The 71,881-nt window shown below is 47.2% G+C and overlaps 1 protein-coding gene across 1 annotated transcript; it reads right to left on the bottom strand.

Moving 5' to 3' along the window:
* Positions 1-29,966: 29,966 nt before the first annotated feature.
* On the bottom strand, positions 29,967-46,440 carry SUB1 (SUB1 regulator of transcription). The gene is made up of 5 exons (XM_004605564.2): positions 46,357-46,440; positions 44,013-44,085; positions 41,671-41,790; positions 35,184-35,292; positions 29,967-33,045 (listed from the first exon to the last, which is right to left on the bottom strand). Exons 2-5 carry the CDS (start codon positions 44,082-44,084, stop codon positions 32,966-32,968), a joined length of 381 nt encoding a protein of 126 aa, XP_004605621.1. The 5' UTR covers position 44,085; positions 46,357-46,440; the 3' UTR covers positions 29,967-32,965.
* Positions 46,441-71,881: the final 25,441 nt, after the last annotated feature.

Below are 71,881 nucleotides of genomic sequence, written 5' to 3'. Positions count from 1 at the left end.
TTTACTTTTTTTTCAGGGTGTCTTTAATAATTAGTGTGGAAGAGTCGTTCTGTAGAAAGAGGAGAGTCATGCAGGCTCAGAGATGGAAGCCGAGTCTCCAACCTCAGAGGGAAAGCTGGGTGAATAGAATAAAATGTGCTCAAGGACAGGAAGCACAAAAAAAAAAAAACCTGACAGCACTCGTGTCCCTTGCATGAAGACACACAGTGAATAATGGTTCCAAGTGTAGGCTGGGAATCAAACTGCCTAGATAGTCTCAGGGAACAACCTTCCTGAACTTGGTCTCCTCTTTCATAAAATGCTAATAATAGGGCCAGAGAGATAGTACAGCTGGTAAGGTGCTGGCCTTGCCTATAGCCAACTCGAGACCAATCCCCAGCACTGCTAGCAGTACCCTGAGCACAAAGCCAGGAGTATGCTTTGAGTATAGCTGGGTGTGACCCAAAAACCAAAACAACAACAACAAAATAGGAATTTTTTTAAGACACAAGCTAATAATAGAACTGAACACATGGAGCTGTTTTGAGACCTGAATGAATTCATGCATGGGAAACTCTAGTTCTTTTGGTTTTCAGGGGGCTCCCAAATTGTGATCAGAGGGCTCAAAAGTCATCCTTGGTGGTCCTCAGCCACATGGTTCAATACTTAGTGCCAGGAATGTGTATCTGCTCAGGAATGGTGGTGCCCAGGGGCCACTGGGGTCACACCCAACAGTTCTGGCAATAGAACTTAGGGCCTCGTTAACTCATGGCATGTGCTTCGACCTCCTGCACTGTCTTCCCAGCCTCGTGATGCACTTTATACGGTGGTTGGCATATCATCTCCTAGTAAATATTAACTATTATAAGCTACTCCAGTTGTTCATGAAGCCATCTCCACCCTTGTCCTACTGTTGATTTGGTTTCCCAAGCAAATGGTTTCTTTCTTGAAAACAAGTGTGTGGTCTCTATTACTTATATCCTAAAGAGTCCAAACAAATGTCGTCATGATTTCCCTAAATTCCTGCATTCCATGCGATGCTTCATGGGAAAAAAATGTGCTTATGGATAAGTATGGGTAATTCTTAAATATTCTTTGTGTTCTAGCTTCTATATTGCTTTTCTCTCTGGTAGCCTCAGTATATATCATCTGTTAAAAGTTCTGCATGCCCCTAGAATGAAGAAACCAGATTAAAAAGACAATTCAGCAAACTGCTCTCTAAACTGATTTAGTTTTGCTTTCCTGCAAGCCTTTTGTTGTAGTGTACAAAATTTGCATTCTCCAGAATCCACTTTAATAAACAGTTCCAGGAGCAGAAGATAAAGGTGAGAAAAACAGAAGAATCTGCTGAGTGCGAGTTAGGCAGAGACGTCTTTGAATCTAAAGGCACATTCTTCTATGTTCTGTCCACATACACATAAGCACAGTGCAAGATCATGAACAATCTGAAAAGCAAATAGTAATGATAATTGGTTTTGAGTTTGCTTTTCCATTTCAAGTGCTACTTTCTGAGAGAACAAAGTTTTGATTGTTTGTTCAAGCAGATTATGTAGACCAGGCAAAATTAGTCAAATTTTAACTGTTTGAAACAAGAACACAGCTTATCTGAGACACCCAACAGTCTTTTGGGTGAAAAACTATGAGAATGATGGCTTTCCTTTTCTAGTTGCCAGAGTCAATTGTGGAAGAAATACTAGCCTGCAGATTTGTTTTCATTCTAATTCACACTGTCAGATACCTTTGTCTTCATTTGTAAGGATGGCCAAACTATTGCATAAACCATTAATGTGTCCCTCTGGGTCAAATTCTAGCGTCTGATTAGTCAAAATTGTGTTTCTTGCACTGTGGGTCAAATCTAGACAGTAAATGTTATTGTTGTGATTGTTGTCGGGCCCTCGGAGTTGTTAGAGGCAAAACTTCTGGACCAAGGCAGAGACCTCGTCCCCTCTGGCAGCCTTACACTCTAAATTAGACCGAGTTGTATAACAGCTTTAGGCATCTGATATGGGACTTGCCAAATTTCATGGCTTCAGGCACACGGAATGCACATCCCTGTTCCAGAGAGGCTAAATATTTTTCCAAATCAGTAGATAAAACAAACTCCCTGACCTCAACTTACTTCCTGGCGCCTGGAGTCCTGAGTAGCTGATGAAGAGTGTCTGTCTGCTATCAAGTGACAGAACGCATGCAGACTGGCTCCTGCGCGCGGGACCATGTGGGACCTGATCCCGTCTCCATCTTTGGAGTGAAGATTTTGGCCCCAACTTCAAGATCTAAGTCCAGAGGGCGCTGGGCCAGGGCTAGATACCATGAAATGCCATTGAATCAGCCCTGAAGGGCAACTGTGGCTTCTCGGGGCATGAGGCAATGTGCTGCAGCTGGCGGCTGGTGAAAAACGGTCATCACAGACCTCGAGACAAATCACGCCTCAGACGTCATCGCTGAAATGGAGCAGTGGCCGCAGCACAGTCTTGAGTAAATATGATGCAAAGACCGTCCGGAGCCAACCAAGGAGGGAATAATTCATCATGGGGAAGCTGAAACTCCTGATGGCATTGGGAAGCCACTTAAACTAGACTTGGGTGACATCTGCTTACAGAGTGAGAGACTGCCACCTACAGATAAAAGAAGAATTAGCCAAGCTAGAGACAGAAGACCATTAAATGGGTGGAGGGCTGGAGACTCCTCAGGGGGAAGTATCGCAGAAGGGAAGCTATACAGAGTTTAGAGTTTGACTGATTTAGTTAATTACATAATGTCATGAACTGTGGCTTCTTCTCCAGGAGATAAGCTCTAAATTTCTTAGGCACTGTGTGAGAGACTTTATTGCCTTTAAAGTCACAATGTAACATTTTACAAAGTAACAAAGTAACAGTTTACACATTGCAGATGTGCATTGGAAGTCAACATGTGTCATGTAGCAGTAAAAGAACAATACCAGGAAGGTTAATAACTCAAGGGAGTGAAGAACAGTACGCTTTGCACGCACAGAGTTTGATTCCTGGAACCACATACCTGCCTCTACCTCCCCAAACAAGGCCTGACATAGCCCTAAGCACCCACGCTCTTCTGGGGAGGACCCTAATATTTTAAGCCCAATATTAAGATATTTCCACACTCACAGCTCACTCTGATGCATCTACCTTATGGTTTTCCCTTTCTAGCCAATTCCATTTCCCTTTTAAGACTCTCACACATTTGTATGCCGGTTTCTTTCCCCACCCCTCCCCCACCCTTCTGCAAATAGGACTTGTTCCATCAATAAGCTGAGTTCACCTCACTTTTTTTTCTAAGTAATAAACCCAGCATAGAACTTATTTTCCAACAAAATGACTTGGAGACCAGAAGAAAGATCAAATGTGAATGGATCCCACAACAAATATAGAAAAAGAAATAATAAACCTTTCCTGATTATTCAATCTTGCCCAAGTGCTAATAATAATTTCTCTTTAAAATAGAAATTAATTTTCTGATTTTTTAAATGTTATTGTTGCTGTTCACAATAATTTATCACATTCAATATTTCAACACCAATCCAGAAACTATTACACCCTCCCACCACCGTTATTTCAAATTTTCCCACCGCCACCCAAACCTCCCCCCAAAGCATGTACTGATTATGTTATTTTGTATTGCTAGTTATGAATGATCCACTAAAAATTATCCCAAAAAGTTTTCTTAGATGAAAGTGTGTGAAGATTGTTTTATCTCATCCTGGAGTCATTTAAGCCTTTGTAAAAGAAATTACTCACATATTTTTACAATTTGCCCTTGTGTGCAACCTATATATATATATAATGTTTTATATATATAATGTTATATGTATATATATAATATAGCACTGTCATCTCGTTCATGGATTTGCTTTAGCGGGCCCAGTAACATCTCCATTGTGAGACTTGTTGTTACTGTTTTTGGCATATTGAATACACCATGGGTAGCTTGCCAGGCTCTGCCATGCAGGCAAGATACTCTCGGTAGCTTGCCAGGATGGAGGAATCGAACCTGGGTCGAGATATATATGTATATATATGTATGTATATATATATATATATATATATATGTATGTATATATATGTGTGTGTATTGATCAAAATAAACTGCCCTCCACACAACAATCTATCAAATGACCGCACTTCTTTTTTACTGTGTTGTCTCCATAATACATGCACATTGCTTGCTTTCTAACACGTCCCTCTGCTCCCAGTCTGCTGAGGCGGCCACCTCATTCTTCCCCGTTTCCAGCTCACGAAGAGGAATCAGCCTGTAGCTTTCAGCCTCACTTCAGTTCAAACTGCTTCAAATCTTGTGGCCCCACTCCCCCTGCACCAGGACCCTCAGCTTACTGTGCTCAAGTGTCCCCTATCACCCCTCCGCAGTTCCCGATTGTTAGCCCTTTGGGTGATGGAAACATCGCACTTCTCCCTGAGGGCCTGCTGCATACAGGTGCTGGCCCTGGAGAACAGCCCCACATGCGTTAGTAAGGGTGTGGCTTGGTCAAGGGCGTCAGCAATGGGAAAGATTCCCCTCACTATGATGGCCAAGTGCTCAAAATATGGAACTGGGGCTGAAGAGACAGTACAGCATGTAGGGTGCTTGCCTTGCACGCAGCAGACCTGGGTTCAATTCCTGGCACACCATATGGTCGCCAGTCTCCACTACCAGTGATCCCTGAGTACAGAGTTAGGAGTAAGACCTGAGCACTCCAGGTGAAACCCAGAAATCAAAGGGAAGGAAGGAAGGAAGGAAGGAAGGAAGGAAGGAAGGAAGGAAGGAAGGAAGGAAGGAAGGAAGGAAGGAAGGAAGGAAGGAAGGAAGGAAGGAAGGAAGGAAGGAAGGAAGGAAGGAAGGAAGGAAGGAAGGAAAGAAGGAAGGAAGTTAAACATTTACACCTCCCATATGTATATGCACACAAACAAAAATACTCTTTGAATATTTGCTTCCATACAGTGATTTGCATTTTTATATTTTATTCTGGAAGAAAATGCATTCTTCCAGAACAAAATACATTCTCAAAGTAGAGAAAGTTGAGACCTAAGCAAGAATCAGCATTTTCCCCCAAAAATCTCAGATCCAGAGCTGCTTTAATCAAATGAGGACAGAAGACAAAACAACAGCATCAATTGATTTAACAAAATAGTAAAATGTTGTTTTTACTACTATAATTCTATTTTACCAAACTTAAATGTTTTCTATCCATCTTTATTTGGTGGATAAAATATATGAATGTATTTTTTGGAGGGGGTGGGGGAAGTTGGGCCATTCAACCTGTATTCAAGGCTGTTTCAGGCTCAGGGATCACTCCTGAAGGTGCTCAAGGAACTGTATGTGTTGCTGGGGTCAGATGCATGCAATACAAGTGTCTTATCCCCTGCACTATCTCTCTGGCCCCAAAACAGTATATGTTTAATATTGTCTCAAAGATCAGATGACTAAATGCTCAGTGTCCATATGTATGTGTGTAGAGAAATAGATAGAGACTAATAGAAGTATATTCTTTAATTATAACAGCAATGCAGGGGGGACCTTATAGGGATTTTAGAATGAGTTTTTATGTGACCTAATGTAACATCATCACTTGTATCACTTGTCATTGATCTTCGATTTGCTCGAGCAAGCGCCAGTAACGTCTCCATTCATCCCTGTCACGTGCTAGTGTAGCCCAATGATATCTGCTCGTTCCAGGAACAGGAAGAGCCTCAAAACATTCATTCAGGGTTCTGACGAAGAAGTCTGACCATCTCATTGGTGGGCAGCCATGCGGTATTTTGACATCCCGTGGAATCCAGTCGGTAGCAGCTCTAGTCCAGCGGTCGTCTCTGAATCACATCATATTTATGGAAAATAAATTATCCAAGTACAATTTAACATTGGGGTTCATCCTTTTGATTTCTTTTTACTGGGAATTTTGCATCTCGGTTACTGGAAAGAAGAATGAAAAGATCCATGAATGAGGAGGTCTGTGAATAAAAGCAGGAAGAAAAGTAGGTTGAAGTTTAAAGGAATTCCATGGGGGGGAGGGGGTGGTGGGGGCCACCTCCACATGGCTTGATGCTCTGCTTGTTCCTCCAACTCCCCAGAGCAGGTTAACCTCCGTGCTGACACACCAGGGTCGTTTGGGAACAGTTCTCATCTAATCTCACACTTCAATTCCTTTCTCTGGAAAAACACAAGTAAGGAAGGAAGAGAGCAACGGCAACCCAGTCCCTCAGAGACTCCCCGTGGGCGAACTCCAATGCCTGAGTGCAGCAGGGATATTGCAAAGACTTGGAGAAGTTCACCAAGTTCAATAAGTGAAAATGATCATCTCAAAGGCCTTACCAGCAGCAACCAGTCCTGTAAGCTCTGGGAATGACTCAGTGACACTGTATTGAGGATATTTAATCAGCTCCAAGAAATGAAGAGCACAAGAAAGCATGAGAGTAAGAATGAGATCATCAGAAGTGACATATATGAAGAACATGGTAGGTGATATCAGCACTCGATAGAAAGTCTGAGCAGGGCTGGAGCGATAGCACAGCGGGTAGGGTGTTTGCCTTGCACTCGGCCAACCTGGGTTCAATTCCCACCATCCCATATGGTCCCCTTAGCATCGACAGGAGTAATTCCTGAGTGCAGAGTCAGGATTAACCCCTGTGCATTGTCGAGTGTGACCCAAAAAGAAAAAAAATAAAAAGTCTGAGCAGCAGAATAAAAGTAGATGAGGAAAATATTGAGGAGATCCAAGATAAGATGCAGGAAAAGTCTAGAAAACAAAGGAGGTAGAGGAAAAGTCTGTAAAAACAATGAATAGCACAATAGAGAACCAAGAGGAGCAATCTAAGAATCAATGGAGTTGCCAAAGAACAGGAAGTCAAATTTGTTGAAGAAAAACGACTTAAAGATACCATAAATGGGGCTGTCATGATGCAAGAATGACTGGGTAATAGTAAAGTGAGTAAGGCATTTGTCTTGCACACAGACTACCTGAGGTCACTCTCCAGAATCACATATGGTCCCCTGCGCCTGGAAGAAATGAGCCCTGAGCACCTCCAGGCGTGACCCCAAAACAAACAAAAACAAAAGAGATCATAGACAAGAGTTTTCCAGAGTTGAGGAGTGCAGGCACCTAAATTCAAGAGGCACAAAAGGTACCAGAAAAAATAGACCGCCCCCCCCAAAAAAAAACTCCAAGACATATTATAATCAGAATGACAAAAGGCAGAGGCAGAATATTGAAAGCAGCCGAAGAGAACTTCCATGCAAAGGAAAGCCCAGTAAGAGTCACCGCAAATCTACCAAATGAGATTCTAAAAGCCAGAGGAGAAAGGTGGGAGAAGGTAAAAAATAAAACAAAGGCAAACAAAAATTCAATGACGTGAACACCTCACTAAGAATACTCTAGCTAGCTAGATTATGACTCCGATTTGAACAAATAATACAAAGCTTAATGGACAGGCAACAGCTTAGGGAATTCATAGCCATGAAGCCAGTTTTGCCAGCATTAAAATAGCTTCTTTAAAGAGCAGGACAAACTTCTTAGTGTACTGCCACTGAGTACAGCACTCATTCATGGCGCTTATGGTTGCCTCTCGCAGAGGAAGAAGGTTTGCTTTCTTTAAAGCTTGGTAAGGAATTTTAAGTTTCTTCAATAATGAATTAATGTTTCCTTTCTAGTGGATATTCTATATTTTAAGTGACTTTTTGTTATATCTATAGATATTTTATGGTAATCTTTTACTTACTAATGTAAATATTAAACCAATATTGTATCTTTAGGATAAAACACACTTTTAAACTATTATAGGTCTTGGGGCTGGAGTGATAGCACAGTGGGTAGGGCGTTTGCCTTGCACACGGTCGACCCGGGTTCGATTCCCAGCATCCCACATGGTCCCCCAAGTACCACCAGGAGGAATTCCTGAGTGCAGAGCCGGGAGTAACCCCTGAGCATCACTGGGTATCACCCAAAAAAGCAAAATAATAATAATACATTTTATGGGCCTATTTATAATTTCCCTTAAAATTCCTTCAATTCTCCTCTCTTCAGTCTTACTAAATTGTATACTTGTAGATTTATCTATGTTCATTTTTAAACGCATTAGCATAGAACTATTCATATGATTAATTTCTAAAATTTATGTTCCTATAAGAAGAAAGATATATACAATTTTTGAAGAAAATTTATATCAATTTATCATTAATTTACAATTTTGTGAAATTTAATGAGTTTAGCCTAATCATCTATGTGTGTAGGTGTTACCACCTTAATTTTTTTAAAAAGATCTCTCTCATCTCCCTCTCTCTTCTTTTTTAATTTATTTATTTTTTAATTAGTGAGTCACAGTGAGGGTACAGTTACAGATTCACACATTTTCGTGCTTCTTTTTCCCTCATGCAATGCCCATCCCTCCACCAGTGTCCATTCTCCACTACCAATGAACCCAGTATCCCTCCCACCCCCCAATCCCATCCTCTCCACCCCACCCCACCTCTCTGGCAGGGCATTCCAGTTTGTTCTCTCTCTCTCTCCTTTTGAGTGTTGTAGTTTGCAATAGGGGTATTGAGTGGCCATCATGTTCAGTCTCTAGTCCACTTTCAGCATGCATCTCCCTCTCTCGATCTCTCTCTCTCTGTCTCTCTCTGTCTCTCTCTCTCTCTGTCTCTCTCTCTCTCTCTGCCAGAGTGACAGTAAAGCAGGTAGGGTGCTTGCCTTGCATGTGACTGACCTGGGTACTATCCCCAGTACCCTCTATGGCCCACCAAACACCACCAGAGTCATTCTTGCATCATGACAGCAGTACCAAGTGTAGCCCCAAAACATAACAAACAAGCAAACATATTTCTCTCATATGTGGGATATAAAGGAACATAGTGAAGGAATAACAAATGGCCAGAGTCACCAGAACTGGAGATTTTGTTTTATAGAAGTGATATTCCACTTTGGGAATGGAGGGGGCTGGGGGAGGGGCTTGGAACACTGGAGAAGGGAAGAGGGCCTGATGATGGGTCTGGCGTTGGAAAGCTATAGCCATGAAAATTGATTGACATTATTGTAAACCCAGGACTTCATTTTAAAAAGTGATAAAACTGGAGCTGGAGTGATAGCACAGAGGGTAGGGTGTTTGCCTTCCACACAGCTGACCCAGGTTTGATTCCCAGCATCCTATATGGTCCCTGAGCACCGCCAGGAGTAATTTCTGAGTGCAGAGCCAAGAGTAACCCCTGAACATCACTGGGTATGACAGAAAGAAAGAAAGAAAGAGAAAGAAAGAAAGAAAGAAAGAAAGAAAGAAAGAAAGAAAGAAAGAAAGAAAGAAAGAAAGAAAGAAAGAAAGAAAGAAAGAAAGAAAGAAAGAAAGAAAGAAAGAAAGAAAGAAAGAAAGAAAGAAAGAAAGAAAGAGAAAGAAAGAAAGAAGAAAGAAAGAAAGAAAGAAAGAAAGAAAGAAAGAAGAAAGAAAGAAAAGAAAGAAAGAAAGAAAGAAAGAAAGAAAGAAAGAGAAAGAAAGAAAGAAAGAAAGAAAGAAAGAAAGAAAGAAAGAAAGAAAGAAAGAAAGAAAGAAAGAAAGAAAGAAAGAAAGAAAGAAAGAAAGAAAGAAAGAAAGAAGAGAAAGAAAGAAAGAAAGAAAGAAAGAAAGAAAGAAAGAAAGAAAGAAAGAAAGAAAGAAAGAAAGAAAGAAAGAAAGAAAGAAAGAAAGAAGGAAAGAAAGAAAAAGAAAGAAAGAGAAGAAAGAAAGAAAGAAAGAAAGAAAGAAAGAAAGAAAGAAAGAAAGAAAGAAAGAAAGAAAGAAAGAAAGAGAAAGAAAGAAAGAAAGAAAGAAAGAAAGAAAGAAAGAAAGAAAGAAAGAAAGAAAGAAAGAAAGAAAGAAAGAAAGAAAGAAAGAAAGAAAGAAAGAAAGAAAGAAAGAAAGAAAGAGAGAAAGAAGGAAAACTACAAATGGCCCAGACAGAACATCATCTATGAGCCTTGTCTTCCACCAACCGGGGCCAGAGCAATAGTACAGCGGGGAGGGCATTTACCTTGCATGCGATTGACCCAGGTTCATTTCTTACCATCCCATATTGTCCCTGAGCAATGCCAGGAGTAATTCCTGAGTGCAGGGCCAGGAGTAACCCCTGAGCACTGCTGGGTGTGACCCCAGAAGTCGAAATAAAATAAAAATGTCCTCCACCCAGGGGTGTTTGGTACGTCTTGGTGCTTCACTTTAAAGAATTTCAGTAGGGCCAGCCTATCACCCCACACGACAGGTCTGAGCGTCCCCCCACCCCAACACCATTGGACACCCTTACCTCCGACATATTTCTCCCCTGAGGAAATATGCCTCCCTTGTTTAAACCCCCTAGTCTGTGTTCTATTGTCAGCAGTCCAAGCAGACTCACACAGAAGGCAAAGGTTCGGCTTCTGGAATATTCTCGCCCTTTGCTGAGGTGCCAACTCAGGTTGAAGATACTCATGAGCTAATACACATTCTCCGTGGACCGACCACCTGGAGGAAACAATGTCTCGACACAGCAGTTTACAGCAACACACGGGCTTATGGTTTGCACAAAGTACAGTACATGCCCCCAGGCCCTGTGATCCAAAGCTGATAGCATCTTTGCGGTTTAACAGCATTTCCTTTTTCAGAAAACATCCTCGTTCTGAGAGAGAATTTAATTGTGGCCTCTGTAAACACGTTGGTGGTATTTTACAGTGTTGCCCAGTAAAAAGCCTGAGCTGTTGTCAGTATCCTGTGATGACTTGCAAATGCTTAACAGGCTGCCTGGTAGGCATCTGGCCCTCAGACACTGTCAACGAACTCCATGGCTCTCCCAAGAAATGGTCAGTGACCGAGTTTCTCAGCATTAGTCTGTGGAGGGCAAGGATGAATGTGCAGGGGTCTGACCCATGCAGGACACCTGATATGGAGTAGACAACTGTCATTCAATAGAGGTAGGCCTACGCAGTGCAATACAGCCAGGAAAACCAGCCATGTGAAATATCTGCTGAAAATGAAGCTCTTGTCTTATTTGGATGAATTTTGCTCATGTTTGCCTCAGTTTGACTCAGGTTTCTCAATCTGGTATTTTTTTTTTTTGCAACATTCCTGGCATCATGTCAGAAAAACATTATAAAACAGCAGTCTTAAGACAATCAGCAGAACATCTGAGTCATAACAAAGACAGAACCCAAGAATTTGAAATACAAATAACCATTTTCTTCTTGAGGCATCTGAACTAAAAACCCATCGTCAATAAAATCTGGTAATACAGATGGTGAAAGAGATTGGAACTTTAGGACAATAAATTTTGTAGTAATTAATTAGTAAAACAGATATTTTTGTATGATGTTCTTTTGAGGCTCTGAGTGTATGCTGTTTCTGACCCTTCAAAATCAAAGCAATGGGGCTAGAGCCATATTATAGTGGGTAGCGTGTTTGCCTTGCACGCAGTTGACCCAGATTCAATCGCTGGCATCCTACATGATCCCCCCCCAACCTGCCAGGAGTGATTTCTGTGTTTAGAGCCAGGAATAATCCCTGAGCATCACTGGGTATGGACCCAAAATAAAGCAAGCAAACAAAAACCACCGCAATATATGGAATTAGATGTGGTATAACTTTCACAAAAAAAACAGCAGGATAATTTTTTTATTGACACTTCTAATTTTATTTCTAAAATAAAAAGTCACTAAGGACCAAAGCGATAGCAACTTGGCTTGCATGCAACCCACCCAGGTTCAATTCCAACATGACATGATGTTTTGAGTATTACCTGGAGTGACCTCTGATCATGAGCCAGGAATAACCTCTGAGTGCCACCAGGTATAGCACTCCAAGAAATAAACAAGATATCAAAGGACACCCTACTGAATGGGAGAAAATGCTTGCACTCTACATAAAATATACAAAACGCTCACAAAGCTAAAAATATTAATTACCTTACCCTACCCAAAAATGTGAATAGAAGACGAACAGACCATGAAGACCATATGTTCTTCCATGAAGAGAGCATATGATCAACCAGTAGACATATGAAGAAACAGCCAACATCACTTTTTATCATGGAAATGCAAATATAAATCAAAATAACAATGGGAGTTCATCTTACAGCAGTAAGAATGGCATATATCATTATTTGTATCACTTGTCACCCCAGTGCTCATCGATTTGCTCAAGTGGGCACCAGTAATGTCTCCATTCATCCTTGTCACATGCTAGTGTAGCCCAATGGCATCTGCTCGCTCCAGGAACACGAAGAGCTTCAAACTGTTCATTCAAGATCTTGATGAAGAAGTCTGGCCATCTCGTAGGTGGGCGGCCACATGGTCTTTTGACGTCCCGTGGAATCCAGTTGGTAACAGCTCTAGTCTAACAGTCATCTCCAAATCGCATTACGTGTTCGGCCCATCTGATTTTCTATGCCTTGGCATATATCATAAAAAACGAGAAACAAGCACCACTGTGGTGGAAGGGAAATTTCATTTACTATTAGTAGGAATGTTTTCTGGTTTAATCTCTAAGGAAAACAGTATGGAGGGATTTTTGTTGGATTGTTTGTTTTTTAGTAAAAATAGAAAGCCAGACAGATAGGATAGTGGGTAGGGCACTTGCCTTATACATGATCAACCCAGGTTCTATGCTCAGCATCCCATATGTTTCCTGGAGCTTCCCAGGAATGATCCCTAAGAACAAAGCCAGGAGAAAGTCCTAAACAGTGCCAGGTGTGGTCCCCCACAAAAAGTAAAATAAAATAAAAATAGAGCTCAGTGGTGGACAATGCCCTCCCATAGTCACTGGCTTGATAATCTAGGCTTACACCTTGCCATACAGCAGCCATCAGCTGCAGCTAGATGCGGGGCACTTCAAAAGTGGCTAATGTGGCCACAAAATATTTTAATTTAATTTTTAGTAATTAAAATAATAGTCTACCATTCTATTGGACAGTAGTAATCAAGCACAAGAGAGATAAGACTGAAAGATTTTGTTACCCACAGGCAAACATTATTCTATTATTATTCTCCTTGGATTTAGAACTAGCTTTTTCATTGTATGCTCTTTCATTAGCATCTCTCTGCCACAAGTACAGTCCTGCACTGCTTAATGATAGAGATATTCTGAGAAATACATCCTTGGGCAATTTTGTGGTTGTGCAAATGTCAGCGAGTAATTACCCCAACCTTGATGGACTACATAGTTTATATGGTATAGCCTAACACACCTAAACTCTGAGGAATAGCCTGTGGGGACCACCACTGGTGACGGTACTTCATCTCTTTCTGACTCCTTGGTCAGCTGCCTCTTATCCTTGTTCTTCCTCTCCAAGTGAGACGCACAAAGAAACGCACTAGGCTGCCAAGTACCTGTTGAAATTTAGGAGATGAAGATGCCCAGATTCAAAACTTTCCATCTCTGTGTGCTTCCCATCTTGTCTCCAAGTGGCCTGAAACCAAGGGAGACATCAGTGGGACAGCAACTGGATACTTGGAGGTATAGTGCATTGCCCGTCCATGCTGAGTTAAACTGTACTCTACAGAACAGCTCAAAAAATCAAGACAACGAGATGAACTGTTGAGAGACAGAGACCAAGGTACTCCTATGAGGGGTATGGATTGATCTTTTTCTGAGTGAATCCAGTATTTAATCAAGATGTGGAGAATCCAGGGACCCCCCCCAGGAGCAATGGTAGTGAGGAACCCAAGGAACCAGCCCCACAGAGATGGAGGGGTGCTTGGGGAAGAGAGAAGAGGCAAGGTAGATATGCTTTTGCTCCACCTGATCTCCCCGGTCTTTTACTCCCTGGTCTCATGAAGCAGGTGGTTTAGGCTTCTATCAAAGTACCCAGAGCCTGGCATAAGTATGGGGGAAAGGGAACCCTTGTCCACTGCTGGTATGACGGGGTGAGACTCTTTGGAAAGCAATGTGACACCCCTCCCCACACTAAGAGTTGAGCCTGCGTGCAACCCAACACATCCACTTCTCAGAAGTATTTGCCTAAAAACTTAAAAACACTATTGCAAAATTGTATTTATGCCTATGTTCACTGCAGCACCATCCACAACAGTCAGGTCTGGAAAAGAGCAAGTGTCCAAGAACAGATGGCTGGATAGTCATGGATGTAAGCTGTGGTATATACACAACAGAGTACGCTCTACTCTTAGAAAAAACAAATCATGGGATTTGCTGCTACATGGATGGAACTAGAGGGTGTGGTACTGAGAGAACCCAGGAGAGAGACAGAGCTAGAATATTCCTTCTCATTTGTATATAAAGAAGCACGTGAAGAAACATAATAGGGGAGTAGCCAATGGCCAAAGGCAAGAGAACCTGAGAATTGGTCCTTAGAACTAAGCTAACAAAGGGTGGGGAGCTAGAAGGAGGGACACAAGAGTGGAGGGACCCTGAGACAATGGTGGAGGGGAGTGGGGGAGTGGACACCACTGGAGGAGGTGGTGTCAGATGGTCGCATGCAGGAAACCCTATCATGAACATTGTCACCGTGCCTCAAATAGGAACTAAAACCCAGTACTCCCACCTCCAAAGCCTGGGTTATGCTGTGGGGAGGACTTAGCAAAGAAGACAGCAATAGGCAAGCAACAAAGTCACACGGAGCCATGGGCCTGGGGATGTGGCTCAGAATTAGAGCACCCCCCCTTGCAGGTGGGAGGTTGTTTGACCCCCCAGAACCACCCCACAAGCTGAGTGTGATCCCAGGGAGCCTGCCATGAGGGATCATTAGCTCAGCAACAAAGCGTGCGCCAGCCCCACGTGTGTAACCAGCAGCGAGCAACCACAAGTGTCATGACAACGAAGAAAAGGGGGTGGAGCAGAAGCTATTTCTGAACGCGAGTATCTTCAGGCTGTCCGGGAGAATTCTAAGGTGGTGGTTTGCAACCAACGGTTTATAGGCTTGTCTACAGAAATTGGCTGATGCGCCATGAACATTTATTGCTCCTTAATAATTGGCACACCTGGATCAAGTAGTGGGGCTACCATAAACCTTGATTATAAATATTTTATTATAAATAATGGCTTTTATTTCTTCATTAGCACTCCATAAAATGTTTTCCCTCTTCTTGCCGGTCCACAGGTATAAAATAATAATAATAATAATAATAATAATAATAATAATAATTGTTGCAAAGCTTTGGCATTCTACAACATGGCTATTCTTTTACTTTTGATTTTGATTTTTTTTTTTGGACCACAGCCAGTGGTGCATGGGAACTACTCCTAGCTCAGTACTCAGGGTCTTTCCCAGGGGGTCTTAGGGATGGGAGAGGTGGCAGGGATCAAACCAGGGCCTCTTGCATGCAAAGAAAACACTTCGTTTGCTTTGTCTCCTGCTGCAAAGGGCCCTTGGGAAACTGCCCTTCCTTGAGTTGCATTTCAGAAGGCTCTGGTCTCCCCATCCAACAGCCAACTGCTGGGCTGAGAATTCACCCAAAATGAGATACAGCAAAGCCCCCTTCAAAACTGGTTCTCGACCCTCGGCCCAGATAAATTCGGAGCTGCTGAGAGTGAAGCGGACCCTCTGCGCCTAAAGACTTTGATTCCAGAGACTTCTTACAGCAATGCACTGGGACTGTGAGCTGGGCTATGCAATTTCTGGCAGAATTTTCCCTGGACTTTATACAGAAATCCAAAGAGACTTAACATCTATAATTGTCAGCAATGTGAAACGGTTCCTTTTTAATAGGTCTGACTTCGGGGGGAAACTCCAAATAATAACACTGAGTTTTTGTTGAAATATTGAAGGTTATTAAAGTAGCAGCCACTTCTCTGGACTGTGAAGTAAGCAACAGCCCCACGCCAGCTGAGAAGAGGAAATATCCCTCTTTCCCGGTTGTTTCCCATTTTCAGGGAGAAACACGGCATGGCGTCCAACATATTATGAGGCTCGGGAAGGGGGATGAGGGAAAAAAAAAAATGAAAAGGAAAAAGGAAAAAAAAAAGAAGAGTTATGTACTTGGAGCAGTGGGGCTACATATCTCTTCATTCTCAGCAATGGAAAACTAATTATCAAATGCCTCCTTGGTAGTAGGGCTGTCTTTCTTGGGGGGAAACTCCAACAACAATAGTGAGTTTTGTGTTGAAATATGGAACGTAATCAAGGTAAAGAGAAAATGAAGTGAAATTCATCAGTTATACAGTTGGGGGTGGGAGGGCGGGAGCGGGGGGTACACTGGGGTTTTTGGTGGTGGAATATGGGCACTGGTGAAGGGATGGTGTTTGAATATTGTATAACTGAGACAAAAGCCTGAGAACTTTGTAACTTTCCACATGGTGATTCAATAAAAATTTTAAAAATAAAAAAATAATTTTAAAAAAACTGGTTCTCCTTTCAGCCCACAGTCTCACAAAAACCATGCTCCGGAAGCCTGGAGCGATAGCATAGCGGGTAGGGCACTTGCCTTGCACAAGGCCGACCGGAGTTCGATTCCTGGCATCCCATATGGTCCCCCAAGCACCGGCAGGAGTAATTCCTGAGTACAGAACCAGCAGTAACCCCTGAGCATCGCTGGCTGTGACCCAAAAAGCAAAAGAAAAAGGAAAACAAACCCGTACCCTGGGCACACCGCAAAAGAGTGCCCGGAGTTGCGATTCAGATTGTGAGGATTTTTCTCAAAATCTTTTGACTCAGCTGGAGAGAAAACCCATTGGCGTGTTGCTCGCCTTGCACGCTCCAGACACAGCTTTGATCCCCAATACTGAATGTGGCCCCTGGAGCACTACTAGGAGCGAAAACCCTCCACCCCATCCCCCACCCTGCCCCCCCCCAGGAAAACGTCCTCCTTCAAGGTTTGAAAAACCATTGGAAGTTGGCAAAGGAGTCTGCAGAACTTTGTTCAGTGGAAATAGAATCACGGGATTCTTTTTTCTTTTTGGGTCGCACCTGGCAATGCACAGGAGTTACTCCTGGCTCTGCACTCAAAAATCACCCCTGGCAGTGCTCGGGGGGACCATATGGGATGCTGGGAATCGAACCCAGGTCGACCACATGCAAGGCAAATGCCCTACCCACTGTGCTATTGCTCCAGCCCCTAGAATCACAGTTTTAAAGCTAACATGCACCCCCACAAGCTCAAAATTAAGTGTACAAAGAAAGCACACATCAAAGCATGCATTTCCCTGACTCAGATTTCTTCTTCCTGTTTCATTATTCCCCCTCCTTTTGGAAACAGGCACTATCAGTTTAGCCAGATTTTCACTTCTATGTCTTCCAACAAACTTCCAGGAAACTAACACCATGGCAAAGGTGGGCGGGGGTGCGGGGTGACATTGGAGGGGGCTCGGGTCACGGACCTGTTCCCTGCCTCCCATACCTCACACTCCAGCACCTTGAACCCAATAGTTAAAGTCCTGGTGAGTCATGCTGGGGGAAAAGGCAGCTGGGATACAGAAGGGACCACGAAGTGAATGATGCTTGGAGGGCCCACTTGGGATGGGAGATGCTTGCTGAAAGTAGTCTATAGACCAAACATGGTGCCCACTTACTACCTGTGTTGCAAACCATAACACCCAAAAGGAGAGAGAGAGTAAAAGGGAATGAGCCTGCCACAGAGGCGGTGGGGGTGGGGGGATAGGATTGGGGGGTGGGAGGGATACTGGGTTCATTGGTGGTAGAGAATGGACACTGGTGGAGGGATGGGTGTTCAATCATTGTATGACTGAAATGTAATCACGAAAGTTTGTGAGTCTGTAACTGTATCTCACAGTGATTCACTAAAACATATATATATATATATATATCAAAAACTAAAATAAAAAAAAAAATAAAGTCTTGGTGAGGGTCTGGAGAGACAGCACAGCAGGTAAGACACTTGCTTTGCATGTGGCCAACCTGAGTTCGATCCTCAGCATCCCATATGGCCCCCTGAGCACTGACAGGAGTGACTCCTGAGCATTGCTAAGTGTGGTCTAAAAAATGAAACCAAGTCCCTGTGAGTCTCTGGAGCCACAGTGCTCTGCAGGGGACAGCAACTGCCTTGGCCTTGGCCCCAGCTGTGAGCGGACACAGGACCTGAAGGAGAAGGGGGCTTAGAGCCAACTCTTTGGGGCGTTTGTCCCTGATGATCCCGGCCTGCAGAGAACCCACCTAAGATGGGGCGGAAAAGGTGTGAAGGTTGAACGAGAACCGTGGACTGGGCTCTCCTTTGGGCACGAAGGGCCATGGGCAGGAACAGCCAAGTGTTGGGCTGACATGAGCCCTGAGAAGTGAGGAGACGGCGCTGTGTGGGGCCAATGAGGCCGTGTCTGCTGTGACTAGCAGGAACCTCTAGGGTGCGTCTCCCGCTGACAGGAAGATGAATCGCAGCAGCCCTGGAGCGCTGAGGCCAGACCCCGAACGCGGCTGGCAGGTGGGTTTCCTGCGGAGAAGAGGGTTCTCTCATCCTTAGAGCTCAGAGCACAAAGTTAAGGGACCTACAGAGCAATGCAACACAAACCACAGTGCTAAAGCAGGACTTAGAGATCCATGGAGCTAGGAGAGTGAATCGGGGAAAGTAATCCTTCCAGATATGACATTCCAAAATGGTGATGTTCTCTCTCTCTTCTACTCTCTCTCCCTCTCTCTCGTAACCTCTCTACTCTCTCTCAACCTCTCTTCTCTCTTTCTCTCTCTTCTCTCTCTCTCCCTCTTTCTCTTTCTCTCTCTATGTTCTCCCTCTTTCTCTCGGCCTCTCTCTCCCCCTCTCTTTCACTCTCAACCTCTTTCCCTCTCTTTCTCTCTCTCCTCTCTCTCAACCTCTCTCCCTCTCCCTCAACCTCTCTCTCCTCTCCTCTCCTCTCCTCTCTCTCTCCCTCTCTACTCTCTCTCAACCTCTCTCCTCTCTCTCCCTCTCTCTCAACCTCTTAACCTTCTTAACCTCTCTTCTCTCTCTCCCTCTTTCTCTCTCTATTCTCTCCCTCTTTCTCTCAGCCTCTCTCTCCCTCTTTCTCTCTCAACCTCTTTCCCTCTCTCTCTCTCTCCTCCCCCTCAACCTCTCTCTCCTCTCCTCTCCTTTCTCTCTCTCCCTCTCTTCTCTCTCTCTCTCTCTCTCTCTCTCTCTCTCTCTCTCTCTCTCTCTCTCTCTGCCATTCTTACCCCTGGTTCTGTTCTCAGGGCTCACTCCTGCAGAGCTTGGGGGCCTTATCAGGTGCTGGGATCAAAAACCAGCCGAGTGCAAGTCAAGCATCTTACCCACTGTACTATCAGGCCCCAGATTTTTTTTTCTTTTTGGGTCACACCCGGCAATGCACAGGGGTTACTCCTGGCTCTGCACTCAGGAATTACTCCTGGCGGTGCTCAGGGGACCATATGGGATGCTGGGAATCGAACCGTGTGCAAGGCAAACACCCTACCCGCTGTGCTATTGCTCCAGCCCCAGGCCCCAGAAATTTTTTGCTTTTCAAATTACTGAGTGGTAAGAACTGGACTATAAGATAAAAGTGAAATATTACATAAGCAGACATTTCACTGCCTCCCTATTTTCTTGGTTTCTATTTTGTTAGGGTTTGGGTCAGGCTTTCATTGCGCGTTGACCCTGGACACTTTCACCCAAGGCCTAATTGTAACTTTGCTACCACCTTCTGGTAAAATAATGAACAGCTTGTGATCTTTGACTAGAATGAGCTGCTAGAATTTTATTTGATGTTCTACATTTTTTTCACCTAATTCTATTAGGGCTAAAAACTAAACCTATTAAGAGCCAGAGAGATCGTAGTGCTGGTCGGGCTCGTTCCCTGCATGCAGTTGACCTTGTCTCCCTCCTCACACCACACAGAGTCCCCAAGAACTGCTAGGAGAAGTCCCTGAGCACAGAGCCAGGAGTCAACCCTGAGCACCACCAGGTATGGCCGCCCCAATGAACAACAACCAAAAAAAAATTTCAGTGAGAACAAAAGGATATCCAGGAAAATAAACAGCAAATCTGGAAGGAGGCGTTTTCAGGAAAGCCATCACTACAGACACCCCCAGCCCCAAGCTCTGATGGTTAGTGGCAGTTAGGGGGACAGGCTGAAAGCCCACCAGCACGAGTCACCCCGAAGGCTATGTGGAGTGACGCCTCGAAGGACATCTGGTTGCTCAGAAGGGAAAACAAGTCCCGGACCCTCACCAGTACTGCACGTGGTCCCCAAAGAGCTGACATTCTCTCCTCCCCCAGAAACACATACTGCAGGGGTACACTGTGACTTAATGATATTTTAGTGGATGGCGGTGTGTAAAACAGGAGACCTGGGTGAGGGAGGAGGCTCGGCGGTGGAGCGGTGGCGCTGAGTCTGTGAGGGCCTGAGTTGGATTGCTGGCACTGCAAACGACACAGGGGTCCCGTGGAGAGTGTCGTGCTGAGGGAAATGGGTCAGAAAGAGAGGGACAGACAAAGACTGGTCACACTCACTGTGGGGTGTAAATATATACATATGTATATATATGTGTATATATATATGTATATATATATAATGAAACTACTATCCAAGGACAGTAGAAACAAAGGCTGAAAGGACTCGTCCACTGTTGGAAGCTTGCCACAGGTAGAGAGGGGCAGCTAGGATAGAGAAGGGCCGTCTGTCACAATGATAGTTGAAAACACTTGCTCTGGACAAGAATTGAGTGCTGAGAGTAGGCAAAGGGATATGCATGATAACCTGTCAATACTTGTGTTGCAAACCATGATGCCCGAACCCCAGTGAGTCTTTTTAATATGGAGGGAGTTGTGAATAAAAGGATTTCATATATTACTTTCAGTAAGTGAAGGTTCTGTAATTGTACATAGATACCATATATATGTATATCTATAATTTTTATAGGAAAGAGGAATTTATTTATATCTTTATTGTCATATTACTATTTTGCCTAGGGCTGGAGCAATTGCACAGTGAGTAGCTCATTTGCCTTGCATGCGGCCAACCTGGGTTCGATTCCTTAGTCCCTCTTGGACAGCTCGGCAAGCTACTGAGAGTATCCCGTCCACATGGCAGAGCCCGGCAAGCTCTCCGTGGTATATTTGATATGCCAAAAACAGTAACAACAAGTCTCACAATGGAGACATTACTGGTGTCTACTCGAACAAGTCTATGAGCAGTGGGATGACAGTGACAGTGACTATTTCGCCACACCTAGCAGTGCTCAGGGCTTACTCCTGTCTGTGCACTGGAATCACTCTTGGCGATGCTCACAGGACCATTCGCAGTGCTGAGGACTGAACCCAGGGGAGGTCTGCCTCATGCAAAGCAAGTGGCTTAATCCTTGTACCATCTCTCCAGCCCTGCAGGGAAACTTATTTATATTTTTAATCTTATAAATAAGAAGTTCTTAAAAATAAGAAGTACAACTCAGAAGGTCACCACAAACTCAGGTGAAATTGTCAGGGGTCGGGAGAGGGATGTGCTCCCCGTGGCTGGAGGGGCAGTTCACGAGCGTGGGCTGTCTAGCTCCCATCTGCTCCCTAGGGCAGAGAGCAGATGCTGGGGATTGAGTCTTCGTACATGCAGAAGCCTGTTCTTGACTGCTGAACCACAGCCCTGCTCATGGGATTCATTGTTGAAGGGGGGTGGGGGGCGGGTCCCAGCCAGCAGTGCTCAGGGGCTACCCTGGGCTGTATGCACCAGGGTTGCTTCTGGGGCTACTCGGGGACCATGGGATGCCTGGAAGGAGTCTAGGGCTCCATCACGCAAAGCCTGCCCTCCTGCCCCTGGGCCACCTCCCTCCCTCACCTTTCCACCTTCTAAGGGCAGAGCCCCTGTGCGGTTCTTAATGAGAGGTAAAAGGCACCATGCCGCGTGCATCCTTTTGCATTCTGCTTCTCCTCACCGCCTAGTTGGTAAGGTTGGTCCAGGTTATGGCTTGCAGTACAGGTATCGATGAGGCGTATCCAGGGGTACACGCACACTATTCTCTGTGTGTATAGTTATAGGCTCCTCGCTTTCATTTCTCTGTACATTGTGTGTGTTTAACATAGGTTCCTGCATTCAAAGCTATTTCTTCTCACACATACTCAGGTCTTGACAAAGTGGAGCGATTTAACAGTGGAATCCAGGGGTCTCCAACCCATGGGTTTGCTGGGGCATTTCTCAAAACCCCATAAGGATAAGGGTGCTGGGAAAACAGTTCTTGGGAAAATAGCAAGGTGCTTGCATTAATGCGGTAGATCCTGGTACCAGTCCCTGAGTACTAGGACTGATCTTGTGTGAAGTCTTGGTGAAAGTACACAGCCCAGAGTAAGCCCTGGGCACCGTGGGATATGACCCCTCCCCCCAAAAAAAGGTAACATCTATACAGTCTCTACAGAATCTATATATGTTTCATATGTTGACATATATATCAAATATTGACCTACTTTATATTTAAATATACGCTTAATATCCTAATCTATTTCTAATATTTGGTACATGGGAATGGTTCAAAACTGTGTCTAGGACCAGGAATCAGCTCAGAGGCTGGGTTTTATCTTTTCATGCTAGATGGTCCGGTTCAATCATGGTCCTCTAAGTTCCCCCAGAAAGACCCCTGAGCACTTCTGGTGTGGCCCCTAAACAAACCAGCGTCCAGGCATTAATTATGACGAAAGAGCTATTTCAGCTAGTTTTCACTTACACATGCAAAGAATCACTGATTTCTTCTTTTCCCAATGTTTTGTTTTGAAAATATTTATGAAAATTTTGTCATTCATTGATGCTGTCTGAGTCTTACATTTTTTTCATATTTGTCGTCTATACTTTGTTTAGTGATTTTGTGGTATTTTACAGAAGTAAGGAGCCATCTTTCAGCAGCTCCACTACAGACCTTGACACTCCTTGAATGGCCACTAGGTGGAGCCCAAAGATCTTCTTCCTGGTTGCTTACACACCCTTAGAAACGGAATAAGGGAATTTTGGCAGGAGGTGCTGGGGGCCACATCCAGCGATGCTCAGAGGTTGCTCCTAGCTCTGCGCTCAGGAATTACTCCTGGCGTTGCTTGGGGAGCTGTTTGGAATACCGGGGATCAAACACGGGTTGGTCACGTGCAAGGCAAACGCCTTCTCCACTCACTGTATTACCACTCTGGCTCCACAGAACTTCTGAAGCTACAATTTTTTTTCGGGATGGTCTGGCAAAACTGTCAGACCTTTCCCACCTGTTAAACACACAGAAAAAGGCAATTCCATCTCCCTTGCAGGGGACACTTCTAAATATTGAGGTTGACATACAAATAACCACTGGAATGATTTAAAAAAAAAAAAAAGTCATGTGCTTTCCTATGATGAGTCTTCCAGGCTTCTAGGTCTGGCATCTGTCGCTGGAAGTTTTGGGGGTCACACTTACCAACTACCTCAAGGATTTACCAGGTCCATTCTTCCAAGCTGCCAATATCTCCCACCGCCTCCCAAGAACCGCCCCCGAACCCCATCTCCCTAGCTAAAGCTGACCCCCTTGCATGGCAACAGTGTTGGAGGCTGAATGTGCTGGCAACTTCTTCCCTGCCAGGTGCTGGTAATGATACCAGTGGTCTGGTCAGGGTCTCCTGCTCCCCCCAAAGGCCTGATAGGAGCTGGTGCTGAGATGGGGTGGAGGGAACGTAGCCTAGGAGCACCCTGGTACTGTGGATGGAGACTGCCGCACCCTGCTCGGAACGTGTCTCCCGGATGGATGATGTCTAGCTGATGCTGCCCACTGGTGTTTCCGGTCCTCGATCCATCAGGGCTAAGAGGCACAGGGAGATCACACTGAAAGTAAACGCCAGGAAACTGCTTCACCAGCCTGGAGTCTGCAGTGTGAAAACCCTCGCTGGGTCTGCCCTGGACGTAATCAGCAGAGACTGCAGGGAGATTTTTTTTTTTCATGCTGATATTAGTTCTCGGCTAGTCTCAGTTCCCTGTGACCCATCAAGATTTCTCAAACTAAGACGCTTGAGTTAAGCTAAATCCAAGAGCACGTATGTTAAAATAGATTCTCTTTGGAGGAAAGGGAGGGTGCCGGGGCCACTGCCAGGGGTGCTCAGGGGCAATTCCTGGCTCTGTGGCCCGGAGGGGGGAGGGTGTGCCCAGGGGACCCACTCTATGTGGTTCCAGGGATTCGAACCAGAGTCAGCAGGGTATAAGAGGAGCACTTTATCCTCTATCCTATCTCTTCAGGCCCTAAAATAGATCCTTTATATGATGATTTACATAGATTTACATAGATTTACATAGATTCTTTTTTTTTTTTTCCTAAGCAAAGGTTTAGGAAAACCCAGAGGGTCACCATGTGAAAGCAGTGCACGGGTGATAATAAAACAGCCAAGGAGGAGTTACTGTAACTAGGAAGAAACTCATCGGAACCACCGGGAAAGGGGCAGCGGTAAGAAACAAATGCAGCTTGGCTCAGCCGCTTCACCCGATTCTCCTTCCGCCGTGGACCAAACCCAGCCAGGAGCAGAATGGCTCGGGTGATGAGATTTCCATCTCTCAGCATCCCTAGACAGCGAAAGAGATCCAGGGGAACTGGAGCACCGCGCAAGCCTGGCTGCCCCCAGTCTCCTCACTGGCTCTGATCTGCTGGAAAGATGAATCATGGAGGGCTGGAGTGGGTACGGCGTTTGCCTTGCATGTGGCCGATCCGGGTTCGATTCCCAACATCCCATATGGTCCCCAGAGCAGAGCACCGCCAGGAGTGATTCCTGAGTGCAGAGCGGCGAGTAATCCCTGTGCATCGCCAAGAAGCCAAAAATAAAATAAAATAAAAAGATGAATCGTGAAATGGACACAAAACCCCCTCCAAGGCCACCTCCCAGCTGACCCATGCGTTCCCACCCACACCCAACACCATGGCCAGCTCAAATGTTCCTCACTGGTGTCTGCACCTTATTCCACTGGCCATGAAGGCCATCCATTTGCCGGAAGCCGGGCTGTGTCACTCCTGGCTGCTGGGAAACCTGTCTCCCGGGGCACCATAGTCACCTCACCCAGATTGTGCTCTGGCACCTCTCCCAGGCACCTTGGCTACACCAGGGGTCGCCAGAGAAGGGGCACCCAGTCTTCACTGGTGGCCCTGTCAGTGTGCTTCGGGAATGGGTGGTTGCAGTTTTGCTCTCACCAGGATAGCTGTTCCAGGGGACAGACAGGTCCAGGTGCTAGAAAGGTCCACCGATAAGTCCCCCGATAGCCAGAGAGCTCCATAGCCCTGGTTTCCCCAAATCAAGAGCCATGAACCCCATCATTACAAGCTTTCCTTTCTCTGCCCATGCGCTCAGTGATGGGACAGTCAGCGGGTCCTGGGCAGCCTTCACCTCAAGCTCACTGGCCCTGCCTCCCCTCCAGACAGTCCCCAAAACATACCTGCGCTTGCAAGAATGCAAAGGGGTGGTAGGATGTCTTTGAAATAAGTCGATTGAGCAATCTGAGCCTAACAGACCTGCCTGGCCAGAGGAGTGGGGCAATGATGAACCATCCCTCAGTGGCATTCATGCAGAAGACATTTCACCAGAAACTGAGCCACAGGGCAGCCCTCAGACAAATCTTGAATTTATGGGAAGCACTTCCAGAAACTCACTGTAACTCAAGCAAAGTGTCAGTGTCGTAGAAACTATTAGTAGCTGGCAATTAAACCAAATTAAAAAATGATTCAAGTCGGAGCTGGAGAGATAGTACAGAGGGCAAGGCTGACCCAGGTTTGATCCCTGGCACCCCGTAGGGTCCCTAGAACCCTACCAGGAGTGACCCCTGAACACAGAGCCAGAGGTAAGCCGTACCCACAGCTTACCTGGGATCCCCCTGCAAAAAGTAAAACAGGTTCAAAATGACGGGGGGAGATAGTTTAAGGGCCGGGAAGCACAGGCAGGGACCCAGAGGACTACAGGACTGACCGAAATAAAGAAAAATAAAAGTGACCCGTGACCAAGTGAAGTGCTTGAACTTTGATCAGCTCAGGGGAAGAAACAAAGAACACGTGGGGAAATTTAAATTTAAACTGAGTAATAGGAGCCCGGAGTGATAGTACAGCGAGGAGGGCGCTTATCTTGCACAAAGCTGACCCAGGTTCGACTCCTGGCATCCCACATGGTCCTGTGAGCCCTGCCAGGGGTAATCTCTGAATGTATAGACAAGAGTGAGCTCTGAGCACTGTTGGGCATGGCCCCCAAACCCCAAAATAAAAATCTTAAAAATAAATAAGTGGCGGGGGCTGGAGCGATAGCACAGCGGGGTGGGCGTTTGCCTTGCATGCGGCTGACCCGGGTTCTATTCCCAGCATCCCATATGGTCCCCTGAGCACTGCCAGGAGTAATTCCTGAGTGCAGAGCCAGGAGTAACCCCTGTGCATCGCCAGGTATGACCCCAAAATAAATAAATAAATAAATAAATAAATAGAGTATTAAGTAAAGTTACTGAATTTTTTAAAGTGTTGATAATAATGAGGCGAGGCAAAAGAACATCCTTATTCTTGGGAAATGTGTATTGAAATCCAATGGTTATCAAGGCAAAAAAAATTAGGTTCTGTGTGTGTGTGTGTGTCTTTCCCCCTCCCCTCTCTTCTCTGTCTCTGCCTTGAGATATCCATAGCAGTTCAATATGCAATTTCCCAAGAATAAAAATGCCCCTATGGTACAGACACACAATGGAATCTGCTAGACTGTAAGAAAAGAGGATGTCATGCAATTTGCAGGCACGTGGGTGGATCTGGAGAGCATCGTGGTGGATGAAGATAGTCACGTCAGAGGGACAGACACAGAGTGATCTCTCATATGTGGGAGATAAAGAAACAACGTAAGGGAATAACAAATAGCCAATGGCAAGAGAAATGAAGAACAGAACTGTTCTTCAGTAGGAAGCCTGCCACGAAGGTGGGGGGTAAGTTAGGGAAGGGGACACCAGGGCAATTGGGGAGGCGGGAAATGTCAGCCACAGAGGCAGGCTGGGGGGCAGGAGGGAAGACGGGACATTGGTGACAAGATATGCACACTGCTGAAGGGATTGGTGTTGAAACACTGGACTTCTGGAACCTAATACTGAAAAACTTTTTAACTCATGTAATTCATGACGATGAGAGTTGGGGGCGGGAAAGAGAAAGAGAGTAAAGCAATAAAGCAGTTATTTGGATAATGAACATGAACTGAGCCAACGATCTTTTCTCATTTTTACTTGCATGAATGATCAACAAACTATGATTACTCAGAATTACAGACTCAGCAGGTACTTCTTAAACAAACTGATTCTGTCACTTTAAGGAAGAAAAATGACAGCATTTTTTTTTTGCCAGAGTCAAATTAAACTCCCAAGAGAAAATTATTTTAAAAGGGTGGCAGGGTGGTGAGCATTCTGGGGGGCTGGGGCATGCGTGCCTGAACAGTGTATAGAGAAAGCACAATGCTATCTTCACCAACAAGGAGGGACGGTGACTGTGGTGGCGGGACTGGTGCTGGAATAGTGACTGCCTGGAACAAACCATCAGGAACAACTTTGTAAACCACGGCATTTAAATAAAGTGTGTGTGGCGGGGAAATACTATTTTTTTTTCTTTTGGGGTCGCACCCAGCGATGCACAGGGGTCACTCCTAACTCTGCACTCAGGAGTTACTCCTGGCGGTGCTCAGGGGACCATATGGGATGCTGGGAATTGAACCCAGGTCAGCTTCGTGCAAGGCAAACACCCTACCCGCTGTGCTATTGCTCCAGCCCCCGGCAACAATTTTCAGTACTATTAAAAATACTATTCTGGGGCTGGGGAGATAGCATAGCGGGTAGGGCATTTGCCTTGCACACGGCCAACCCGGGTTTGATTCCCAGCATCCCATATGGTCCCCTGAGCACCGCCAGGAGTAATTCCTGAGTGCAGAGCCAGGAGTAACCCCTGTGCATCACTGGGTGTGACCCAAAAAAAAAGAAAAAGAAAAAAATCGTTGCCTAAAATAAAATTTTAAATAAAGATATTAAAATAAAAATAGCTCTTAAAAAGAAGAAAAGGTACATAATGCTTTAAGATCCTTTAAGAAAGTACCACTCGGGGCTGGAGCGATAGCACAGCAGGTAGAGTGTTTGCCTTGCACCCGGCCGACCCGGGTTCGATTCCCAGCATCCCATATGGTCACCTGGAAGCCGCCTGGAATGATTCCTGAGTGCAGACCAGGAGTAACCCTTGTGCATTGCCAGGTGTGACCCCCCCCCCAAAAAAGAAAGTACCACTCGAACGGTGACCTCCGCCTCTGTCCCCCACATTTTCGGCAACTCAGAAGTCACACCCACAAGCCAACTCTGACTGGGACCAGATAATTTCATCAATGGCCACGATCCAGGGACTCATTGTCCTTCTCTCTCGGAAGAGAGCATCAAATGATACCTCATGGCCATGCCAGGCTGTTTCATTCAGGGCATATGAGAGAGGGGTGGGTGAGGCCCCTCCCCCCCAAGGGACCCAGCCCGGGCAGCCGATATCCTGGACCACAAGGATGCTCTGGGGCCACGTGACATCTCATACTTCACACCACTCATATTCCAAGACTAGTGCACCACATTAGATGGGATTTAATTTAATGATATAGGGGATCATGTGGGCTTCAGGGAACCAAATCCTGGTCAGCCACGTGCCAGGGAAGCGCCCTACCTGTTGTACTATCTCTCTGGCCCAAACACTGTTTCTGCAACAGCGGGAGTAGCAACAGACTCGGGCTTATTTAACAGGGCGAAACTTTTACAGCAGGCTTATTTTATAACAGGAACAAACTTCATTATCACTTGGCAAGACCAATCAGTTAGGATCGTTCTGATGAAGCTCTGGCTAAAATGGTCGAAGTTGTTTACAGTGTTTTTGTTAGCAAACATGGTTTTCATAGCCAACAGCTGAAACGCTAGTAAGTGCTTTTGTTCCGTCAGTTGTCACCTGGATTGTTTCCAAGGTACAATAGTTACACAGCTGAAACGTACACTATCTAAATCCCCTCTCCTGAGCCTAAGAATCACTTTGCAAGCGTCAGGCCCTGGGTTCAATTCCAAGCATTAAGGAAAGAGAAAAAGTGTTATTTCACTTTATGTCAGGAACAGGGCTTAATAACCCAGGGATTAAACAACTGTTAAAAATTTGGGGAGTGCTGAACCTTGCGATGGATGCAGAAGCAAGAGTGGGCAGGGAAATTCTGTGTAACCAGGTAACTCCTGGTTAAACTAGTTATACATAACTCCATCTAATTTTTAACGTGTTTTGTGCTCTTCAAAACTTATATAATCCCGTAACACTTTTGAGTCGCACTACAAAATTTTTAAAGCCAGTGATTAATTGCATACAAAGTGTTATTTTTCAGGGTTGGAGCAATAGGTAGGGCGTTTGCCTTGCACATGAAGTCGAGCCAGGTTCGATCCCCGGCATCTCATATGGTGCCCCGAGCACCACCAGGAGTAATTCCTGATGCAGAGCCAGGAATAACCCCTGAATATCGCTGGGTGGGACCAAAAAAGCAAAAAAAAAAAAAGAAAGAAAGAAACAAAAGTAAAGCACTATTTTTCTTCTTCATGACTCCAACTTTTACTTAAAAAGCTAACCAGCAGCTAAGTGTGCATTCTCCGATCCACATATGTTTTCCTAAGAAATTTTAACAAGTGAGACCAGAGGACTTGCCTTGTCCATGTAAGTTAGGTTGGGCACTGCCTTGCCCATGGCAGATCCAGGTGGGGACGTGGGGACCCTAACACCCTATTATGGACCCCCAGACCCACCAAGAATGATCCCTGAACACAGAGCCAGGTGTAAGCCCCAAGCACTGCAAGGTGTGACACACACACCCCCCTCCACACACACACACACACACACACACACACACAGAGGTCTAAATAGATAAAGCTTAAGTCTGATAAAGTTTCATTAAAAAAAAAAAAAAACTAAAAATGCAAAGCTTGAATACTTAAAGGAGTCCAGGAGAGATTTCAGTCCACCGAGGAACGTGATGACCCGCAAAAGCAGGGCAGAGGCTGCTGTATTATGCCTTAGTGCCGCAGGAGCCTGGGCCCCACACAGCCCGCTGGCACCGGGCCCGACTTCACTGAAACCCCCTCCGCCTGACGCAGCCCTTCTCCCGCATGCTTGTGACGCCAAGGTGACACACAGGACACGTTTGCTCGTTTTTATTTCAACATTGAAAACAATACGGAGCTTTATCATCATTGCCATCTCCTTGGAAGATGTACCAGACACAGAACAGGTATTCATTCCACAGTTACAGGATTACATACTTGTGACTTGGTTATTTCCCCTACAGTGATCTGGATAAATACCACTTCCAATTTAAAAAAAAAAAAAAACCACACACCCACCGCATTTCGCTGAATTTCCGTAGTGAACTGCCAAGGATTTTTGGAAAGATTATCTCAAGGCTAGTACTCTTTAAAATAACAGCCCTCCATCAGAAACATTCAAACAACACTCAGTTCCTCTCTTATCCTTCCTACTCAAGCTAGGATGTACATATATGTATTTTTTTCCTTTCTAAACACATCAGATTATCACTTTGGGAGCACATGTGGCCCGTTTGGTAGCTAATGAGGTAGGCGTATTCTTCAGAAGATCTTCGGCATTATAGCACAAAGGAGGAAAAGTCCTTTTTTCTTTTTTCAGTGGTTATTCCTTGAAATAAGTATTAGCGCATACACATTGGTACTTTAAAAGACATAAAGCTAAGTCACCTAAAATTCCTGTCAGAGCCCATTAAAGTTCCTTTTGGCATTAGAAGAAATGGCTGCCTTGGAATGCAAACATTTACCTTTCTAGAATTTTTTTTTTAGGGGGGACACACATCTAATGATGCTGGGGGAAGAGGGGCCAGTCCTGGCATAGCTGGGGGCCATACATGTTGCCACAAAATAAAATGTTTCCTGTGTGCAAACCACACAACTCTAGCCCAGAGCTCTCTCCAGCCCCTCCTAGAAATCTTACCAGGAGGAAGAAGTGTAAGGAGACACTCTCTTGAATGCGATGTCTGTTTCCTGGATTTTGGGGGCCACACCTGATGGTGACGGGGATAAGCCCAGGCCGTCCACATGCGAAGCAGATCAGCCAGTTAAACTGGGGATTTCTCCAACCCGCTTTCTACTTTCATCTGCTTCTCCACTCTTTCCGACTCACAGATTAAACTCTACACACTGCATGACTCAGTAATGCATGTAAGTGAGCTTTGCTGTTAACTTACCAAATCCTGCCGGAGAAACACTCCCTATATGAAAGTTTTGAACAACCTCATGGCATAGCTAGCAACGCTTTGCCCTCAGGTTTCAGCTCCATCTCCTCTAGCACATTGTTTCCTAAGGCAAATCCCTTCGCCATAGTCACACACCGAGGAAATGTGCCATTATCCACTCCTCTACCCGACTCAAAGTTCTGTGCTCAGACTACCCTTGGTGAGGCACATAAGGAATGCTTTCCACAGCTACCAAACAGGCCCCCTGTGCTCCAAAGACAAGCTTTCTTTTTTTAGGGGCGGGGAGGGCCGGGCCATACATTAGGAACTCAATGTTCATGAATTACTCCTGGCTCTGCTCTCAGGAATTACTCCTGATGGTGACCATATGTGAAGCTGGGCATCAAACCTGCAATTTTTTTTTAATGTAAAAAATGCTTAAAACAGAATTTTTTTTTTTTAAAGAAAAGGTAACTCTAAGTTGCTTGGAAGATCAGTTTTGATATCAAGTCCTTGACAGTCCTAGAAAATGTTTTAGATGCAGTACTCAAACAGTGTAGTCGTGAACTCTGACTTGGCAATAAACATCTGAGACTGGCTACCAGAAATAACTGTCAAGAATATTCTGGTGCCTTCTGCTCCCTGAAACTTGACGTCGTGAAATATTTTTAACTATCCTACCTGAAACTGTGTCCTATAAGTATCAAAGAAAGCACTTCATCATTTACTCTGAAGACAGTTCTTCCTCTTTAGTGTCACAATCTCCAGTTTCGGCTTGAAGCCCCTCACATTCTTTCCCTAAGGCACACGACACTCTATTTATTGCTTCACGGCTCTTCAGATCTGTGCCTGGATCTGCGCCTGCTTCATCGTGGGGTTCAGTAGGAACCACTTCGGGATGCCTGCTGAAACTCAGCGACACCCCAGGTCAGGCCCAGCAGGTCGAGTCCAAAGCAGCTGCGTGTGCCCCGGCCAAAACACACATCTTCCCTCTGGAGACCGACCACATCACCTCCTGGGACCGGCAAGGCGGCGCTTTTCCTGGCTGTGTCCCATCCTCAATGTCAGGAAGTAAAATGTTAAGACTACCGAGTTTTCACAATTTTTATTAAATCCTAATCTAGTTAACAGGGTTTGATTTCAGAGACATCATCCCATGGTGAACACGCTGAGGAAGAGCAAGCAAATCAGACGACCGGAGTCATTATTTCCCACACAACTGAGCGTTAACTACACAGAACACTAGGGAGTGACAGGACTGGCTCGACTGCCATACCAGCCGGGCCACTTCTCTGGGCCATGACATCGAGACAGTCAATCAGTGATTGCAGTCCTCATATAGTGTTTTCAGTTATTACAAGTACCTAGGATAACATTGTGACAGTTATACAAAGACTTTCCAAATTAAGAAAATTCAAGAAACACAGCAAAATGTGAACTGCAAACGAAACATCGGAGTTTCTATGGAAAATGAAGCCAAGGAAAACGGGGGCAAGAGAAGATAAGACATCTAGACATCTGGCTGGAAAAAAACCTGATCAACTACGAGTTTCACAAGCGGTTTTTAAACTCAATACAATGCAAATCTTTCGAAAATACCAAAGTTGAGTTGAAATGAAAAGATCTATACACTGGGCCTTAAGCAGTACCAACTTTTCTGATCAAAAAAGGCCACGGCAGTTGAGATTGTGTTACGTGATTTTATTTTACACTACGTGGGGGACACAAAGCCGTCCTCCTTAAAAAAGGTGACAGTGAGCTTCACTCAGAACATTTTTAATAATGCACGTTAAAAAAAAAAAAGTCTTCATCTTACAAATTATTCTGCAATCCAAATATACAATCGCTTGGAAAACAACAGTTAGAAAACAAAAGCCAATGTGAAAAGACAGATTAAAAGAACTAAAACAGTCCAGGCGATGGATGGCTCTGGGGTTACAGTTTCCTTACTGCATCATCAATGTCGGCGATCTGCTCCTTCAGCTGGCTCCACTGCTCAGGGTTTAAAGAAATACCTAGGCAACAGTTAAAAATGCAAAGTTAAAAACCATGCTTATTCTTTGGTGTTGGTTGTGGTATAGTACCCCAAAACATACACAGACTTGTGAAAGAAAATTAATGCTATTTTTTTAAAAAAAAAACCTGCAATATGGATTTCCCAGGTGGTTTGTGACATAACACAAAAACCTTATTACCTTATTTGATTTGATACTTACCTAACACTTCAAACATATTAGAAATAATCGTGTTATTTTCTAAATTACTTCCTATATACACTTAATATAAACAGAACCAAACTCAAGTCTCATCACACATGGCAAACATAAAGATGTAGCTAACTACAGAGTGGAAGATTTCAGAAGAATTTCAGGAATATAATGGTAAGAGAAAGAAAAATGTGGGGCGGCATGGATGTGGGAGACAGTCTGAAAAATTCAAAAATAAATGTCTTCAAATAAAAAAAATATATATGCTTATTAACAGAGCAAAGAGGCCAGGCCAGAGACAGGAAGTTCTGTTTAATATTTGCTCAAAATTTCCACTGGAACTCTAGGTCCATGACAGGCAATTTCTTCTAGAAGCATTCATTTTACTTTGAAAAAAATCCCCAGGACTTGGTCGATATTTAGCTATTTAGACTAAATACAGACGCTCTGGTTGAAAGTACATTCTGGAGTCAAGCTGTCAGGTGGTTTAAACCCCACGGTTTCAGTATCACTAAGTACTTCAGGGGGAAAGGCCCTTCCTCTTAATCTGTTAAAGGGACCTTAATTTCAAAGGGTTGTCAGTGATTCAATTAGCTATCCTGATTTTTAACACTGAGCAATCCCTAAGCACAGCTGAAGATAAATGTCAGCTGAAGACACCGCTTTCCTATGTCAGAGACGAGAAGCACGAAGGGGAGCATTCCTAGGTAAAACTCTGAATGCTCTAACTCCAGAACCACAGATGCAGCGAAACATAGACTAGAAGAATTAATGTGTTTCTCAGAAAACTGCTGGTGGGCCATGGAGCTGAAAGGAGAATGTAACGTCTTAAGATAACACCCACCGAGGAAAGGTCGTAAAGCTAATCAGATTGTTTTAGTATTTGCAGGAATTGAAAAGCTGGCACTGTCCACACTGGAACAACCTGAATGACCAATCTTGAACAAGAAAACATCCAAGGCTATGAGGAAACAGTTTAATTAATCCAAAGATAGCCTGAAAGAGGCAGCGGAGACTTTCCAAGGGACATGCAGGGGGCAGAAGAAATGAAGGAGGCACAGAGGGCAGCCCAACAAAGACGTCCCTCTCGTATTGCTGGGCTTTCTTTCTGAGGCTGTTTTTTTTTAAAGCAAATTAAAGATTTTCTAATTGGGTTTTTTTTCGGGGATGTTGGGGAGGGTCATACCCATAGATGCTTAAGGGGTTACTCCTGGCTCTGCACTCAGGAATCACTCCTGGTGGTGGTATGTGATGCCAGGGATCGAACCTGGGTCAGCCTCATGCAAGGCAAACACTGACCCCGCTGTATTCTCACTCTGGCCCTTAACTGGTATTTTTAAGAAGTCCACTAAACCCTTATTTATGAGTTCATGTCATGTCATACAACAGGTTCGTGGTTTTAGATATAACACTAGTTGTCACTTACCAGACAACAGTATAGTACAAATATAACCTTGGTATGCTCTGAGAAACCAAAAATGCATGATCCTCACTTTACTGCCAAACCAGCCCAGTGTAAAGACATAACAGCCTAAGCACTGCCACGAGTAAACCAACCCTCCTCCTCCCTCAAAAAAAAAAAAAATCCTTGAAATTCAAGTACATGTTAAAAACAAGATTTTTCCAATTTCTCAGTCAGTGCCTGATACCTCAGAATTAATAGTTTTTTTTTTATAAGTTAAATTTAAATGAATTAGGAGGTAACTGAAATGACATTAGGGGTATGGTTTTTAGCTGTTTAACCCCAATAGCTTTACTCAGGCATCTGCCTGAAGGAACTGTGTGTCAGGAAGACTGGGGGGGAACTGAAGGAGGGGCTTCCGTGCCAGTGCACTAAACACAGTACTGCAACTTTAATTAAATAAGGCAGGATACCAGGATACTCAGATCATTTTCCATTCATCCCAAAACTAGTAGGGCCAAATTCAGCAAAGCAAAAAGCTCACCTTTCCTTCCTGGCTTCATTTCACCTTCCGTGTCCATCCAATACTCTCTAATGTCGATGAGGACCTTCCCTTTAAAGTCCCGCACACTCACGTACCGCATTTTCCCAATCTGCAAAATAAACAGAAGGTGTCCGCGTCAACACTGGCATGCAGGTGTACATCACAAGTGCTGCATGCTCCTTATACACTGACAGGGGACAGAACACATTCTTGATTACAAAGAATAAATAAAAGGGGACATGTCACTGTGAGAAAGAAGCCATCTTAAAAGAACTATCCAAGTGTACATCACATCACCAATCATGTTCACGTCACAGTAATTTGCAAGACAGCTCAATCAGTATGGAACAACATGGCGTTTCCTTTAAAGTTATTTTATAACAGGGGCTCAGTGCTCAAGACGCACGTGTGAGAAACAGAACTATTACATGACCCTGCACCCCCACTTCTGGAAGCATTACTGAAAGACAGTCAAGCTGGGGGGCAGAGAGACAGCTCAAGATCTCAAGGCAATGGAGGCTGCACCAGGCCCCAAGCTCCATCCCCAGTGTGATGCCCGCCCCGCCCCCAGGTACCACATGGGTCTCCCCAATGACCCCCCATACTGCTAGACCCAGTAGCCTGTGCGTTACCTGCTGGGCGCCGCATAGGAGACCTGGGAAAAGGGAGGTGGGGGCAAGGTTTGGGAGAGGTATCTGCACATATCCGCGCAGCAGAGAGCCAAAAACAAGCCCCATGTCCATCAGTGGACAGACGGACACGCGAAATCGGGATGTGAACGGTGGAATACTGTTCCATCCTGACTTTCCAGTTGTGCCTTTCCACAACTTCTTTTTTCCTTCTTTTCTGGGATCTCCCAAGCAATACTTAGGGACGCAGGGGCTGCTCGGGTCCAGCGAAGCTGAGCGAGCAGGGACTGGACGTGGTGTGCCGGGCACTCAGCTCTCTGCCCTTTGCCCGACGCATCCAGCTCCAAAATTAGTTTCTAGAATGAAAATCCCATCGCACCTGACAGCCTAGCCGGCAGCTGCAGGGCTCTGCTGGGAGGACCAGCCCACCACAGCAACCCCGACTAGGACTCCATGGACACAGCAAGGAGGGTGTCGGCCAGGGGAGGGGGCAGGGGAAAGAAGCTGATAAAACAGATGGTCCCACAATCACGTGAACACCACGCCGCCATGCTGACAAGACAGTGGGAAGGACCAAGCCTCCGCTCAGTGGTCTTTCCCACTAGAAATCATCATGAAAGAAACCCAGCCGTAGGAACTAGCAGCGGTTGGCTCTGTATAGAGTGCTACACCAAGTCAGCAGTTCTACTCAAATTTTTTCTCTTTTTGAGTGATTCCAGGAATGGAAACAGGACCTCACGAATGCAAAAGCTTTATCGGCGAGCCACATCCCCTGCCTCTATTTTAGAATATTTTAAGAAACCACCATGTTGTTCCATGTTGGTTGAGCTACTGGTTGCTTTGCAGTCATCACCTGAGATACTCAGGGGTGACTCCTGGCTCTGCACTCAGGGATTACTCCTGGCAGTGTTTGAGGACCATGTGGGATATCAGGGATAGACCCTGGGTTGGCCTCAAGGCAAGCATCCTGCCTGATGTCCTATCTCTCCAGATGCTGGCTGAGCTATTTTACAAGTGTGTGGGGGGGCACATCTGGCAGTGCTCAAGGCTTACTCCTAGCTCTGCTCTCAGGGATCACTCCTGGCAGACTCAGAAGACCATATGGGGTGTGCCAGGGATTGAGTCCGAGTTGGCTGCATGCAAGGCAAACAACCTGCTTTACTATCTCTTTGACCTGACAAATTCTGTCGATGTGAAAAATGGAGACGTGGGGCCAGAAAGCTAGTACAGCTGGCAGGGCATCTGCCTTGCACGCAGCCAACCCCGATTTGTTCCCTGGCATCCCATATGATCCCCAAGCAAGCCAGGAGTAATTCCTGAGTGCAAAGCCAGGAATAACCACTTAGCACTGCTGGGTGTGACCCCAAAAACAAAACATAAAAAAATTAACATAATTTTGTTTTTAAATAGGAAAGTGATGTGCCTTCATTTAGTTGAGATGGTGTCTTTCTCACAATGACCCCAGAACACATGGGTCAGCACTAGAGCCAGAAAAAGGAGAAAGATATTTTTTATGCATTTCACAGCAAGTATTTGTTCGATACAAACCATAAACAAAAGATTTCACCCCACAGCAGCTGTAAGCACTTCTGCGGCCGCTTCATGCTGCGGTAGAGAGTGTGTCCCCACCCAAACCTAGTCCAGGCCCAGGAGGAAAACGGGGGAAAGAAATTTAATTCATCCAATACCTCTCTTCTTCCTGCCTCTTCTTCGATCTTACCAACATAAAACCCGTTACAATTTTTGGTGTTCTTTTTACAGCGCAGGGATTAAACTCAAGCCTCACACAGGTAAGGCAAGTGCTCTACTTCCGAACAACAGACCTCCCTTGTCAAAGCTAGCTCTGACTTTTGTGCTTACAGCACATCATCTTAGAATGACATTTTCCTCCTTGCCAATCCTGATTCCTTTATTATTTACTGTCTTTCCCTTTTATTGGAACTACAATTGTGCAGACTCATTTACGTGAAGGATTATGGTTCTTAGCTTGCCTCAACTGCTTCCTCGGGTCTCAGTTAAGGCATCTTTTTTCGTTACTTTTCCATTTCAAACTAAATTTCTTATTCTTCTGGAATGTGGATTATGCCCATGAAAGCTTTATAGAGAAAATGAAATTCATTACGTATTTAGGTGTCGTTAACTCTCTCCCCTCCACTCCCAATTCTGAATTCTGACCTCTCATATCCCACTCCTATGCGCATTCTTTCCCTTTCCTCTGGTGCTTATCGACCACCTCCGTCCTCATTCCTCCTCGATAAAGCATCCATCGTGACCTGCACTGCACACCTTTCCCCACGCTACCTTTCATTAACCTTTAAGAGTGACTGTATCAAATTCCCACAGCTGACACTATCGGTGCTTAGTCCTTTCATCTTCTCTGTGTCTCCTTGGTACCTATAATACTAAATTCCCAGTAACTAGAACTTTGTTCTGTTTTGTCTCTGGGCCACACCCAGTGGTGCTCAGGTACTCAGGAATCAGTCCTGGTGGGGCAGAGGGATCAAATGGGGTGTCTGGAATCAAACCTGGGCCAGTAGCACGCTGGCTTAGTGCCCTGCCCACTGCACTATGTCTCCAGCTCTCCAGTAAACCATGTAAATGGGTTAACGGAGGGGCCGGAGCGATAGTCCAGGGAGTAGTATGCTTAACTTGCATGTGGCCAATCCAAGTTCAAACCCAGGCACCACGTAAGGTCCCCTGAGTCCACCAGGAGAGACTCCCGAATGCAGAGCCAGGAGTCGGCCCTGGACACTGCCGGGAGTGGCACAAAACCAAGAGACAAACTGAAAGAGCCAATTTACTCCTTTCAAATACAAAATAATTTCACGGACTGTTAAAAGTGCATTTACAACTCTTAACAGAACAAAACCAACCAACAAAATCCACTTGTCAATTCCAGATCTACTGGCTTTCAGCCTGGGCTTCCAAGACTGAGTGCTGAGAAGCACTCACGAGGGTGCTGAGAAGCCAGGCCGAGGCAGGGGTCAGGGCTCTTGGGCCTTCGCCCCAACCCTATCTGCTCTTCAGCAAAGCAGACACGAGAAACTGGACCTGAAGGACTGCAGCAATGCCAAAGAGGTGTCCAAAGTGTGACACATGTGCGCCAGTCCTCAGACTCATCCCCCAGGCCCCTCCTGTCAGAGATTTTACATTTACTCTGATCTCTGAGGATTTTCCCCCGTACTTGAAACTCACAAAACCGTCCCCTAAAATACCCTCCCAACAGGAAGCGCTTCACGTGCTGCCCAGGCTCCTCTCAGGAGCCCCTAACTCCTGCACTGCTTTGAACCCAGTCCCTCTCCTACACCCGGTCCAGCTCTGAGTGCCATCCCTCTCGTGCTTGGTTCTCTCTGCCCTCTGACCTCCCAGCCCGGACCCTGACCTCCTGTGTTTCTATATCACGGAATTCACCTATGTACCATCTCAAACCTATGAATTCCATGGAACCACAAAGCACGTCTACCTGGCTATCAATTCACATCTAGCACACTGCAAGTCCTCCCGGAAATATAACACACTATCAATTTCCACCCACAGAGAGGACACTCCCATCACACTTCCTTACATACAATTCATGGTACTACTAATCACTCTTCCTAGATCCTAAATTACGAGTCAGAATTAAAACCCCAACCAAAGGATTTTTTGGATCAGTTTTCTTTTTTCATGCGTTTTCATTTGATACATTCAGTGAAAGGTCACTTCAATCAAAAATTTCATTTCTGAAACTTTCGGTTGGGGGTGGGCACACCTAGCAGTTCTCCAGGATGACTCCTGGTGGTGTTCGGGTGTCCATGTTCACACCAGGAATTGAGCCCAGGTCTTCTGTGAGCAAGCCAAGTGCTGGAATTAAGGTGCTTTCCTGGCACGAGCTAGCTCTGGTTCGATGGACAGTGAGCACCGCCAGGAATGATCCCCAAGCAGAGCCAGGAACAAGTCGGGGGCAGGGGGAATGTTCCACAGCTGGGGGTAGCCCCCCCCCCAACTTGTAATAATTTATTTCTCCTCTCATTGTTACCATTTCTTGCTATCGGTAAATCTCCAATGTTTAATACTCATCATGTTTCTCTTTACACCGACAAGGCAGAGGGGAATAAAAATATCGTTTCCCTTTCCCTTCTCACCCTTCAAGCTGGCACTGTCTTTTGAAAACTGCCATGTTCAGGGCTGGAGACAGTACAGCGGGGAGGGTGCTTGCCTTGCTCACAGAAGACCTGGATTCCATTCCCGGCATGAATACGGACCCCCAAACACAACCAGGAGTCCTCCCTGAGCACAGAGCCGGGAGTAAACCCTGAGCACTGCCATCTGTGCCTGCTCCCAATCAAAAACATCCCCATGGCATTAAAACCTGTACTTGATACATAAAACACGTCTACGTACGTGCACTCACTTTCTGATGACAGTCAGGTGACTGCAGCGCCACCTCTGCTGCTGGCCGCTCCCTAAGCCTCCTCGCTGGAATCATCCAACTGAGCCCTGCTTCGTACTGTCCCCCTCCACTTCCCCTCCCCTCTCGGTTCAGCAGGCCCCTCCATCACCACACTCGACTCCTGAAGAACGCTCCTCCGGCTTCCCAGGGTCACGCGGCACGGGTTCCTTCTTGCAGCATTTTCAGTCAGGCCCCCAAAGGCAAACGTACCGCCTCTGCCATTAAAACTTCTCTCCCTCATCATCACTAACCTTTATCCCTTCAGCCTGAAATTTGAAACTGGTCTTCACGCTTCCGGTCCAGCGTTCTTCAAGCCACTGGGCCAGGAGCAGAGGGGACAGTGTGTGGGGGAGGTCGGAAAGCCCCGGCCTGCCCCCTGGTCATCACTGCGAGTCTGTGGCATGGCACACAGACAGCTGCTGCTCCACAGCGGGGCAGAAGGCTAAGGAGCGCGGGTCCAGGCCGTTCTAGCTGACCGTTAGTCACCGGCACCAGGTCTCCTTTGGGAGATCGGCCCTCGGCACCTCACACACGGACTTCGGCCCAGCCACCCAAGGGATCACGCTCGCCTGCATCCGCTGGCTCCACAACCATGCCCACGCACCTCCCTGCATCGGGAAACCCGAGACGGGCAATACCGGCCAGGGGTGTTTTCATGGAATCCCACTAACGAACTCCCCCCTCTCCCTCACTCTTCAACTCACACACGGCAAGTCTATTCCAGGACCCCGAAGCCCATTCCTGGCCATCCGCTGCATCCTCCCCAGGACAGTTTGATACCAGCCTGATCGTCCCAACTGCTTTGGGACTTTATTTTGGGGGGTGGGTGGGAATTTGAGCCACAGCTGGCAGTGCTCGGGACTTACTCCTGGCTCTGAACTGAGGGATCATTCTGGGTGGTGCTCAGAGATGGGAGCTGGAGAACACACCTGGGTCAGCCGTGTGCAAGGCCAGCGCCCTACCTGCCCAGTGTAGTATCGCTCTGGCCCCTTAACATACTGGTAAAAAGACTATTTCTATCTTTTAAATTGATATTGCTTTATTTTTTAGTTTGGGGAGAAAAAAAAACCCTGAGAAATGGTGCTTAGGGACTCTTCCTGGCTCCGTGCAAAAAGGGGACCCAGCGCTCTCAGGGGGACCAAGTGGTACCAGGTGTCAATCCCAGTTCACCCACATGCAGGCCGGCATTCCAGCCCGCGGGCCCACAGACCTGGCTGCAAACTCTCACTGTTCTAACATCGCAGATCTCTCCGACTCCAACAATAGCATATGAACTAATTTCCTTTCTCCTAGTGTGTTCTTACATTTCATGAGCACCCTTAAAAGGATTACACCAGACGTAAGAGATCATTAAACATTACCAGATGATGGGACTTGGCCCGTCTCAGACCCAATCGGACCCGCTGTCTGGACAGAGGACACCCACCTGGAACATGTTGTCGTCCCTGCTGCTGCTCTGCCTGGACGACGCCAAGGCTCGGGAAGTTTCCCCGGTCTTTTGCTTTTTCACGGGTTTTTCTGGAGTCACTTGCTTTTTCCTCTTCAACTTGAAAGAAAAACGAGAAATGGCTGTAACTCTCCCACAAACATCTCAGGTCAAGACTCGGTCACTTGGTAGGACTACAGATCTAAACACTACCACAGAACATAAATATTTCATAGTTTCACTTGCCGAAGAACAGTAAAATTAACCTAGCACTGGCAAAGGGTTTCCAAACTGTGCTCCCGAGGAACCCAAAGACAGGTCAGTGAGTTTACTCTACGGAAGTGATCAGACAGACCAGGGCCCCACCTAAGACTGCTTTGGGAGAGGAAAAATAAAAGGAAAAAGGTAGGACTGCCTTTGAATTAACTTTCAGAAGCCACGGGTCTGCTAACGCTAATCAGTTAGTTTTACAAAGGGAACACAGTAATTAAGAACAATACCAGCATTCCACTTCTAGGATATGATTAGCTCACAATTGGCCTATAAAGTTTATGAGCAAGCTAAGCAAGCTGTTTTATACTTAGTTCTGGGTACTAGGTCAACTACTCAAGAACTTTCTCTCATTAAAAAGTATTACTGGATACAGGCAGCAATGTGTTGGACTAGCATTCAATATCAAAACCCTTTAAAGCACCCTTTATTATGGGCCTGGGAGATTGCTCAAAGGGCTTCCGGACATGCTTTGCATGCAGAAGGCCCAGGCTCGGCAACCCCTCACCTCCACCCCACACCATCCTGGATGGTCCCAAACCCCGAAACAAATAAAAGCAAATTATAAAAGGTTCCCAAATGACCTCATTCTCAGAAAGAGCCTGTAGTTTCCGACCCTAACAGTAGAGGGCAGTCATACGCTTGAAAACCTACTTAGATGTTCAATGATACTAGACATCATTCAATGAAGTTTGGTAAAAATGTAATGTGTAAGTGTATAGACACTGGAAAAGTAGGCTACTTTATTTAAGGGCTACGAGACTAATAGTACTATTTGAGACAAACAGCAAAAACTAACTCAGATCAATAAAAGCAGGGGCCGAGGCGATCGTGCACAGGTAGGGTATTTGCTTTGCATAAGGCCAACCAGGGTTCGATCCCCAGCATCCCATATGGCATATGGCCCCTTGAGCACCACCAGGAGTAATTCCTGAGTGAAGAGCCAGGAGAAACACCTGAACATCACCAGCTGTGACTCAAAAAAAAAAAAAAGAGTAAAAGATGAGCAAAAGCAAGTTGTTATATCAGTGTCTAGCTCTTCCTAGAGAGCTGGTCTATGGCTGGCATATAAAAGCTCAATAAAAACATATTAAATAAAATTATTCAAATGTTACACCACAGGCAAATTAAAACTCTGAAGAAGGGGCAGGAAGACAGCACCACTAGACATAGTCTTAAAAACAAACAAAAAAGGGGGGTCGGGGGCTTCTGCGCAAGTATTGCTGTGTACGCTGTGAAGCCTTATTTCAACTGTGCAGGTGGTAACACAGTCTGTATTCACCTCCAGAGTTCTCCCAAAGATACAATCAACTCAGCCAAGATGAGATGTACCATCACTTGGAGAGGGTCAAGGAAAGTACTTTCTGGAAGGAACGGTGCTCACCGAGGTTCCTGGTTAAGCAGAATGCACCACTTACAGCATAGCTACCACTTCACACAGGAAAAAAAAAAGGGGGGGGGCTATTTATCACCAAGTGGGCAATTCCAAAATGCCTATAATATACGGCGTATCAATCTATGGGGAGGTGGCCAACGAAGTGTACTCTAACTTCAAAGGGAATACGCCTACATCTTAAACAATCCTTGGCAGGCTGGATAAATACCAGTGGTATCAATCAAATTCTGCACTCAAGGAGTTGAAGGTAATTCAACCATAACACATTAGGGATATGGTTTGGGGGTGGGGGGTGCCGCCACCCCCAGCAGTGCTTAGGGCTCGCTCCTGGTTGTTCTGTGCTTAGGGACCACATGTGGCGGACACCTCCAGCAGGCACTCTCTCTGGGCAGGCAGGTTTCTAAGCACGGGCAAGTAGCTGCTCTGGCCTCATTCTCAGGCCCTTCTCCTGGGGCCATCTATGACCTGAGCTCTTCGGTGAGCTCCGAGATTGCTGAAACCCCTCCACCGAAGCCGGGCGGGAGTCGAGGGCTCAGGCCCGCTAGGGCCCAGGGCTGTGTAAGTGCCCCGGGTGCAGGGGTCAACGCTGGCCCTCCTGGGGAGGTCCTCATCTGTTTGTCGCCCTTCAGAGATGCCTGGGAGGGGTCACTGCAATAGCTCGGGGCAGCCCAGTCACCTTTTTGTCCACTTCACTGTCAGAGTCACTGCCAGAAGAGCTTGAAGAAACAAGTTCCTTTGACTTAGGCATTCTGCAAGGGGAAAAAAAAAAAGCACCGTGAATAATTACACAGTGTCCCAGCCCCCCATCCAAACCCAGTTCCACCACAGTGTTTACGCAAGAGCCACAGAAGGCCTGAGGTCTTCGCTCTTCCCCAGTGACAAGCGCCCAGCAAGAACCAAGTCCCGGGTATCTCTTATCTTCCTCAGGCCAACGGGTCTTTTCCTGCTACACGGGACTGAGACAGAAGCTTCTGGGCAGGGGAGGGGGGAAACAAGGCTGCCAGCATGGGTCACCACTGCTGACCCCAGAAGAACCTGGGCCTGCAGGGCTGCCTCCCTCCTGCGTCTCAGGATAGCTCGGTCTTCCACCTCGCCCACCTCCACCTAACGCTGCCACGGCCACCCCCGGGTTCCGGCTCTGCCTGTGCTCTCAATCTGCCTTGGCCCTGCAGCCATTCTAGCCACATACCAAGGGCTGATTCAGCGGCCACCATGCGTCACCACGCGAGGCACGATTCAGCGCTCACAAGAGGGCGACTGAAACCCTTGCCCCCAATTCCGGCCTGGCCTTATTTCCCCGAGCCCCTCACACACGGAGGCCCAAAGCTCCTGTGATGCTGAGAGTGTCCTGGGTACCAGCCCGCCTGGGCCTCTGCATTTGAAAGAAGCACAGTCTGCTTAGAGCCAAACCCCACGTTTCAAGGCCCGCTTAGTACCTCTATGCTTAGTACCTCTATCCCCGGCACTCCTGGCTCTGGATAAGAAGGAAACCCCCCGCCCCCCGAGTCTCTGGGGCGTCTCCAGGTCCAGCTGGGCCTTATTCCGCTCCTGGATGCCCCCGTGCCCACACACAACAAGGAATGTCGGCTGAGTCACAAAGGCTTCATTTTTTCCCTCCCCAAACTGCGCTCCAGCAACAGCAGACCCAAGGGGTCCCAAGGAGCCCCTACCCGCACAGGAGGTCAAGGTCGGAGTGGGCCATGCCCGTCGTGGTCCCCCCCCCCCATCTCAGAAAGGCCCCTAGGCGCCCGGCCGTCCATCCCCACGTTTTGCGCCCGACCCCGGGCTCTGCACCTCCTCCTCCTCCACCTCCTCCCCGGGATCCATTTGGTTGCCTTTTATGCTCGCTAATAACGCCAGGAAACGTTTTTTAAAGGCAATTAAAGCGCACGCAGAGCAATTTTCTCCCTGGAAAACCGCCGGGCCACCGAGGGGGGGGCGGGGGGAGAGGGACCATCTGTTCTTTTACAGGCGCTCGGAGCTCGGAGCCTGCGGGGCCTTTGCGAGCAGCGGAGCGGGGCGCACGCCCCGGATCGGATCTGAACCAGCCCACGCCCCCCCCTGCCCCCCCCACGGCCCAACTCTCTCCTGCAACTGTGTGGGGGCGGGGCAGAGGAGGGGGAGAGCCCCCCCACCAAATCCTTTAAAAAAAAAACAAAACGTTCATTTCGGGAGCCCACGACGGGCCCAAACGAACACGGCCGGGCCGGGCCGTTTAGATCCCGCGAAGGGCCCCCTCCCATGCACTCGGGGGTGAGGGCGGACCCTCCCCACCACGCACCGGGCCCAGGGCACGGGACCCTCCCTCGGCGCCCGGCGCTGCTGCCGTGCAGGCCCCGGGTGGGGGCCTGGGGGAGGCAGGGGGGAGGGAGGTGAATTAGCAAAGAGGCGAGAAAAACCCGCGCCGGGACAAGGGCCCCCCACCGCGGGGGCCGCCCCGGGACGAGGCGGGGGGCACGCGCCGGGCCCGGGTGGGCGCTGGAGGCGGCGCGGAGTCCGCGCGGGTGCGGGTGCGGGGGGGAGGGCGCAGCGCCCAGCGCCATTTTCTTCCCTCGAAGCGTCCTCTTCCCTCCCCCCCAACCCCACTCCCAGGCCCCCCACCCCCGGCCCGCCCTCCCCCTCCCCCCCGCATCCCCCTCCACACCCGGCAGATCTGGGGAGCAGGAGCGGGGGAGCCCGGCGCCACCTCGGGCACGTCCGGATCCCCGCACGCGCCTCCTCCCGGGCCCGGGTCGACCCACATGGTCTCGGGGCGGGAGGGGCCAAGGGGTGGGGGGCGTCCCGGTCACCCCCACCCCCAGCCCGCCGCCCCCCAGGCCGTTCTCGCCAACCGGCGGCGGGCGCGCAGGGGCCGGGGCACGCGTGGGGCTGGCGGGCAGGGCCGACCAGCGGGGTCCGCGGAGAGGCCGGGGGCGGGGAAGGGGGCTGGCGGCGCGGAAGGGTGCACGGCGGCCGGGGGCCTCGCGGCCGGCCCGGGAGGGGGGATGGGAAGGGGTGGGGGCGGGGTCCCGCGCACTCACGCTCCGCGAAGGCAGCCGACCCGCTTGCAGCCTGCTCGCTCGCGAATGACAGAGAACCGGAAATGACGGCGGCCAAGAGGCGCCGGCCGCCTCCCATTGGCGCTCCGGGCACGTGATGGGGCGGGGCCTGCCGGCGAACCCTACCCGGAGACCCTTTCCAGGTCCTTAAAGGGACCGCCCGACGTCCTGGACGTCGGTCTTGCCTCCGGAATGAGGCTGAGCGTTGGAGCTTCCCTATCGGTGGATGGAAGGTCCGGCAAAACATGAATGACAAGCAGAGACCACCTGGGCAATCCGTGCATGTTTCTTGTATTATAGGGAACAGCTCACACTCAAAAGAAAAATTAAAATGTATAACCTGTTTTCCGTCAATATCCCTTCCCGCTTCCCCCCGCCCCACCCCCAGTATTTGGTAATGATAGAAGAAGGAAGGAAAGCAAAGTCACAGCATTTGATTCTAGAAAATTCCAGGCATCTTCAAAAGACTTTGACTACACACACATCTTCATCCCTAAACCGAAGTCCTTGGAAGAGTAAGGAAGTTGACAGATCGCAAAAGAAATATATAGCTAATAGACTGACCAGTTAAAGAATAAAGTTCTATTTACCCAACACACACATCACGGCATCAACTGTGCGCTGGGCACTGCCCGTGGCACTTTCCATTTGTTACTCATCCCAACAGGTACTTTCCAATCTGTGAATAGTTTGTGCTCTCCACTTTATGGAGGAGGAAGACAGGGTCAACTGGGCTAAATGAGTTGCAGGAGGTGAAGGGATTGGCTCCCCTTTCAGCCCCTGCACTGCGTGTTTGTGCTGAGCTGGGACACAGAGCTCTGTCTGGCCCGCTGCTACTTTATGCTGCGTCAGGCTAGATGGTAACTCTTTAAAACAGAGCACTGTCTCAGTCCTTTAGTATGACCCTCCAAAAGAGAGGGGAAGTAGTCTAAAGAGAATCAAAGTTATGTTATTTGCCAAGGGAGTGTGAAGGAGCCTGCAACGCTGAAAAATCTCCCTCTGGGTAATGGTTCCCCAAGAGTATAGAGATAAATTTCACCTGATAGTTGTGTACTTGGGCTGGAGCGATAGCACAGCGGATAGGGCGTTTGCTTTGCACGTGGCCGACCCGGGTTTGATTCCTCCGTCCGTCTCAGAGAGCCCGGCAGGCTACGAGAGTATCCTGCCCGCTCAGCAGAGCCTGGCAAGCTACCCGTGGCAAGCTCCCCGTGTCATATTCGATATGCCAAAAACAGTAACAAGTCTCACGATGGAGACGTTACTGGTGCTCGCTCAAGCAAATCATTGAACAATGGGAGGACAGTGGTACGGTGCAGTTGTGTACTTTATAGTCCTTGACGTTTTGGCAATAAAATTGGGAAAAGATGAAAGATTTAAAAATGCTAAAATTAAATTGTAGGGGGGAAGTTGGGGGGGGGGTCATACCTTTCTGTGCTCAGGACTTACTTCTGGCTCTGTGCTCAGGGATCACTCCTGGTAGAGTTCAGAATACTATATGGGATGCCTAGAATTGACACAATTGCATGTCAGGCAAGCGCCCTCCCCTCTGTACTTGCACTCAGGCCCCTGAACCATGAAAAGATGGACCACAGTTGGTTATCACTGTTCATTTCGTGGGAGTCTGGACTCCCGGAAGCAGTTCAGGAAGCCGCTTTGACTCTCTGGCAGACTGACCAAAGCAACAGCGTCCTAAGGCATCGTGAGGGTGTCTGATGGGACTGAGCTGGTGTCCTGGGGTAACCGGAAGATCTCAGAGCTGCCTGGGCCCTGGGAGCCAGGGTTGAGGGTCTTCCTGGAAAGCTGGGTGCTGGTGAAGGCAAGAGTTCTAGCACTGGGAGGTATCCTTTAGCTCCCAAGCTTCCCTCCCTTCTCACCAAGGTCGTCGGAATAGCTGCCAGCCCATTCCGCTAAGAAAACTACACCAAGGGGCCTGCCCAGCTTGCATATGTCGAACACCTACAGTATGCCAGTGCTGCTCCACACGCTGGAAAATCAGAGGCATCAGACTGATGGCATCCCTTCCAACTTGTGCAGCAGGCAAGAAATAAACAAAGCAAAGATGGCAATTTCAAAGAAGTACAATGATGAAAGAGGAAAAGAAGAGAAAAGAGGGGTGTGAGCTGAGGCTTGTGTAGTTATGAGAAGAACAGGAAGAGACTGGATTGAAAAGGGACAACCAGGCCAGCATGTGGGTACCGGGGGTTCCAGGCAGAGTGAGTAGCGAGTGCAGAAGCTCCTCGGACCCAGTGTAGTGGTGCATTTCAGGAAGCAGCTACACGTATGTCTGTGAAATGATGCACAGCTGAAAGTTACATAATGCTTTAATGCTGTGTTGCTTCGGTTTTGCTTCTTCGGGTCTGGGGGCTACACCTGTGTCCAAGGTGTCCTACTGGTTCTGTACTCAGGGGTCACTCCTGGCACATCTCAGGGGGCCAGGTGAGATGCCAGGGACTGAACTGGAGTCAGCTGTGTACAAGCAAGTGCCTTAAACCCTGAGCCATTCCTCTGTATGGGAGGTGGGTTTTGTTTGGTGTGGCAGGGAGTTGGGTTTTGTTCTGTTCTGTTTTGTTTTAAGCCCTAAGGTCCAGATGAGTCTGGAGATGAGAACATTCTCATAATCGTGGATACCGGTGGCTCAGGGGCTGCATGCCAGTGAGAGAGTCACACAGCAGCTTCCTAGACCTGGTGCCCAGGCCGCATGCCGCACCCAGTGCTGGCTCCGCATTGCTGCACGGACATCTGATCCCTTTCCCAGGATGCCAACCAGAACCACTGCCTCCTCCTCTGCTTCCCCATCACTCCTACTCATCAGTGCCCAGGAAGCGCTCCCGGCTGCCCTCCAGGGGTGCCTACCCAGAGAAATAGATTGGGCCGGAGGCCGTGGAGCAGGGAACCTGTCTAGAATTACTTTAAAATTCCACACAGAGCTGAGCCTCTGGATTGGAACGGACCAGGAATGCCTCAAAGAGGAGGGCAGGCTTTGGCTTGTCCTGGGGAGATGAGAAAGAATGTTTGGGTCAGAAAAGAGGAAGATTGAGCTAAGTTTCATCCCCAGAGTAAGGCACATGGATGACTACAGGAGTAAGGAGTTGGCATGGAGACAAGTGGAAGATTTGAATAGAAAACTGGTGTGAAGCCAGGTGATAACGAGTCCAAAGGAAGGGCAAGGAGCTTGAGTTTTACCCCATCCCACATAAGAAAGAAGAAAGTGGGTGGCTTTCCCATCAAGACAAGAAAACATTTTAGGATGTGAGGGATCATCGAAAGACTGAGTTGGAGAAAGGAAGTGCCATTGGGAAGGGCCTGTGGATGACGGGGAAAATGGTCATTCCTAGAATATCAAGGTCACAGTCATCTGGCCTTTGCCCAAGCTCTCAGTGTTACACATCTGGGCCCAACAGAAGAGGGTAGTAATAAGAAAAAGAAAGGGGCCAGAGCAATAGTGAAGCAGTTACGGCCGTTGGCTCGCACACCACCAACCTGAGTTCGACCTTCAATATCCCAAATGGCCCCTGAGCATAGAGCCAGGAGTAAGGCCTGAGTACAGCTGAGTGTGACCCGGAAATCGAAACAGAAAAATATAGGACTGAAGAGATAGTAATGAGGGTAGGGAGCTTGCCTATGGCTGACCCAGGTTCAAACCTGAGCACTGTCAGGAGTGATCCCTGAGCAGCACCAGATGTGGCTCAAAAAGGAAGGAAGGAAGGAAGGAAGGAAGGAAGGAAGGAAGGAAGGAAGGAAGGAAGGAAGGAAGGAAGGAAGGAAGGAAGGAAGGAAGGAAGGGAGGGAGGGAGGGAGGGAGAGAGGGAGGGAGGGAGGGAGGGAGGGAGGGAGGGAGGGAGGGAGAGAGGGAGAAGCAAGCTTAACCCAAACTCACTAGATCCCAGTTCCTTTGCTCTGAAACCTCTCTGCTGCTATTGTGCCATTGGATGCAGAGAAGAGACAGTCAACCTTCTGTTTCTTCCAGTGATTATGGCACTACTGGGAAACTATATGAGCTCAGAACATTCACCAAAAATAAACACCTAGGCCTCCATGAGTCACACACACACACACACACACACACACACACACACACACACACACACACACACACCAGAATGCAGTGGCCAGGCGGCAGGGATGCTGTGAACCACATCACAGTAATAATAGGTACAAACAGTTCCCAGTAGTGAGCCCCGGACCCTTGGCCAACCTTGATCCCCATAGTGGGAAATCCAAGAAGTACATTTGCACGGACTCCATCCCAGAGCACACGCATGGCATCGAATCCGAAGTATGAAGAAGGACCACACGGGGGATTAGAAAGGATTCAGCCAAGAAGACAGAGTCCTGTGGAAGTTCAGAACCCCAGGCTAATCACATGACAGGAATCTAGAGGCTGTGGGCGGGGGAAAGTTCGGAGCAAAGCTGAGAACGGTTGACGCTCTTACAGAGCAGTTCCATCCGGGATTGCCACCCACCCCATGCTCGCTGAAGGAAGCTACAGCTTCTTGCAAACAATGGAGGAAAGACAGAATTCTGAAGAGTGTGAGAGGCGAACAGAATGCGGGGATGGAGTTCTGGTCTGAACATCCATTTGAGTGAGTGCTTTCTCCCCCAGATCCTTCCCTTTCTCCTTCTAGCATCAGGTAACTTGTAAAATTCAGTGTAGGGAGGGATAAAGCCACATGCCTTGCGCGAGTGAGGCCACGAGTTCCAACCCTGTCTCTTCCCACGTGCATCCAACACAGTCCCAGAGGCTCTGTTCTCTAAATTCTCTGCTCCCAGCAGGTAGCATAATGTCCATCCTTCAGCCAGCCATGTGCAAGCACAACAGAATTCTGTGCTCGAGGAATACTGTGCAGCCTCTAAGAGCACTGCAAGCAAGAAGGTGAGCACCTCGGCCATGGTGGGTCCCTCCATCCCAAGAACAACAAAGGGAAAGGAAGGGGGAAAGAGAACAACTCTTTTTTTTTTTTTTAAAGTTTCGGGTCAGAGCAATAGCACAGTGGGTAAGGGGCTTGCCTTGCACAGGGCCAACCTGCTTCAATCCCTCATATGGTTCCTGGAGTCCTACCAGGAGTGATCCCAGAGCACAGAATCAGGAGGAAGATCTCAGCTCAGCTGGCTATTAATGAAATCCAAGACAGATAAAAACACAGATTACTTCCTTAGCACATTTTGGTGCATGAACGTGTGTGAAATGGAATCATGAGGAAGTCAAAGTAACTGCACAGTTGAACCCTGACTGGCATGCCCGCAACTGCTCCTTCTCCCACATTCCCACCTAAAGGAATTCTAGGGAAAGTGAAATATTTCCCTCTTAAGGTCTTTGATGGGGCCTGAAAACATGCCATGAGGGAAGTAAAATATATATATATATATATGCACACTTAATGTTGGCTCTATGTAATACAGGAACCTTCATGAATAAAACAAAGATCCAAGAAGTGGCACAAACCTAAATGCTTTTATACTTGGCTAAACTGGAGTATTTGTGGAAACATAATTAAGTAAACTGCATGGGGTCCCCCTTCAAATAAAGCTGACGGTGGAGGAAAGTGTAGCACGGTCATGTTTTATGCATGAAACCCTGCCATGATCAATATGGTCAGTGATGGTGCCTAGATAAGATAAAAAAAAAAAAAATTAAAAGCCACTGATCACAGGTCACCCTTAACAAATAAAACAAGAGTGAAAGGTATTGAAATCATGTGACAATCACCAAATCATGTGAGAATCACACAGAGACACAAAGTAAGGGGTGGGGGGTGGGGGGAATGAGCCATCAAGCTTGCTTGATTCAAGGTTGTCACAAATTCTCAATCTCTGAAGAATGCAACAGTAGCTGAGAGGCACAACCCAGATGAAACAGTGAGGATGACCATCACTGCTTAAAGATGTTGTTTGCTGATCTGAATAAGCCTGTGCCACTAACTCACTTCATATGATTCAGCGGATCCCATTCTGGATTCCTTCAGCTGTAAAATGGAACTAACTTGTTTGAGAATTCATATAAAGGTAAAGCATTTAGCATGGTGCTTAGTGCCATTAAAACAAAGAGGAAAAAATTAAGCAAGATCTGCTTATACATCATTCTATTGCACCTTTCAACCTTTCACTTTAGGACTATTATTTTCCTTCTACTAAAAGAAATGTCACTTTGCTTCTAATATTTTTTATGGGGTGGGGGTAGGGGCTTGTATCCTGATTTTAGAAAGAAAACAAGGGCTTGGGAGATAGCTCAAATCAGAGCATACACACCTCCCACTTAAGGGAGTTCAATCCCTGAGCATCCCTGACCCCCAAGCACCATTGTCTGTAGCCTGGGTGACCCCTGAGCACTTACAGGGGTGAGTTTTTTTTTTTTTTTTAGGAGAAGAAAAAAGGAGAGTTCAGAGTGTCTTCTTTGGACCTTCTATTTCCTCAAGTCTTTCAGTTCCCAATCATGTCGGTGCCAACTTTACATCATTATTTGGGATTGCATATTCTGATTGCCCCCAAAAATATGCTTAACAATCAAAATAGCCACACCCACTTGAATTCCCTCTCTTCCCCCCCCTTAATACAAATTTTCATTTCCTGTTTGTGTCATTGAGGGAACTGGGCGGTTTGCCTGCAGTAGGTTTGGGTTTCAATTCTCTGAGCCCTGCAATAGAAGCAAGATGTGATGCTTGGCGTGCAAATCTTACTCGCTCCGGTTTGCTCACTTGTGAAACTTGCTGAAGTGATGAGCTAAACCCTTGATTGCAAGCAATGTCCAATTTTACAAAGCCAATGTAATGTCACAAACTAGGTCTGCAGTGGCTTTGCGATGCCAGGGAGGTGTCATTTACATGCGTGTTGTTTACAGCATGGGGGTGCAGGGCAAGGGGTGGGGGGGACAACCCCATGGACAGGCACATTCTTCAAGGGGATCTATAAGCCACTCGGCTCCAGAGCTTGTTCTGGAAGAAATGGTGGACACAAAGGAAGTTCAATGACTTCATTTGGAATACTGGTGGGTAGACCCCAGGAGGTGATTTGAGAGACAGGGAAGAGAGTGGGGGAAACGGCTCAGTGACTGAAAGATTAGAGCAGGCAAAATTTCTGGAGACCTGGAGGGGTTACAAGGGGACTTTGACATGATTCCCTACTGTGTGTTGTGGTTAGGACCCTCCATTACTCATTTCTTCTGAATTCTCAGAAAAGCCCAGGGCTGTTGTGTGCAATGTGCAGCTCTGGCTCTGTGTACTTCCTACCCCCAGACTCGGGCCCTTACACTTCCGGGTCATAGCATTCCATGGTGCTCAGCAGAGGAAAAAGGTCAGAGTCCTGCCTTGGGACCTAACCATTCTGAGAAGAAATGACAAATACACAATGGTGAAATACTAATCCAACCCAGGTATTTCCTTCTACTAGAGAAGGGGAGATGAGAAACCCAGAGACTTCCGTGGGGTTGGGAAAGAACCTGTTTACTAAGATTTTTCTTCCACCAGCTGCCTCAGGCCTTCTATTTATCTCCTGCAAGTGAGAGATTTGCAACTCCAAAAGCTTATTACTCCTCACTCAAGCAATTATAAATAAACATGAATCTCTGTATAGGCAGATGCAGATGCAATGAGTAGCAGGGAATAAATTTAAGGAAGTGATTTAAATACAAACTGCTGAGTATTTCCCCCCAGAGGGGCTCTTGTGAACTCAGTAATAAAGCTATTCTTAGCTCTGTCTTTCGTTAAGAAATGCTTCAACACCTTCTGTGAAAGAATGTGCTTTATGGCATGAACAGACCTACACTTTGACTAGGGGAATAGCGTTAACTTCCCTTACTCTCCATATTTGACATTTTTAATGCTCTATAAAATCATGTGGTTTGTCCCCAGTAAATATGCCATAGCTTACATCAAAATGACTGTTCTCCTTCTTGAAAGTCATCTTGTGGGAGCTACAGAAGCACACTGATATAGGTCAAGGTTTGAGACTGTCAGAGCTCGAGCGTGATCTCTCAGGTGTCGCAAGAAAATCTTTGGCTTCTGAGCTCCATTTCTATTTGTCATGAGCAAATGCATTTTGCTGATCGAAGATCAATAACAGGAGTAATTAAGATGTTAAAAAAAAACTATATCCTTACCTAGATCATTCATTGGTCCTTGTAGCAAAGCCAAAAAAAAAAAAAAAGTTGAACAGATAATAAATGCGGTTTCACTGTTGGAACAAGTCCCTAATCTCTCAAGATACCTTGAAGATAATCCACTTAGGTGTCAATTTTGCTTAGCTAAATCTTTTGAGAATGTTTATTATTTGCCACACATTCCATGTGACTCTGTTATGAGTAAACAATTGAAACCAACATAGAGATTCAACACACATACTCATCTCTTGTTTATTTTTGTTTGTTTGGGGGGCCACACATGACTGTACTCTGGAATCACTCCTAGAAGGCTCAGGAGACCACATGTGGTGTCAGAGATTGAACCAAGGTCGCCTGCAGGCAAGGAACCTAGGGCCAACTTTTGAAAACTGACCATGCCAAGAAGATTTTAGTCTCTCCATGCCAAATTCTTGCCTTTCACTGGCTCCTGATGCTCGAATTTGCCTGGTAGGCTGACTATCATTGGTTCCCTAGCAAGGCTGCATGGACGTCCAGCCGTCAACAGATGAGCAACGGTGGTTGAACAGACAATTCAATACTGTCCGGTCTCTGCTGACACAAGAACTCAAGCTGCCCACAATTCTGCACCTTCACTCAGCCAGAGACCACCAGGCTGAGCGCTCCCTGAGTCAAGACACCCCTCTGACCCTCTCCGGAAATTGGGAACACACGCTGGAATGCAGGACACTGGGGAGGATTTTCTAGAGGTTAGCTGTCCCCTACTTGGATGCTATACCGGGAATTGAACCCAGGCCTCCTGCATGCAAAGCAAGCACTCAGCTCGTTGGGTTCTCTCTGTAGGATTTCTTTTTTTATTCCAGCCTATCACAGAAGTCAGCATTCCACCGTCATGAAAACAATGTCATTTTTTCTCATACCAGCTCATTTTATCTCACACAAGACTGTGGGATTTTCACACCACTGTCTCTTCAGTAAATACATGGCATTTTGATAGTTATCAGTATGCAACTTTCAATTTAAGAGATTTAACTATGACTAACAAAACAAGATAGGTGTACAGAAGATTGGTTTTTTAAAAAATGAAAAACAAACCCATAAAGCCCTATTTTTAAAAACTCACCTTTAGGGGCTAGAATGATAGTCGAAGGGTTAACATGCTTGCCTTTGTCTGCAAATGACACCTAGACTTGATCCCCAGCACCACATATGGTCCCCTGAGCACAGAGCAAGGAGGAAGACCTGAGTACTATTGGGTGTAGACTTACCTCCCCAAAAATCTATAGCACTGTAGCACTGTCCTCCCGATGTTCATCGATTTGCTCAAACGGGCACCAGTACTGTCTCCATTGTGAGACTTGTTACTGTTTTTGGCATATTGAATACACCACAGGTAGCTTGCCAGGCTCTACTGTAGGGGGCGGGATACTCTCTGTAGCTTGCCAGGCTCTCTGAGAGGGCCAGAGGAATTGAACCCAAGTCAGCCACGTGCAAGGCAAACACCCTACCTGCTGTGCCCCCAAAAATCTACAAATAAACATAATTTTAAAGCACACCATTATTACCATAATGAGATCCAAGTATAGAATAAAATTCAATATTTTATATATATATATATATATATATATATATATATATAGAGAGAGAGAGAGAGAGAGAGAGAGAGAGAGAGAGAGCCTCACCATTTTTTCAGTAACGCCTTCTGAGGACACCTGCCCTCAGTAACTTCTGCTGGATTTGCAGGCCTAGACTGCAGGAACAAAACATATTTTTTTTCTTCACGTGCTGCCTAGGCTATCATTGATTCTAAATCTCCAAGTGGAAGCATGCTGAATTTAGAAACTCATGCTGAAGTGCAGCTACCAAAGTCAGAATGACGCACAGGACTAAGTAAAGAAAACATGGTCGTCCCCATAGACTGTAGCAAGGTGAAGAACCAGCAACTTTACATCCTCCATAATGATCTATTTTAACTAGTGAAAACGTAACAAGGTGATGATTATAGCATCACCCTATTTAAAAAGTTATTTTCAGTGAGTTAACAAATTATTGGGAGGACCAAGGAGATAGTACAGCAGGTAAGGTGCTTGTCTTGCTTGCAGCCAATCCAGGTTCAATCCTGGCGATACATCTGGTCCCTTGAGCCTGGGAAGGTGGGGGCTTGGCACCCTCCATAATGGAGAATCATCAGTAATGCCCAGAGATGTAGCTCAGTGGCAGAGCACATGCCTTGCATGTAGGAGGCCCTGGGTTTGTTCTCCAGTAGCATAAGGTCCCCAGACCCTCAAGTACTGCTAGTATGACCCCCACAACCATAAAATGGAGAGAAAAGTCATCAAAGGTTTATTAATAAAGGATTTCTCCTGAGATTTTTTTCTTTATTAGTGACTTTCTCAAGAACTTCAACTGTTATAACTGTTAAGCAAATTCCTCACAAATCTCCTTAATTCTCTGCTAGTTTACTTTTTGACCTTTTTTAAATTTTAATCTTTGCTTAAAATTTACCTTTAAAGAAACTCATTAACATTTGCAGTGAGATTCCTCATTGGGCTCTGCAAAAACTTGTTCTCATATAATGAACGTCTTTGCTCTGAATCTCTAGATGTGGGTGTGGGGACTCCCAAGCAGTGCTCTGGGGGGTCCCAGGGACACTTCCGGCAATACTCAGTCAATCAGCTGGTAGATTCAAGGCTAGAGCTCAAGGATGAGAGCTGTGCAAGCTCCAGGAGTGGGGGGGGGGCCCTCCAGGACTATGCCCAGTGGTGATTGAGGGGCCATGCAGTGATGGGGAGCACACTAGGGCCTCTCATCAACAACCAAACCGCTCTACTGTCTCCCTCCTTTGGAATTCAGACGTCAGACTGGGAGTTGGCATCAGTTGTAAAGCATCTCCTCTCAGCTGGTGCTCAGACACCCAGATAGTGCATGCTCGATCTCGGGGTTACAGTATTGATCCCAGCTACACAAAGAAAGGAACTTAGGTCAGATTAGCTGAGAGAGCTTCCTGACCCTCAGAGTGTGTTAATTTGGTCCTTGTATTAGTGGTCCTTATTTTAGGAGGCAAAGCAGAGAAGCCATATTCAAATCTCACACCCAACACTCATAGACATGCCCTCATTTGGAAATAGGGTCTTCATAGGTACAATGAATTTAAGATGAAGTTGTGTAAATTAGGGTGGGCTCTAAATCCAATGACTGACATCTTTAAAATTAAATAATAATAGTTTTCTATTGAAATATTGAATGTATTCAAAGTATAGAGATAATAAAGTGAAGATCATTAGCCACACAGGTGGGGGGGTGGGAAGGGGGTATACTGGGGTTCTTGGTGGTGGAACATGTTCACTGGTGAAGGGATGGGGGTCTGATCATTGAGTGACTGAGACTTGAACCTGAAAGCTTTATAATTTTTTTCATGGTGATTCAATAAAAAAATGAAAAATACAAAATAATAATAGTAATAGCAGATGAAGAGATTTGGCTACAAAGCCATAAAGAAGGGCATGTGACGACCAAGGCATAGGCTAGAATGAAGCTGTACTGGCCGAAGAGCCAGGATTGCAGAAACCACCAGATACGGGGAAGAGGCTTAGGGGGAATGTTCCCTGAGGCAGGCCTTCGGAGTCCCAAACCAGTTCAGGGCAGCCCCAGACTCATGCACTGGGTAGAAGGTGAAACAGAACGGATTGAATTCAAGGCGTCACGGGTGCCTGAGTGTGCGTGATTCAGCCGCTCGGGGAACTTACAGACACAAGCTGCAGGGTGAGGGGAGAAATCATAGTGGAGACCTGGACCGCAGATAGACGGAGCCTTCACCCAACTCTTGGGAAGTTCATTTCCTTCTCACTCGGTGATAGCTGTGTGGAACCAGCAGCCTAGACCCACCACAAACTCTTTTATTTTCATCTTTATTTATTCAGTGGGTCTGTAGAGTTTACTCACTTGTTTTGTCATTGAAAAGGTCACACTCCATATTTCAAGGGGTTTGATTTTGGGAGGGCAATGGGAAAGAACTACATGGGGTGGGGGGGAAGTACTTACGGCTTATTCCTGACTCTCTACTTAGGGGTTACTCCTGACGGTGCTCAGGGGACCTAATGGGCTCCTGGGGATGGAACCCAGGTCAGCTCCATGCAAGGCGAGTGCCTTACCCCCATAGTGTCTGTCTCTGACCCTTCAATATTCTTTTCTTCTTTCTGTTCATTCTCAAGCACCAGGAGTTTCTATTTCAGTGTTCATGATTTCTCACTCCTTGAGTTGACAGCAGCTCACTCCCTGCCCCCACCTTTAATTTTTTTTTCAGATATTAAATCTGGGGCCTCATACATGCAAAGTGAGTGCTCTGCCTCTGGCCCCACAGCCCAGAAGCCCACAGCTGACACTTTTGCAGAATCGGAATGATGCCCTTGTAGCCACAGCAGGTGCAACAGAGAACTGGGCTGTTTCAAAATAAAAGCAATGAACCGTCTCCAAAATAAGTATAGCACAGTGATTAGCCTTTTGAAACCAGCCACCGTGCAGTAACATAAATACTACGGAGGGGCTGTTTTCCAGGATGACCTTTTTTTTTTTTTCAAGAATGCAAAGTAGTCAAAACGGAAAGAAAAAAAAAGAAGAAGAAAAAGAAGAAACCCCTTCTGCTTCTACAGCTGTGATCCTGAACAGAACATGCTGCCTCCGAGGTGACCCAGCCTGTCCAGGGGGACGGGCGTGGAAGGAAGGTGTTCTCAGCTGAGAAGAACTAGGCTATTTTCACTTTGACTTGCCCTTCTCTGTGCCCGCCCCAAGCCGTGCTATTTATAGACCGCTCTGAAAGAAGATTGATAGAACGGAGGAGCTTTCGAAGCATCATCCTGCACATTGGTTCAGCTTCTTCTCTTGCCACCACAGATACTGCAGGGGCTGCCTTTGGGGAGAAAAAGAAGGTCATTGCAGGTGGAAACTCTCTCTCTCTCTCCCAATCTCCCTACACACCTTTCTCACAAGGCGTGTGGGGGGGGGGCGGGGGAGGGAGGGTTGGGGGATGTGCAGAGATTGCCACAGAGATTCCCATCCTAGTCACTTTCTTGTGTTATCTTAAAGGCACAGCCTTTAAGGAAAGGATCTGTTGAAAGGATCACTCTCAACAGTATTGCTGTCCTTGTTGCTTTTTTTGTCTTTTAATTGCTCTGGCGTGAGCATGTGATTTCCTGAGCTTCAGTGGAAGAGGGCTGTGACTACATTCCCACACATACACACACACAGGACTTTGGGTCACCAATTGTTGACTAAACAAGGCGTGTGTCTAAGTCCATAGAGATAGCGATAAAATTAATAAACATGAAGACGTCCTAAGAGCAAGGCACTCTCTGTTTTTGAGAGAAAGATTACCCAGGCGAGAGACAGCGAGAGCTACTGCTAACTGGGTCTGAAGCATCCTTGGGGGCGAGGAGGAGAAGGAGGATGCTCTGAAATTCAACGCAACTGCTGCAAGGCTTGATGAAGATACTAAAACTCACCGGCCCGTACACTTGAACAGGGTAGATGTCGTGTGTGGATAAAAATATAGTCTATGTTGTATGTACACCGTAGAAATGACTCAGCTCTAAGAAAAGGCGGAATCTTGGGGTCAGAGCCATAGTACAGCGGGTAGAGCACTTACTTGCCTTGCTCATAGCTGACCCGGGTTTGATCCCCAGCATCCCATATCATCCCCCAAGAACTACCCAGGAGTTATTCCTGAGTGCAGAGCCAGGAGTAACCCCTGAACATTGCCAGGTGTGACAAGAAAGAAAGAGAGAAAGAAAGAAAGAAAGAAAGAAAGAAAGAAAGAAAGAAAGAAAGAAAGAAAGAAAGAAAGAAGGAAGAAGGAAGGAAGGAAGGAAGGAAGGAAGGAAGGAAGGAAGGAAGGAAGGAAGGAAGGAAGGAAGGAAGGAAGGAAGGAAGGAAGGAAGGAAGGAAGGAAGGAAGGAAGGAAGGAAGAGGGAGGGAAGGAAGGGAGGGAAGGAAGGGAGGGAAGGAAGGGAGGGAAGAAAGAAAGAAAGAAAGAAAGAAAGAAAGAAAGAAAGAAAGAAAGAAAGAAAGAAAGAAAGAAAGAAAGAAAGAAAGAAAGAAAGAAAGAAAGAAAGAAAGAAAGAAAGAAAGAAAGAAAGAAAGAAAGAAAGAAAAAGAACGGGCAGAATCTTGGGGCCAGTACAGCAGATAGCGCACTTGCCTTGCTCGCAGCTGACCCGGGTTTGATCCCCGGCATCCTATATCATCCCCCAAGAAATACCCAGGAGTGATTCCTGAGTCCAGAGGCAGGAGTAACCCCCGAACATCGCCAGGTGTGACCCCAAATAAGAAAGAAAGAAAAGGCAGAATCTTTCCTGTAAGGGACAACTTGGCAACATGGGTGGAACTGGGGGAAGTCGTGCTGAGGTAAGTGAATCAGAAGGAGACAGTCCTGGGCGATCTCACGTCCGTGGGAAATATAGGGAAAGAAAGCAAAGGAACAGACAAAGTCAAACAAAAACAAGCCCTTGGACTCTGAACACAGAGCTGAGATTAGCAGAGGGGAGGGGGCGGTGGCTGGCGAGGGGGGAGGGTCAAAGGACTGTGCGGAGGGCGAGGGCTGGAGGGCACCTTGGTGGCGGCTGTGATGTGGTAACTCCCATTTTCAGAAAGTGTGACACCGCACTCGTAAAGCACAGGCGGCCTCGTAAATCGACCTCAAAAAAAAAATTTTTATTTAAGACCGGGAAGAGTTAAAGTGAAGCCATCTCACAGGGCCAGAACACATGTTTCGCAGGCGGGGACCCTGCCTTTGATCCTCCTGTGACACGTGGACCTCATCCCTCGCAGATGTGGCCCTCACCAAAAATTAAAATTTTTTAAAGGGTGAAGTTCATGGCATGTAAATTATATCTCAAAATGTCAGAAATGTTGTAAACCATGGCTCCTGTGTGATAGAGACCCTGTAGCACGCACTGGTAAATAAATAAGACACCGCTACTGTTGGCACAGAATTTTTTTTTCTTTTTGGGTCACACCCAGCGATGCTCAGGGGTTACTCCTGGCTCTGCACTCAGGACTTACTCCTGCTGGTGCTTGGGGGACTATATGGGATGCTGGGGATTGAACCCAGGTCGGCCTCATGCAAGGCAAATGCCCTACCCACTGTACTATATCACTCCGGCCCCTTGTAAAGCATTCTTAGATGCATCCTCTTGTTTCGGCTTTTAAATTCTGTAGTGGAGGAAAACTCCCCCATTTTACATCTGGGGGGAAAAAAATTAGAAAGTTCCTTATGGAAAATCACACATAGGGGCTGGAGCAATAGTGCAGCAAGTAGGGCATTTACCGCCAGGAGTAATTTCTGAGTGCAGAGCCAGGGGTAACCCCTGAGTGTGGCTGACTGTGACCCAAAAAACAAATAAATAAATAAATAAATAAATTTTTAAAATCTTAAAATGACACATATAAAACTAGACAGAATAGTGACCAGAGGCATATAGTACAGCAGTTAGGGCATTTGACTTGCATACAGCCAACATGGATTTAACCATCCCTTATGGTCCCCTGAGTACTGCCAGTAGTAATTCCTTAGTGCAGAGCCAGAAGTAGCCCCCTGAGCATTGCCAGGTATGACCCCCGCCACCCCTTCCCCACAGGCAGAACAATATGAAACTCATACACTATTTTCCCAGCTTGTGTGATTTTGTTTTTTGGACCACATCTGGACATGCTCAGGGCTCCCTCCTGACTCTGTGCTTGGGTTTCACTTGTGGTGGTGCTCAGAGGACCATATGTGACCCTGGGTATGAACTGGAGTTGGCCGCATGTAAGGCAAGTGCCTTATCTCTCTGGTCCTCAAATGCCGTTTTCTGCTTGTTTGTTGCTTGGTTTTGGTTTGGGGTCACACCCCCTGATGCTCAGGGATTATTCCTGCCTCCGCTCTCAGGAATTACTCCTAGCAGGCTTGGGGCACCCCACGCAGAGCTGGGGATTGAACCTGGGCTGGCTGCGTTCACGGCAAGCACCCTACGCACTGTAGTATAGCTGTGGACAATCAAATATCAATTTCTTACCATTCTCATTAATATGTAGCGATGCCTATCAATTATTTATCTCGTATATCAGAAAACCACCCCTCCTAGAGCTACGAGATGATAAGAGGGTAGTACCTGGAGCACATGTGTGTGCCAGAAATTTCTTCATGTGAGCAAGAAACAGCCTCCATTGTAAAAAGTCATAAAAAACGGTGTGTTTCATCTATGATCAAACCCAGCACCGACTACCTGCATAGTATCTCAAGTCTATGGACTGTCAGCCTTTGTGTTCACCTGGTGACCACTTCCCCATATGAAGAACCTCGTGGTAGAGAGAGGCAGAGAAATCCAGAGTATTAGAATCAAAGTTTAAAATGGATATGTTGGGGCTGGAGCGATAGCACAGAGGGTAGGGTGTTTGCCTTGCATGTAGCCAACCTAGGTTCAATCCCCAGCATCCCATATAGTCCCCCAAGCACCGTCAGGAGTAATTCCTGAGTGTAGAGCCAGGAGTAACCCCTGTGCATCGCTGGGTGTGACCCAAAAAGAAAAAAAATGGATATGTTCCTCTAGAGTAGAATAGTTACTCATGGGGACACTGAGAACACACACAAACACACATGCACACACACACACACACACACGTGACTTCTTCAAGGACCATATTCCTCCCACAAAGCAGGGCACCTGGATTTATGCCTCAGACCAGGGCTGGCACAATGACCTGATTCCACCGGGGATCTAGTATTTGTTCACTGCCTTTCCACTCTGACATCCTCAGCATGTGGCATCCTAAGAAGGAAGACCAAGGTCAACGGGACAATCAGCCAAATCACTCCCCTTTTACAGAGCATCCCCAAAAGTTGTTCCCAGGAATGATGACATGGCAAGAGCTCTCAGAGCCTCATGCCCAAGGCTTCAAAGGCATTTGTGACTTTGATTATTTGGGAAGGCGATCACAAGTCCCACCTTAACAAAGTCAGGGTTCTGTTGGGGAGGAAACATAGAAAATGAGCATAAGGAAGGCAATACATATGGTCTGTCTCATCTAGGAAGAAAGTTCAAGAGCTGGGTGACAAACATTGACACCTGTCCTCTACGGGGATCATCCACCAAAGACCCCAGGTTTGATTGTTCTGTATCCGGTAGGTTTAACTCTGAGCTATGCTGACACCGTCGTGCACATTTTCTCAAGAAAACTGTTTGCTGTGCACAAGGATGGTGCGTTTACTTCCTGTTGCTGGTCTGACAAAGGACCATCAACCCAAGACGTCAAATAATTGCATGGGTTGATTTTCTTATCATGCTGGGAACACAAAGTCTGAAATGATTCTTATGAAACTGAAGGTTTGAGAAGCTGGACCCCTCAGGAGGCTCTGAGGGGAGGCTTGCTGGGCTCTGGATTGCTGGGACACTGCTTATATTGCAGGACTCATCGGGATAATCCCATCAGGATAATTCAAAGATAACTCCCCAGCACAAGACCCTAGAGAGAATCACATCTTGAAAGTCCCTTTTGTAATGTCAGGTAAAATCCCAGTTTCCGGAGATCAGACTGTAGTTTTTTTTTTCCCCTGGCCATTAATTAACCTATCACAAATATAGACTTAAAAGTGCAAGAGAGCAAGGGGTTCAGAAAGATTATACAGCAAGTAAGGAGCTAGTTTTGCATGCTGGAGGCCCTGGTTCAATTCCTCTCTTCTCATTTTGTCCTCTGATCACCGCCATGAATGACTCCTGAGCACAGAGCACATATATGTTCCCCCAAGCACCACCACTTGTGACCCCCAGAGCACTGAGAGAAATAGCTTCTGAGCACCCTGGGCATGTCGCAACCCACCCCATGCTTCTCAATATGACCATTTTCCCCCTTGGATTTTGGACCACATCTGGCAGTGCTAGGGGCTTATTCCTGGCTCTGTACTCAGGGATCACTCCTGGTGGGACCCAGAAGACCCTGCCTCAAGGGTGCCCGGGATCCAACCCAGGTCAGCTGCATGCAAGGCAACAGCCTTATCTGTTGTAATGTTGCTCCAGCCCCAGAAAAGACATCTTAAGCTGTCTACTGCTCAACCTTGCCTCCTGCTACAGGCCTTCGTGGATGGGTTCATTTCTGCATCTAGACAATTTTGATGAGGCAAAGCTTCTCTTCCCAGGAGATCCTCAGAGTCTGAGGCTCCTGCCATATGCTGCGAGTCAACCCCTGGAAGCTTAAGAGTCTTAGAAAATGTGACTGGGGCAGGGAGATAGCACAAAGGCTCAGCATGTGCTTTGCGCACAAAAGGCCCAGGTACCCCCACCTCCCCCCACGCATTGCTACCCGAGCACCCGTCAGGACCAACCCCCCAGCCCAGAGCTGGGTGTGACCACTGAGCACTGATAAGTATGTCTGGTCCAAGAAGCAATAAATAAATAAATAAATAAATAAATAAATAAATAAATAAATAAATAAATAAAAAAGCCAAAGAGGTCTTGGTGGATTCCTCCCTACCCTGGGAAGCCCCCTCTGCCCACCAAACATATGCAGTGACCGAATATCTAAGCAGGGGGTTGGCAGACCAGGCTGGGGTCACCCCCCACCCCATGCTGACTTGCCCTGCCCTTGCATTTCTCATTTGTTGGTTGGGTGGAAAACACAGCAAGTTGGGAAAGATGAACTGCATCCAAGAGGAAACACGAGTGTTTGCTTTCAGTACTTTAAAACCGTGGCGCTCCCCCTGGAGGAAGCCGTCCCAGACAGAGGAGGGGAAACAGTTGGAGGAAAATAAGGCTGCCCAGCTGCCTGAGAATTCCACTCTCCTCCCGTGTTTGCTGAAGGGGCCCCTTGCGTGAGGCTCGGTTTGCGAGGTGGAATTTCTCCCCCATCACGACTGCACGCAGGGCGGTTCATTCTTGATTCATCCTTGTCCTGTGCTAGGCTGGGTGTTGAGCAGCATCCTAACCTCTACCTGCTGGGTAGCAGGGGTCCCCTAGCCCAGTGTAACCACCCCGAAACATCTCTGAGCATTTCCAGGCATCTCCCACCAGGGATGATGCTCCCCCCCCCCCACCAAGAATCGCTATCTGGGGACGTGGCCGGGGTTTCATGGACTGAATGAATCCCAGCGGCTGTCCCAGTGTGACCCCTTCCTTGGGCGCCTGCGTGAGGAGAGAGAATTGAGCCTGATCCTTGAGATGACGCATGACTAAAGAGACTAAAGCTCATCATCCTGCTGCTCCGAAAATGATACCCACAATATTACTGCCTGTGAGGAAGATGGAGGACAGTTCCCAGCAGCTCTGACCTGGGGGCTGGGGAGGGAACACAGGGACACAGCTGTTAGAGCCCCCCCCCCCCCCCCGCCCCAATCACAGAGATTGCCAATTCCTGTGCATATCCACAGCCACAAAAACTCCCGTCCTGGTGTGAGAATAACGCCAATAGCTACAGCAAAGAACCTTTGCAAACACAGGAAATTTTAATGGACATCATCAGTCTGTGATTATTTTGCAGTGCTGAGCTAAACGTGTGTGTGTGTGTGTGTGTGTGTGTGTGTGTGTGTGTGTGTTTTCTAGTCTTGGAGGTTATTTTCTATTTGGGGACCAGAGAAAATATGGCAGTGCTCAGGACTTACTCCCGGCTCTAGGATGAGTCCTGGAAGGAGACAGGACCACCAGTGATGCCAGGGATCAAATCAGGGTCAGCCACATGTAAGGCAAGAGCCTTGCCCGCTGTATGATCTCTCCAGCCCCTGGATAATATTTATTAGATACGTAAAATCTATTAAATATTAGATTTTATTTAATGTATGTAAAATATCCATACATGTCCACACAAGTTGAATTGACGCTATCACTTAGCTCTAGGAGGTAGATTTGAACTCTCGAAAAGATGCCCAAGGGTAAGAATGAAGGGGGTGATGGTGGGGTCGCTGCAGGCATTTGACCCTCATCATTTCGCAGGATGCTTACAAAGCGAAAACATCACTGTGCACTGTCTTGTGTATCCCGTGTCTACGGTGGTCATGAGAATAGTAAGCCCGTCCCCAGGACCTCCCTGTCCACAGCCCCTACGTCCTGTCTTCTCTCAAAAGAGGTTCTTGTAAAGAAGACATGCCCTGTGTGTCCCTGGCTGGGCTCCATACCCGCACCACAGCCTGGCACACGCCCGGCCTCCCCGGTATGCAAAGTCTGACCACTGGGACCTCTCACTTGCGTGGCCGCTAGCACCCCCTGCACTGCTATGCTCAGGAGCCCCCCAAAGTAAAATAAGATAAAATTTAAAGAGCCCCTTTTATTTTTTAATTTTTTTTAATGTATCACCATGAGATACAGCTACAGGCTTGCAAACTTTCGTGCTTACATTTCAGTCATACAATGATCGAGTACCCATCCCTCCACCAGTGCCCATTCTCCAACACCAGTGATCCCAGTATCCCTCCCACCACCCTCCCATCCCCCTTCCCCCCCATGTCAGGCGCATTCATTCCCTTTTGATCTCTCTCCTTTTGGGTGTTGTGGTTTGCAATACAGGTAGTTAGTGGCCATCATGTTCAGTCTATAGTCTACTTTTGGCACGCATCTCCCATCTCGAACAGGTGCTCCAAGCATCCTTTACTTGGTGGCCCCTTGTCTATCTGAGCTGCCTTTCCCCCCAGCGTGTGAGGCCGGCTTCCAAGTCTCAGAGCAATCCTCCTGGTCCTTATAAGAGGCCTTTTCCGTCTCGCTCCTTCCCCTGCCTCAGCCTCTCCCTTCCGGACTCTGCCTGCAGCTCTCTAGAACATCAGTGGAAATTGCTTCAAGCTGGGCCTCTGAGCTCCCATAGCCCCGCTTCCCGAGCCTCACAGTTTCTTGGGACTGGGCCAGGTCCCATCCCTGGTCCTGAGTAGGGATGGACCGTCTTTGGCTCTGCAGCTCCACCCCCACCCCCCACCCCGCCCCCTCAGTAAGCCTGAGGGGGGGGGCGTGGCCGCCTTGCAAATTTCCCAGAAGATGGGGCAAAAACAGCAAACTGCAGCAGAAGGGCGAATGAATAGAAGAAGCTGCAGTGGGGAAAAGGACGGCTTTGTTTGTCTGTTTGTAATGGTTCTTCCCAGGCCAGCAGCTGCGCCGAGTGCGGGACTGTCTCAATCAGGCGGTCAGGATGCTTTGCCTTCCTCCCACTCCCAGCCCTGCTGCTCTTCCCGGGAGCCAGGGCCACAGGGTTAAGGTCCCAGCAGCTGTAAAGACCCAAAGTAACACCAAACTTTGGGGAGTGCAGAAGCTTAGCTTAGTTGCATTAGTCACATTAGTCAGGATCTCCAAAAGAAACAATGTGGCGGGGAGGAGGAGGGGAAGGAAAAGGGAAAGGCAAGAGAGGGAGGGAGAGAGAGAGAGAGAGAGAGCACGCAAGTAGAGGGAGAGAAAGGGGGAGGGGAGAGAGGGAGGGAGGGAGGGAGAGGGGAGAGGGATGAGAGGAAGGAAGGAGGGAGGGAGGGAGGGGGGAGAGAGAGAGAGAGAGAGAGAGAGAGAGAGAGAGAGAGAGAGAGAGAGAGAGAGAGAGAGAGAGAGAGAGAGAGAGGAGAGATTTAAATGAATGTAATGTGGCTCAAATGTTTGGATGGAAGGTGGGGGAAGTTGCCATGTCTGAAACCTGCAGGGCAGGCTCTAGCGGGCTAACAACCCAAAACAAAAATCAAAAACCCCAAAACCCAAACTGATGCTGTCTGGAGAACAAATCAGATCATAAGCATCAGGCGCCCCCACCCCCACCCCCAACCATCTTTAGACTGTCCACTGATGTCCACTCATTGGGTGAGGCGCTCCCGTATGCCCAAAGGAAGTCTTTAGTATAAAGAGTAAAGGAGACCCACGGGAGAGCTGTGAGCTTTCCAAATTCAAAATTAAATACAGTATCCTTGCATTAAGAATCTGAAAACCCACATCCTCCAAGTGTATTTTTGGGACCGGAGAAATAGCACAGTGGGGAGGGTGTTTGCCTTGCACACAGGCGACCCAGGTTCAATCCCCAGCATCCCACATGGTCCCCCAAGCACCGGGAATGATTCCTGAGTGCAGTGGCAGAAGTGAGCCCTCAGTGCCGTGGGTGTGGGCCCAAAATCAAGAATAAAAAAAAAAAGTGTGTTTGGTTTTCAGTAACAGAATTTTTAACCAGCAGAGATTAAAAGCTTTTCTGAAGAATTTGACCAAATCTCCTAAGATGATCCCAGGTGTATCCTCCTCAGACTCAAAAAGCTGGAAGGAATACTTCTACACACATTTTGAGGTTGACGTTATACTGATTCTAGAATCAGTCAAAGATATTACATGCAAAAAAAGAAAACTACAAGCTAACATCCTTGATGAACACAAGTATAAAAATTCTCAATAAATTCTTGACAATGCATTAGAAAGATCAAATACATGGGTCCAGAGCAATAGAACAGTGGGTTTACCTTGCATGCAGCTGACCCAGGTTCAATTCCTGGCATCTCAAAGAGTCCCATGGGGCCCGCCGGGAGTGATCTCTGAATGCAGAGCCAGGAGGAAGCCCTGAGCATCACTGGGTGTGACCCTCTCCAAAATAAAAAAGATCAAATATCGGGCTTGAGAAACCATACAGTGGGTAGGGCACTTGCCTTGCACACAGGCAATCCGGGTTCAATCTCCAACATTCCATGTAGTCCCCTGATCACAATCACCAGGAGCATCACCAGGTGTACCCTACATCCCCCAATCAAATATCATCACCAAATGGGTTTTATTTGAGGCACACAAAGACAGTCCAATAGATGTTAATGTACTACCGTATTGTGGTGATTACGCTGTACCAATGAAAAGAAGAAACAAGGGACCAGAGAGACAGTACGGCAGATAAGTCCCTTGTCTTGCACGTGGCCAACCCAAGTACGATCCCTGGTACCCAATACAGTGTCCTGAGCACTGCCAGGAGCGATTTCTGAGGGCAGAGTCTGGAGTAACTCCTGAGCATCACTAGTGAGAACCAAAAACAACAACAAGTCATATAATATCAATGGATGCTGGACTGTTCCTTAAATCCAGGACTTTTGTCTATTTTTGGTTTTGTCTTGGTAGTTACATTGATCTGATATGCCAAAAACAGTAACAAGTCTCACAAGGGAGACGTTACTGGTGCCCGCTCGAACAAATTGATGAGCAAAAGGATGACAGTGACAGTGACAGTTACACTGATCTTAAGTACCTATTTCTTTTTTTTTTTTTTTTGCCACACTGGAAAGTGCCCAGGGCTGATTCTGGTTTGGGGGTGGTATGGAATGCCAGGGATGGAACCCAGATCAGTAGTGTCTAAGTGCTTTACCTGCTATACACCAGAGTCTCCTGCCCCCGCACCTGGCTATCTTCACCAGGGCCCCTTGGAGAGGGGCAGGTTGAGTTTCCCTCCCTGCTTTGAGCAGAGCCCGGGCAGCTGAAGACCTCTGGAACCCAGCAACATCCATGCTCAAGGCCCCTCTCCACATGCTCAGATGAGCCCCACACATGAAGGAACTGGCAGAGGAACCCAGGTGTGCAGGACCCGGGGCTGAGATCTCCAAGCCTGCTTGGATTGGGACTGGGCCGCTTCCACCCAGATTCCCCATTTTCCAGTAGCTAGGCAGTCACACCCACCCACAAACTGGCCCGGCACACCCCTCTCACCCCCCACGCTGTGTAATCCCATCAATGGCCAACTCCAGAGACTATAAAACAAAGCTCCCGGAAGTACGACCCCCCTATTGTGTAGTTCTCCCTCTTGGAGAACCTGGCAAGCTACCAAGAGTATCCTGCCTGCATGGCAGAACCTGGCAAGCTCCCCGGGGCGTATTCCATAGGCCAAATACAGTAACAATGATGAGTCTCACTCCCCTGACCCTGAATGAGTCTGCAATGCGGCACCATTGGGAAGCGCGAGTAAAGAGAGGTTGCTAAAATCTCAGGGCTAGGACAAATGGAGACATTACTGGCACCCACTCGAGCAAATCTATGAACAATGGGCTGACAGTGATACAGTGAGATTAAAGCGACCCACAAGCCCAGACTCAACCAAGAGTGCAGGGTTGAAAGGGCAAGGTGGTGACCAGGCCATCCCCACTGGCCTGCAGGGCATCAGACTGATGGCCAGAGGAACCTCTCAGGACAACGTCCTGTCTATGTCGTGGGCTGCGGGAAGGAGGGACAGAGAAACGCCCCATGCACTGCCTGGCAGAAAGGCACGGCTACTAAATGTTGCCCTGCTTCTATTTTGTCTTTCATTTCAACCTATTGTCCCAACCAGTTAGCATAATGTCTAATCAGACGGCCATCAAGAACGAACAACCAGGCAGGAGAGATTAGGATGCGCCTTGCGTGTGACTGACCCAGGATTGATCCCAGCAGCCTGCATTCTCAGAGTCCCACCAGGAGTGAGCACTGAGCATAGAGCCAGGAGTGAGCCCTGAGCACCACCAGTTAAATCCCAAGTACCTCGAGCCCCATCCCCACCCCTATCCCTGCCCCCACCCCAAAATGAATGAAATGAATGACCAGCAGGGCCAGAGAGAACTCAATGGACTGAGCACAGACTTGGCACCCAGAAGGTCCTGTTTGATTCCAGAGCACCCCCAGGAGCACAGAGCAGAGAGCAGTCCTTGGGCCCTCACCCATCCACCCCCAGCCCTGCAGAGGATAGCCCTAAGACAAAACAACATTAAAAATAAAAGTGAGCGGGGCCGGAGCAATAGCACAGCGGGTAGGGTGTGTGCCTTACACGCAGCCAACCTGGGTTTGATCCCCGGCATCCCATATGGTCCCCCAAGCACCGCCAGGAGTAATTCCTGAGTGCAAAGCCAGGAATAACCCCTGAGCATCGCTGGGTGTGACCCCAAATGCAAAATAAATAAATAAATAAATAAATAAAAGTGAGTGCCCAGTAGAGCCAGACAGATAGTGCAGGGGCAAAGTGCGTGCACGCAGCTAACCCTGGTTGTATCCCTGGACCCACAGGTTCGCAGAGCACCAGAGGGTTCCCAATCCCAATATGGGTGATCAGTGAAATCCCCAGTACTGTGAGGCCCGAGCAGCACTGCAACCCCAAGCCCTCCCACTAACTCATCCTTTGCACCCCCTCCAGCCCACCCAGCACCACCTGGGAGCCCCTACCATCACCCCCAGAGAAATGAATAAAGGAACCTGGGATGTGATTCGGTGGTAAACCATGTGTGGTAAAACATAGGAGACCTGGGTTTGACCCTTGGCACCACAAAAAACAATGAATGACAGGGAATGGGGAGAGGGTCAGGGAAATAACTCATGGACCATGGGCATCTGCTTGCCTTGTGCAAGGCCCCAATTCAATCAGCAACATGACACGGTCACCCTAGAGCCACCAGGTACCATCACCACGGTGACCCTGGTGGGCCCCTGGCACCATTAAGTTCAAGTTGTGCAGCATCAACTGATCCTGATGGGTCCA

The sequence above is a fragment of the Sorex araneus genome, chromosome 1, assembly GCF_027595985.1.
Source record: "Sorex araneus isolate mSorAra2 chromosome 1, mSorAra2.pri, whole genome shotgun sequence".
Taxonomy (NCBI): Eukaryota; Metazoa; Chordata; class Mammalia; order Eulipotyphla; family Soricidae; genus Sorex; species Sorex araneus.
This window is presented reverse-complemented; position numbering and strand designations above follow the sequence as displayed.

What these genes read in the sequence shown, in the direction of transcription:
- SUB1 (XM_004605564.2), bottom strand. Translation starts at nt 44,084, where the DNA reads ATGCCTAAGTCAAAGGAACTTGTTTCTTCAAGCTCTTCTGGCAGTGAC. An exon ending in ACAGTGAAGTGGACAAAAAG is followed by an intron (nt 41,791 to 44,012) that starts GTGACTGGGCTG and finishes TTTTCTTTCAAG; the next exon opens with TTGAAGAGGAAAAAGCAAGT. An exon ending in GGGACGACAACATGTTCCAG is followed by an intron (nt 35,293 to 41,670) that starts GTGGGTGTCCTC and finishes TTTATTTTGCAG; the next exon opens with ATTGGGAAAATGCGGTACGT.